The sequence below is a fragment of the Mustela putorius genome, unplaced genomic scaffold, assembly GCF_011764305.1.
Source record: "Mustela putorius furo isolate JIRA1106 unplaced genomic scaffold, ASM1176430v1.1 tig00000145_pilon_pilon_pilon, whole genome shotgun sequence".
NCBI classification, from domain to species: domain Eukaryota; kingdom Metazoa; phylum Chordata; class Mammalia; order Carnivora; family Mustelidae; genus Mustela; species Mustela putorius.
The window spans coordinates 19,884,312-19,940,576 of NW_025421294.1; the positions used below are offsets into that span (position 1 = coordinate 19,884,312).

Below are 56,265 nucleotides of genomic sequence, written 5' to 3' on the forward strand. Positions count from 1 at the left end.
TAACTTACGATTTTTGTTCTGAAAACCAGCCAATCAGCGATAATCTAACCCCGGTAACCAAGCTTTGGGAAATCAGCAATGAAGGACACCCCCCAGCCTCTGAAAGCCAGCCAATCAGCGACAGACCCTGCACGCCCAATCAGCAAGTTCTTCACTCCAGAGCCCAAGCTTGAGTCAAAGGCCTCCCAGCTGCAGTGGTACATAGCTGAGAGTCCTTAACATCCCTGCCTACTTCTCTTCTGGAAATCCACCAGCCCCTTGTGCCAGGCTTCCCCAAGCCTTACCTAAAACCATCTCTAGCTGATTAAGTCTTAAAAACACCCTTCTCACTTTCCCGCGAACATGAAGTTCATCTTTCTTGCATCAGACGTCAAGTTCAATTTAATGTTAGTTTGCAAATGTACAGCCCATTGAACATTTGGACCCCTGTTGATGGTTAGCTGTGAGGTCAGACTTGTGAGTGCAGGCGCACTGTTGAAGCTGTGAGATCTTCAAATTCAAGCTCTTTGACTCTTGAAGCAGTTTCTTTTTTTTTTTTTTTTTTAAGATTTTATTTATTTACCAGAGGGTGGGGGAGAGCGAGCACAGGCAGACAGAATGTCAGGCAGAGGCAGAGGGAGAAGCAGGCTCCCCGCTGAGCAAGGAGCCCGATGTGGGACTCGATTCCAGGATGCTGGGATCATGACCTGAGCCGAAGGCAGCTGCTTAACCAACTGAGCCACCCAGGCGTCCCTTGAAGCAGTTTCTATTATCTATTTTTTTATTTCTGCATATTTGAATCCACCCCCCCAAAACCAAAAGCAAGGATATATTTTGTGCTGAACTTTCTGAGCAATAGTCATTTATTAAACGAGGAAAAATTCTTTGTAAAGACTTCTGCAGTAGGCAATTGTTCATTTAGTATTTTTAAAAAGGTGGTAAGCCAGATATAAACCAGCATTTGTTAACAGCTATGCACAAGAGATGTATAATTTCCTTAACTCGTGTTAAGGAAATTGGTAAACAGATTGTTTTTTAATTAAGAAGAATTCAGGTTAAAATGATAAAATAATTGCAGCAGAAATGTAATGACCTTCCACACTGTATATCCTGATCACTCTTGCAGCTCAAATAACCACCTGAAGGTACTACTCCTGAAAGTGTTTTCTGGTTCCAAAATTGTAAGCAAAAACAAAAAAATACAACATAACAAAACAAAAACAAAATTGCGAGCAAATTTCAAATGGTAGGATGAACTCCATTGCTATAATAAAAGTATAGAAGCTCCATTTGGCATTACAGAGATGATCAAAGATCTAAATTTCTCGCCTTATGCCATAGCCACAGTGCAAGTAATCTCAGTGCAGAAACATCTTTTCCTTTGTGCAGTATTTTTCTTGTTAAAAAAGTGTGCTAATAAGGCCATTGTGAATAGAATCTTTTCCAAACAAGACCTCAGAAACAGCAGCAAATTTATGCAGACTCTCTTAGTGAGTTCACAGTTAATCTCTCTCTCTCTCTCTCTCTCTCTCACACACACACACACACACACACCAAAGGGGCACAGGAAACTTCTGGAGGTGATGGGTATGTGTGTATTACCTTGCCTGGGGTGATGGTTCACAGGTAAACGCATATATCCAAACTCATCAAATTACATACATTAAATATATGCAGTTTTATTGTGTATATAAAAGAGTCATTAAAAATGTCTGCACTACTTTTGTTGGAGACAATACAATCACAACTTTTTTTTTTTTTTTAAGATTTTATTTATTTATCAGAGAGGGGGGGGGAGAGAGCAAGCACAGGCAGACAGAATGGCAGGCAGAGGCAGAGGGAGAAGCAGGCTCCCCGCCGAGCAAGGAGCCCGACATGGGACTCGATCCCAGGATGCTGGGATCATGACCTGAGCTGAAGGCAGCCGCTCAACCAACTGAGCCACCCAGGCGTCCCACAATCACAACTTTTGGTGGATGTCTGAATGAGGGTATAAACAATGCTATTCAAGATGAAGCACAGCATAAGTAATTCCATGGTTGGTTATCCTGCTCATGTTCTATATAATGCTACTCAGCAGGACCTGATGCCTTTTTACTGAGATCGAAGCAACTGTCATGAAATTACTCTCCTACTTCAGCACTGATACTGTTCTAAGTGAGCAATTTGGGATTTTTGTGATTTTATTGGCACTCAACATTCTTCATTCCTCTCACATTCAGAAACTGCTGGTTTGCTTTAGTAAACACAGTGGAGAAAATTCTCCATTCCCGTGAAGCCATGACAGGATTCTTGGATTCCAAAGGAAAGGGTTTTCTAGGGGCACCTGGGTGGCTCAGCGGGTTAGGCCTCTGCCTTCAGCTCAGGTCATGATCCCAGGGTCCTGGGTTGGAGCTCCACAGCTTCCCCTCTCTCTGCCTGCTTGTGATCTCTCTCTGTCAAATAAATAAATAAAATCTTTTAAAAAAGGGGGGGGGAGGTGGGTTTCTTCCCTAAGAAATACTCTCTAAGAAGTCAGTTGTTGAGCCAAAATTCCCGTTAGCTTTTTAAATGTTGAACCAAATGAAGTTTACTTATTTCTTGTTCATAATTTCCATTATCAATTTTGCAGTGGGATCCTGCAAATTCAAAGAACAGTTGTTATGGAAGTGCTCCGTTGCTAAGGAACTTGTTGGATGTGGTGAAGAACTGATGAAAAGTTTATCCCTTTGACTATCAGAGCTATTCTTAAAAAAAAAACAAAAACTTATTTATTCATTTATTTTAAAGAGAGCTGGGGGAGGAGCAGAGGGCGAGGGACTAGCAGACTCCACACTGAGCGCAGAGCCCAATGTGGGGCTCAATTCCACGACCCCAAGATCATAACCCCAGCTGAAATCAAGACTAAGAGGCTCAACCGACTGAGCCACCCAGGATCCCCTCAAAGTTATTCTTCAAAGGGATATTATATATGAGCTGGGAAATAAATTTCAGCCCAAAGTGGATAATTATTTCAGCATTTGCTATGACTACCTTTTGAAATGGATTTCACCATTGAAAAATTCAATTATTTTACATAGATGTTACTAAACGCTCTTTCAGCACGGGAACAAGTAGAATCAACATGTGCAGTACTGAAGAAAAAAGGAATAGAAATTGATGGCAATGCTCCTTTTTGTTAGTGGACACTTCACAGAGTTATTGATCAAGAGATGCAATGTAATCCGAAAGAGTGGAAAAGCAGGTTATGCTATGAAAGATGATATTATGTCCTTCAACCAATCTCATTTGAAGAACAATTCTTAGTGATGTGAACTCTTCATAAGTATGCCTTCCGTATCCTGGCTCGTAATGCCAACGCTGAGCATGATTTCTCACTGGCCAAGAACAGAATAAGTTGAATATGACCACCACAGAAATCATGTTAAAATGTAAATGGAACATAGACAGTAACTTCAGGGAACTGTATAAGCAAATTCTTCAAAACAAGGAACCATTAAGGAGAGCCAAATCACCAGGGAAATATAATGAAATAAATAGGTACATAATTCAGATACTTCTAATTTATTTCAGATAAATAACAAATCTGTTTTTAGAATAACTATGTCTTGGGGCACCCGGGTGGCTCTGTGGGTTAAGGATCTAATGCTTTTTTTTTTTAATATTTTATTTATTTATTTGGCAGTGAGAGATCACAAGTAGGCAGAGAGGCAGGCAGAGAGAGAGGAAGGGAAGCAGGCTCCCTGCTGAGCAGAAAGCCCGATGTGGGGCTTGATCCCAGGACCCTGAGATCATGACCTGAACCGAAGGCAGCGGCTTAACCCACTGAGCCACCCAGGCGCCCCAGTATCTAACTCTTGATTTTGGTCTTGGTCATGATCTCAGGGGTTGTGGAATCCAGCCCCGAGTCAGGCTCCACACTTAGCAGGGAGTCTGTTTAAGATTTTCTCTCTCCCTCTACTCCTCTCCCCACCCTGCATTCTTTCTCTCAAATAAATAAGTATATCCTAAAAAAAAAAAAAAAAAAAGAAAAGAAAGAAAGAAAGAAAGAAAAACAAGTGTGTTTTTTATAATTTTTAAAATCTCAAAGTATATACTTGTAGGCAATTAGGAATAATTCAAATTTAACTGGGTGTTCCGTGTTTTTATTTTTTACATTGGTGAACACCTCGGCTGCGGCCTCTGTGCCTCCATGCTTTTGCTCCCCTGATGCCTGCAGTGACATCCTCCTCTTCTTCACTGACCAAATCCTAATTCTGTTTCAAGACCCATCTCAAAATGATCCCTTTAGCGAGGGCTAACTCTATGCCAGGCATTATTCTAAGCACCTTACATCTATTAAATCATGTATTCCTCCCTGAGGTAATCATTCTTCATTATAATAGTAAATACTATAAGGAAGATATTTTTCCCTTTTTATGGATGAAGCAATAAGGGCATGGAGGAATTAAGTGACTTAGCAGAAACTACCCAATCAGCAAGCAGTAGAGCTGGGATTCAAATCCAGACAGTATGGGTCTGGAGTCCATTCCACACTATGGTACCCAGGTCTGTCCCATATGCTTGCCCTCGGAACCCAGCTGCCATGTTGTGAGGAAGCCCAGGCCACAAGGAGAGGCCCTTAGGCGAGTGTTTCCGCCAACAGCCAGCATCAACCACCAGACATGGGTAAACGAGCCTCAGGATTCCAGCTTCAGGCTTCGAGTCTTATATTCAAGGCTCTATTCACCATCTCTACTGTACCCTGTTGAATATCTAGCATACAGAAACCAGGAGAGATCATAAAAAATAAATGGTTTTCAAAGGATTTTTTATTTTTTTAAGATTTTATTTATTTGAGACAGTGAGAGAGAGATTGAGAGAATGAATGGGAGGAGGGGCAAAGAGAGAAGCAGGCTCCCCACTGAGCAAGAAGCCCCATGCAGGATCCTGAGATCCCAGGACCCTGAGATCAGGACCCGAGCTGAAGGCAGATGCTTAACTGACCGAGCCACCCAGGCACCCTAAAGGAATTTTTTAGAGCAGTTTTAGGTTCACAGCAAAATTGAGAGGAAGGTTCAGAGAATGCCTCAATGCCTCCTGTCCCCACAGACGCACAGCCTCCCGCATTGTTACCATCTCCTACCAGAGGGGGGCATGTGTGTTATTATAAATATAATAAACACTTGTTATTTGTATGATGAACCCATACTGACATGTTGTAATCAGCCAAAGCCCACTATTTTCATCAGGATTCATTCTCGTACATTCCCTGGGTTTGTACAGGTAGAGAGACACGTATTCATCCTGACAGCATCATACAGAACAGTTTCACTGCCCTAAAATTTCTCTGGACTCCATTTATTCATGCCTTCCTCCTCCCTAACAGCTTCCTCCCCAATTACTGATCTTTCTACTCTCTAGTTTTGCCTTTTCCAGAATATTATATCGTTGGAATATTATAGCAGACATAGCCTATTCAGATCAATTTCTCTCTGTGACACATCTTTGAGTTTCCTTCCTAGTCTTTTCATGGCTTCATAGTACATTTCTCTTTGGCTCTTATTGGACTTACTGTTTTCAGCCACTGAGTTTTGGGATCATCTATTATGCAGCAATATAGGTAACCAAGTATCCTTCCAGAATTTCCTCTAACTAGCCTCAGGGTAAAAAAAAAAAATTATTTATGTTTTCACTAATTCATTCATCCAGTCATTAAACTTAATGGGATATATTTGGCTTCAGACATGGCTAGATCTAAGTGGTTCAAGTGATGTCATCAGGGTTCTGTGTCTCTTCTCTTGGTTCTACTTTTCTCACTGGTAGCTCTAAGCTTTCCTGGATTTTACAGCTCCCCACAATGTATCTTCCCAAAATACCATCACAAACCCTGAGGAAGACCTGAGTCATCCACTGTAATGATGAGTCATGTTTTCAACTTCAGTTACAGAAAACTCAGTACTAACAGTGGCTTAACATTTAAACCATAGGATATTTATGACTTATTTAGAAGAAGTCCAGAAGCAGGAGTCCCAGCACTGGTCAAATATCAAGGACTTATGTTCTTTCTATTCTCCACTCTATTCTTAGTCTAGTTACCTCATGGTCATAAAATGGCTTTTCCAGCTCCAGGTATCACATCTGCCTTCGAGGCAGGAAGAAAAGGGAAGGAACACAGATAGTTTGTTTTGCAAGCATGTCATTTTTTCTCAGAAAGTAGAGTATCTTCCCAGAGCCGTCTTTTGACTTCGTTGGCCAGAACTAGGTTACCTGGCCACTTCCTGGCTGAGAAGCTGGGAGAGTAGCTAACGTTCCAGAGGCTACAGTGGGAAGCAGCAAAGGAGAAGGGAGGCTGTGAGTGGCTGTTGGGTTCGTATCTTCCGCGTCTGCCTAGCCCTGAATCAATCACGGCCAGGGCCATGGAGCTCTCTAATTGATTTGGCCAGAGGCTAGGACCAGCCTCACAAAACCCACGTGAACCCCAGGGCCCAAGCAGGATTTTCTGGGGCAATGTGTTTACTCACAGCAAGGATAACGAAAGAGTACGAAAACATCCATCCACAAAAACTGCAGAGTGTTCCACTGTAACGATGAATCCACAATTCTTTGAATAAGTCCATTTCAGTTCTAAAATAAGAGGATGGAAGAATGGGCATAGGTAAGTTCAAACCCAGGCATGCAGTGGGAGGACCACGACGAGGCAGGAGGTTAGGGCAGAGAGTAGGTTGTAAGGAGGCCACAAGGACATACGGGGTAACCACGGCTGGCCTTGAATGCCAAGCTATGCTACTGTTCCATCCAGTACTCACAACAGATACCTGAGGTCAGGATTACTTATTCCCATTTAGTTCCTGCGTTCTAGAGGAGAAAATAGGGAGCTGGAGAAGTTGAGTCATTTGCTTGAGTCACTCACTCAAGAACCAGGGCTTGACTAGACCAGATCTTCCTGATTTGTCCCCTAGCTGACTCCGGACCTGCCAGGGTTGAGAGAGACCTGGAACTGGTTCCCTCCAGGAAGGGCAAGTGAGGGCCCCAGGCCCAATTAAAGTCACATGAAGTCACTCTTTCTGGAACGATCTGAATGCAGTGGCTGCACACCAGGCCCCCTTATCTGCTGCGTTTGGAGATTGGGGTTGTGAAACATCTAAAGTGCCCAAGCTGGGATGAGGTTTCTGGCTGCATTTTTTTTTTTTTTTTTTTTTTTTTTTTTTTTTTTTTTGATGACTAAACCAACCCTGAAGCCAAAGAATAAGTCTTAGAACTGTGGAGGGATTAGCTCCATCCCCTCATCTCATCAGGGCCTCACCAGAGTAACACCCCCTCTATCAAGCTGGGCTGGAGCTGCACCCCCACACACAGGGAGGTCCGGGGGGGGGGGAGGGGTGAGACCAACATCAGGACCTGTGGAATAAGGCCACCTAGCTCCCTGGGGACGTTATGTGTGGTGTGTTCCCAGTTCTGTAAAATGTTAGGTATCTTCAGGGAAAAACAATGTGGAAATGTGGCCTAAACTCTTAGCAATGTTATCTTGGGTGGGGGGCTGGGGAGACCAGGGACCTCCCTCTTTCTCTAATATAGGCTGCTGTGAAGATTAAGATTAATGGAAGAAAAATCCAATTATTTTTAAAGCAAAAAAGTTGTAATATTTAGGTTAAAAAAATGACATCTAAAAAAAGTTAAACTGAAGGCAGAGCCTGGCCCGACCCTGGAGACTCTAAGTAAGCGATTTTGCTTCTCCTTCCCCCTCCCTCCGCCCAGCACTAAGGACCAGGCTCCAGCTCCCAGGCCGGGGCACTTCATTCCTTGGGGCCACCTGGGGTCCCCAAGTCTCCAGGCTGCACAAAACCGGTCTCCAAGCCTCGCCTCCTACAGCTGCTCCCAGGCCTGCGCGCTCCTGGAGTGGAGAGGAGACGATGGCTAACCCCACGCAGGGTAGAGTCCGCCCGCGGCCAGGGCCGCAGTCAGCCGCTCCGCTGGAGAGCGGTTCCGCGTGACCCGGGGCCACGTGACCCGCGCGGGGCGGGGCCGCCGGTACAGTTGCTGCAGCAGCGGCGGGAGGTGTCGGAGTAAGTGGGGAGCAGGGCTGGCGGGGACCCTCCTAGCGGGTGGGCGCGGGCGGGGGTCGAGGCCCTGCCCCAGATTCCGGTCCCCAGGAGCCGGGAGCCCAGCGAGCTGCCAGGACCCCCTTTCCCGGTACAGCGCCGGAGGGGCGATGGGATCGCCATCGTTGTCGGGAAAATACTCCTGTATCCTTCGGGGGACCCAGACGGCCACCTCCGCCTCCCACTCTGACTGATGGCAGTGAGGGGCGATTACATTGGCCCCGTGTGCACTGGGGGAAACAGAGGGTCCACAGAGCAAGGCCGGCCGGCGGGAGCACCCCTCTCCAGGGCTGCAGGAGAATACACCTCTCCAGGCAGACCCCATAGGTCTCACCTGCTAGAATGGCCCCGTATGATCCCATGACCCCTCTACTGAGGAAGAGGCCGTGGGTACAGAATATCCAGCGTGTAGTGCTGGAGAAGTGGGGAAAGAGGGCTGGGTCGAACTACTGTAGCCAACATATTGAATATTGTGTGGTTTACATGCATCCTTACTTAATATTCACCATCGTGAAATTTGTCGGCTAGGTCCTCTTGTTCCTATTTTCACGTACGAAGAAACAGGCTAGGAGAACTTGAGTCCTTTGACCAAGGTCCTGTGGTTGGTAAATGGAGGAACTGAGATTAGAACCCCGGTCTGTCTCACAGCAGCGCCTCCTGGTGGGTGTTGGAGGCACTTGGCCCAGTTAATTAACTCCTCTGTTAAAGGAAAGTTGGGTTCTTCCTCTTCCTTGCTCAGACACCCAGGGGAGAGGTTGTTGCTGGGTGAGAAGGGCTTCTCCCCTCTCCCCAGCCACCTGCATCGCTATCTCCCTCTCCCTTACCACTGATTCCTGTTGTCACCTGCCCCCTACAGGACAAGATGAAGCTCATCATCCTGGACCATTATTCTCAGGCCAGCGAGTGGGCAGCCAAATACATAAGGAATCGCATCATCCAGTTTAACCCAGGGCCAGACAAGTATTTCACCCTGGGACTTCCCACTGGTGCGTTGGGGGATGGAGAGGGTGCTGTGGATTGTCGGGGAGTGAGTGGGCATTAGGGCTTTTAGGGGTCTGGGTACGTCGGCTCACAGAACCAAAGGACTTACAGGGAGGGCTCTTAGGTGCTGGTGCAATGAGTGAACAGCCCTGCTTCCTGAAAATGCAAAAAAGAGGACACGGCTTCCTTTATAGTTTGGTTTAGATGCTGCCTGCTCCTGAAGAGTTCTGGAGTAGAAGGGATCTTGGTTAGGCAACAAGATTTTTAGGCTCCATTCTAAGTCAGCCCTGTCCTCAACAGGCTGTCTTGGGAGTCTAGGAGTTCTTAGCAGAATTAAATCCTAATGCCTTCAGGCATACATTTTATGTAATGAATGAACTTCTGTGCGTTTTGAGTGCTGTGCGCTGAGCACCATCCTTGGGAGAATTGAGAAGATCATCCACTCAAAGCATTTTCTGTAAGGTTTAACTAGATATAGGACCTATGTGAAAAGGTTTTTTTTTTTCCCTAAAGTTTTAATTTATTTGACACAGAGAGAGATAGCGAGAGAGGGAACCTAAGCAGGGGGAGTGGGAGAGGGAGAAGCAGGTTTTGCCCCGGCAGGGAGCCTGATGTGGGGCTGATCCTGGGATCATGACCTGAGCTGAAGGCAGATACTCAACACCCCAGTCTCAGTCTCTTATGAAAAAATCAGCTTGTTGCCTTCATGGGAGGATATTTCTTTTACCCCAGCTCCTCAAGGCATATGTCCTGATTCTTTCTCTCCAAGTTTGGGGGGATTTGCCCCAGTGTCCCATTCACTAGAGCAGGGGCCTTCCAAGTTTTTCTTGAACTTTTCCAAGTTTTTCTGTGAATGGTCACATCGTTAATATTTGATTCTTCTGTGGCCATACAGCCTCTGTCACAACTACGTAACTGTCCTTGTGGCTCAGAAGCAGCCGCAGACAACACATAAACCAATGTGCCTGGCCGTCTACCCATGAAACCTGATGGGCACTGAAGTCTGAGTTCATATAATTCTCGCATGTCACAAAGTCACACTCTTTATAAACTTAAGAAATGTAAAAACCATTCTTACCTGATGGGCTGTATAAAAACAGGCAGGCTGTCCAATGTGGCTTGCGGGATGAAGTTTGCGGGCCTCTGCACTAGAGGTTTGTGGGAGCAGTATCTGCACGTATTTGCAAAACCACTAACATCTCAGGCCCAGGAAGGGCTGCACTAACATCCTGTTTTCTAACTGTGGAGCTTCTCTGGGTCAGAGTCTCTGCTTCTGCTGAGATCCCTCCCAAATCCCCAATTCCCCGTCACCTGCACAGTCAGATCCCTGCTCCTCAGTGTGGCCTTCGGGGCCCTCTGAGACCTGGCCCCTTCCTGACTGTCGTCCTCGAACCAGCACAGCATTTCCATCTGGGTTCCCTGGAACATGGCTTCCGTTAGGGGAAACACCAGTCGGGGGCTCCGGGTGGAGAGCAAAGAAGCAGCTCTGGCTGACATAAGCAGGAGAGGAATTTATTGGCTAGATAATGGGGAGCTCACAGAATGGAGGGGAAAGCTGGAAGTTTGGAAGGTGGATATGACGAAGCTCAGGGGAAGTCCAGGGAGGCTGTGTGGCTCAGGCGTGGCTGAGGCCCTGGCACAGGGGCAGACTGGTGATGGGGGCAGGGAGGGAACTTTGACCCACGGATGAATGCCCACCGTATGCCAAGGTGGGCTAGGTGCTAGGGATACGACAAACAAAAAAGACAAACTCCCGCCTTCCTGAAGCTTAAATGATAGTAGGAGGGAGAGTTAATAAGCAAGTTACTTGACAAAATACAGAGTATATTAGATGGCGATGAGTAAAGGAAGAAAATGAAGCAGGGAGCATGGTGGGCCGGGGGCGGGGGTGGGGGTGGGGAGAACAGGGAGTGTTGAGGCAGGGGTGGGGCTCGGCAGTGTTACATAGGGTGGCAGGGAAGGCCCCCTGAGAAGGCGACATCTGAGTAAAAGCCAGAAGAGGTGAGAGTCATGCAGGGACCTGAAGGAACAGCTGTGAGGGCTGAGGTGGAATTGCCTGGAGCAGGATGAGGACGGGTGAGGGTGGTGACCCAGGGCCACCTTACAGAGACTTTGTTAGGACCAGTTATTACCCAGTGAAATGAGAAGTCATTAGTAGGCTTTGAGAAGAGAGATCTGATTTGGGTGCGGCTTTTTTCTCTCCATCTTCTTTAAAAAATTTTAAATATTCACAAAAGCTAAAAGAATAGCACAGTGCCATTTTCCTGGGCTTGCCCATTGCTAATATTTGTCACATTTACATACACACACACACATTTTTTTTATGAGCCAGTTGAAAATAAGTCCTAAACCTGACACTTGATCTCTAAATCTTTTGGCATCTGTCTCTTCAGAACATGGACATTCTCTTACCTAACTACAATAGTTAGCACCTATTAAAAAAGTCATTCTGTAATATCATCTGATACACAGAGATGCTAGTAACTTTTTTTCCTCATTGTCCATATTTATCTTTTAATAGTCCCCCCCCCCCCAATAATCCAGTGTCCGGACTTCATGCATATTTAGTTCTTCATTCTACAGAGGTCCTCCTGCTTTTTTCGTGTACTTTATGACCTTGACTTTTTTGAGACTCAACTCACCGGAGTATGCTGCTCCTCAGGGAAGTCTTCCCTGAACCCACAGACTTAACCTGGTCACAGCTGACATACTGCTTCATGTCCCAGTCCTAGCCAGTGAGCTTGTTCCAAATGGCTGCTGTGTCTCTCTGCCCTCTGTGTTCCTGTCATGTGACCCACTGTCTCCCATACGAGGTGCTCATGGAATAGGTCAGTGTGACGTTTACTCAGGTTACTAATTCCAGTCATTCCAGTCAGCAGTGTGCTGAGTGTTGGGATTCAGCAGCAGACAAGACAGACATAGCCCTGGCCTCCTGGAGCTTCCAGTCTAGTGGGGAGCTGGCCTTCAGAAGCACTGATGGGATGGCCGTTAGGATTGGGGCACCGGGAGAGGACTTGAGATCTGCCAGGTTCTCCCTGTTGAGTAGCCCTCTTTCCTGGGAGTCATCGGGAGCTGGGAGCCGAAGGGTGTTCATGGCTGTGGCCTCTCTCACAGGGAGTACCCCTATTGGCTGCTACAAGAAGCTCATTGAGTACTATAAGAATGGAGACCTGTCCTTCAGATATGTGAAGACCTTCAACATGGACGAGTATGTGGGTGAGTCTGTCTCTTTCCAGGTCTTCCCTGATTCCAGGAGAGGAATAGGGAGGTCTCCGGGAACCAGTGATGTTTGGTGCTAAGTTCAGTTAGCGAAAGCTGTCTCTTCCAGGCCTTGGTGTACTCAGCTATACAATGCTCTGAAGGCTGACCTTAGGTCATAAGCATTATGTGATCTAACAGATACGGAAGCCTCTTGTACAGAGCAAGCGTTGTGAATGTTAGACCTCCTCCCCGACTCCGTGCCATTTCTTTCTGTAACCAGTGATTACAGGTGGGATCGTCCCTCAGTGTCTGTCTGGTTGCTGTCTCCAGTGTTCATCCTCCTGCTCCCCTTTATGCCAGGCACTGGGAGAGGAGCAGAGACTAGTGTCCCTTCCAGTGCTGAAAGCTATACCTTGGTCTTCTGTCACTTCCACCTACCCGCTCCTCCCACCTGCCATCATTTTGTAAGGCTTCACTCGGAATATTTTTGTTTTCAATTGTGGTAAATTTACCATCCAGCCGGTTTCATATGTAGAGTTCAGCAGTGTTAAGTATATTCACAGTGTTGTGTAACCAATCTCCAGAACTTTTTCTTTCAAAACTATAATTTTTTTTTAATAATGTCCAGAAGTCTTCATCTTACAAAACTGAAACTTTATATCGATTTGACACCAACTGCCCATGGCCCATGCTCCCAGCCCCTAGAAACCACCATTTCAGTGCTTCTGTGAATTTCACTGCTCCAGATACTTCATTTAAGTGGAATCACAGAGTATTTGTCTTTTTGTGACTGTCTCATTTCACTCAACGAAATGTCCTCAAGGTTTGTCCTTGTAGAGTGTCAGAATTTCCTTTTTACAGCTGACATTAAACATTCATGTTTAATGAAACACTCACTCACTTGAAACTTTCTCTTCTTGGCTAAAAAAGAAAAATGGGGAAGCCCTGAGATAATTGTCTCCAACCAGCTGGTATTCAAGTTGGGGTTCAGGCTAAGGGGTGTATCTGGGGATGAATGGTGGGATGGGAGGCACAGGGGTATACTAAGGGGTATACTTACTTGCTTTCCCAGATGGGCCAAGCTCTAACCCCAGGTTGTAGGCCTCCTCCAGAAACCCAGAGTGGCCCTGGCCTCCTGTCTACAGTTACTCCCTTGTGAAAAGGAGATGAAAATGAGGGGATTTCTTAGGCTCCCGGTGTATAGTCAGTGTGGTCCAGTCCTGCCGTCACAGGTGGTGGTGGTGGGTGGACACAGGGATCTCAGCCAGTCATGGCTGATTGCAGACTGATGCCCCAGGGCCCCTGATGGGCATTCCTCTTAAAGTGTCTGGGGAGGTCTGAGGGCATCCTGGTATCCGCCTTGGGAGGGTGGCTCTGGCTTAGCTGGGGCATGACTAAATGTTGCCATGGTCCCATAGGCCTTCCTCGAGACCACCCGGAGAGTTACCACTCCTTCATGTGGAACAACTTCTTCAAGCACATTGACATCCTCCCAGAAAACACCCACATTCTGGATGGGAATGCACCTGATCTGCAAGCTGAGTGTGACACCTTTGAAGAGAAGATCAGAGCTGCAGGGGGGATTGAGCTGTTCGTTGGAGGTGAGATTGACACTTGGCGGCACGTGTCCAGGGCAGGTGCAGGGTGCTGAGAACACATGGAAGGACAGGACAGGACCCAGGCTTGTCTCCCACCAGCTTTCTCACTGCCCTAGTAAGAGTGGAAATCATTTATTCCCCTGAGGAGGCAGGGAAGACATAGATAGGTGCCCTCTCTCCCTGCCTTGGCTGTGCTTTAGTGGCCATGTGATCTTGGACATCTCTTTCTGCACTTCCGTGCCTTGGTGGTAAAGTGAGATGCTTGGATTGGGACTCTCAAGAGTCTATTCCCTAGTCGTAAGGTTTTCTATGGATCAGTCCATGGGACTCACCTGAACAGTTAAAGTCAGACTCCTATAGTTGGAGAAGATTCCTCATTCAGACCCCTCACACTATAGATAGCCATTGAACCCCAGAGAAATTTTGTGACTTGCCCCAGGTCAGCTGGAGCAGTGGCAAGAAAGCAGGACACCCAAGGTGTCCCCTTGTCAGTTTGTGCTTTGTTTCTTCCCTGGGTGCTCCCTTATGTTTCCATCTTTTGCCACCTCTGGAGCCGCCCACAGGAGTATGGCTGCCTTTTACTGCTCTAGACTTAATTCTTTTTTTTTTTTTTTAAAGATTTTATTTATTTATTTGACAGACCGAGATCGGTCACAAGTAGGCAGAGAGGCAGGCAGAGAGAGGGGGAAGCAGGCTCCCTGCCAAGCAGAGAGCCCGATGTGGGACTCGATCCCAGGACCCTGGGATCATGACCTGAGCCGAAGGCAGAGGCTTTAACCCACTGAGCCACCCAGGTGCCCCTAGACTTAATTCTCTAATTCAAAGTAAGAGGAAGAGGCTAAGAGCACTCGTGTTCTAAGCTTTTATAAACTTTGCTACTCCTTGTCGAGTCAGTTTGGTTACTTGCTCTATCCCAGCAGCAGGCCCCCTGACTACTGGCAGGAGAGAGAAGTTACCCTTCAGTGACCTAGGGAAGCGGAAGCTATTTGGGGTACCTTTTAGTTTTCTGAGGGGTATCACAGGGTGACCAGGACGTGTATGTACCTCAAACAGAAACGGGCAGGAGGTAGAGAAAGGAGAGGACCTTATGCTTAAAATGTACCTGCCCAGGGTGAGTGAGAAAAGAGCTAGGATTTCAAGGGTATTATATACCCAAGGTGGGGCAGGGTAAATTGTCTGTTCTTGAACTCTTGGCTCCCTGGGACTGACAGGGCTGCCCTGGCCTTTTTTTCCCGGCAGGCATTGGCCCTGATGGACACATTGCCTTCAATGAACCGGGCTCCAGTCTGGTGTCCAGAACCCGTGTGAAGACTCTAGCCATGGACACCATCCTGGCCAATGCTAGGTTCTTTGATGGTGATCTCACCAAGGTGCCCACCATGGCCCTGACAGTGGGTGTGGGCACTCTCATGGATGCTAGAGAGGTAAGCGCATCTGGAAGCCCAGGCCTTCCTTGGGGGGTCGGACTTGACTTTTTGTTGCAAACTATACAGGTACCACCTGACTACACTGTTACTAAAAATATGGCTAAAATCCCAGCTGATCCTCACTGGTCCTCCCTCCTCTTTGGAGGCAACTGTTAGTCTATTCTCAGCAGAACCCTTTCCACACTGGCTGCATGGGAGGCTGCGGGCTCCCTGGCCTCTGCTTATGCGCCCTTGTGGAGCTTCTCAAGGCAAAGAGGAGCCCAGCACTACTCAACGTCTGAATAGGAATTTGCCTTTGCCCAGGTACGAGAGGGACTGCTGGTTCTCTGCAGGTGGTGGAGGTCACTGTTTGAAGGGGGTTCCCTCTGCTACCCCAGGATATTTTTGGCCATGGCCTTGTGCTCGAGGAGTCATAAATACAGAGAACTGTGATTTAAACCTAAGTGTCTAAATGCACTTTAGTGTGTTATTCCCTAGAAAGTTGGGTATCAATTTTCTGTGGTTCCAGTTTCTTTATTGTCTTTGACTAGAATTTTAAAACTATTTGTTCTTCCTTTCAGGGGTATATTCAGTGGGAAGCAGCTATTAACATTGTAGCTTGTTTCTTTGCCAGATCTGTAAACAAGCATCTCCATATATGAAAAAAAAGCTCCCTATTTCAAGAGAACTTTTGTGAGACGAATGACATTACCAGCTTTCTCTTGGGTGACCTTGACCCAGTATCTCTGACGGTCACTCTGCTGTGTTTGGCCTTACAGCTTAGATACACTAGGGTGTGAGGGCTCTCCCTGTCATGGGAGGATATTGGGATCTGGGGAAAGGACCTGGGTCTGGAAATCAGGACTTCTGGGATCCAGAACTAAAAGAGTGGCATTCTCTCTATGCCTCTGGTGTCTCATCTTTTAGGAGAGAAACAGTAAATCCCATTCACAACTCCATGGTATAATCGAATTACAGTGAGAGGAGACTAAGAGAGCAGAGTTCCTTTATAATCACTTTCCAGCGCTTATGTTCCTGATATTTTAACTGTTGAGGGAGTCTCAATTTATTTGAACATAAAACATCACCTCAACTCCTATCAGTCAAATACTTGACATTGAAAGTGACCAGATTAAGGGGCAGCCTTTGTGGGATCAAATGTCAGGGGCTACACATATAACCATTACTGTCACTTCTGTAGCCCCCAGCAGATGGTGCAGGTTGGAACCCCTATTGTTCAGACTGTACTTGGGAAAACTCACCCAGGCTAAGACCCCTTGGGACTCAGTGTCCCAACTGCTGGGATAAGTGGCGTGGGCCTTTCTCTGGCATACACGTTCGTAGCCGTCATCAAAGGTACCAGGAGACACCACCACAGGGTGGCCTAGAGCGCTGACTCCAGATCAGAACTGACTTAAGCCCCTGGAGTGCATCTCCTCATCTTAGAACATGGGGATTGTGATGCTCCCAGCCTCCGGGGATCCACGGGAAGGCGGACAGCAGTGAGCACTGTGTGCTGCAGGCTAACATAAAACGGTCTGTTAAAAACAACAGTGCTTACAGCCAGTTGTGGTGACGGGACCAAAACTCAGGTTTCTGGACTCTGGGTCCCAGTGCTCATTCTCTTCTGTCACAGGCTTGTTTTCTGACCCCCCAGGTGATGATCCTCATCACAGGTGCTCACAAGGCCTTTGCCCTATACAAGGCCATCGAGGAGGGAGTGAGCCACATGTGGACCGTATCCGCCTTCCAGCAGCATCCCCGCACGGTGTTTGTGTGTGACGAGGACGCCACCCTGGAGCTGAAAGTGAAAACGGTCAAGTATTTCAAAGGTGAGGGGAGGCAAAAGGTAGGTATGGCAGTGGGCGGCCAAATTTGGGGTATGCCGGGCGTGAGAAGTGGACCTCATTTTCTTGCTCTGTCCATTTTCAGAGACAATTCTGATTTTAATAAAAACCGAACCTTAACGGTCCCAGAATACAGAGTCATTGCTCTTCCATCCATGACTGCAAAGGTCTATTTCTGGAGGCCTATTCATTCTAAGGAGGCAAAAAGACAATGAAATGAAAAGTAGTCCATGGGCTATGTGGTAATCTCTTGGCAGGGTTATTGAAGCTCTGGGTTTTTTTTTTTTTTTTTTTTTTTAATCTTTCAAGGTCTCATACAGGCCTTTTCCCTCTAGGTAGGGCACTGAACTCTCATGAGGATCTCTTTCTCTTCTATTTTAAAAAAGGACACACTGCGGGGCACCTGGGTGGCTCAGTCAGTTAAGTGTCTGCCTTTGGCTCAGGCCATGATCCTAGGGTGCTGGGCTCGAGCCCTAAGTCAGGCTCCCTGCTTGGTGGGGAGCCTGCTTCTCCCTTTCCCTCTGCTACTCCCCCTGCTTGTGCTCTCACTGCTAAATAAATAAAATCTTAAAATCTTAAAAATAAAATACTTAAAAGTAGATAAACAAAAGAAAAAGGACACACTGCTTTAAGCCAACTTAGGGGAAAACCATCATTAACGAAGCAGGCAAATTAGGAATTTATGCTTTGGTGAAAAAATTAACCTTTCAGTAGCCAGCACCTCTAAAGAATGAATTTACAGAAGGCTGTGGATTCTAGCATTCATTGGGAATAATAAATTCTTTTCCTACTCTTAGTAGCTTTATCATTTAGAGCCATAGAGAAAAGATGATTTTTAGTACTAGGACAAAATTTGAGAGCTCTGAGATTACTGTTCATAATCATGGAACTCTGCCACTACCTGCATTTACTACTTTTGTTTTTAATTTTTCACAGGTTTAATGCTTGTTCATAACAAGTTGGTGGATCCCTTGTACAGTATCAAAGAGAAAGAAACAGAGAAAAACCAGTCTTCCGAGAAACCATATGGTGATTAGCCTGTGTTCATCCTAGCATTGAGTATCTCTTTAGGACAGAGCAATTCTGGAAATGGCCTTTAGGAGGACAGAATTGTATTTCTTTAATCCAGTATGGTTACTCCAGATCAATGGGTACACTTACTGTTCTTGGCTATGTAGCACAGAGCCCAGTCATGAGTGTAGTTACAGGGAGAAGGACTTGTTAACTTACTTTAATTAGAAAAAAAGTCTTAGAAAAATGTACTCCATAATTTTGATGTCTGCCCTACAGAGATTACGGTTTTTTAGCTTTTGTTCTGCCTTTGGCACTGTTGTCCTGTACAACCACACTCCCGTCAGGAATTTCTACCATTACGTACACTGATTCTCAACTAGGGGTAGTAGAGCCTTTGAAAGCCCTTTGGGTAGTAGGCCAGCCTCTCATTTGAGAATCACTGTTCCAGATAAGGAACAAACTCTCAACCTTCTGTTCAGTTATAAGTGCCATGAAAAGAAAATGATTCCTTACTTTCTTTCCATAGTTGTTTTTTTTTCCTGCTCTCACAGTTGGCCTTTCCATGAACTTGGAGGACTCCTTGGGGGAGGAGGACCTGGGTGGCTAGGGCCAAAAAGAAGGCTTTTGCTGATAAACTCAGAGCCTCAAGGGGCCTAACCACGTCAAACTCCCCTCCCTCCGGGACCCTCTGGCACCTGGAGGAAGGTGGAAATCCTCTTCCCCCAGAGCCCCATGTTTTTGTTCCAAGGTCTCACTGGGGCGACAGATCCTGCCACAGGGTCAGTGTGTTCAGCTAAGGAGATAGGGGCCAGGGCAATAGCTCAGTTAGGCCAAAGTTTAGTCACAACACGAGTGACATGTTCTCCTGCTGCCCTGAGTGGTGAGTGCCAAGACAGCATACCAAATGCTTCTAAAGTTGCCTAATAGCCTTTCCCCACTTAAAATACCCTGCCCTTCCAACCTGCTCAGGTTCCTAAGGCATGCTCTGTTGTTCCCAGAACATCGGGAAATACAGCCCTTTTGCCCCTTTATCCTTCACCCCTTGTTCACAACATGAGTTTACTGCTCTGCCTTTTGACTCTCAAGCCTTCGTGGAGTGGATGCTGCCTTCCCCTCCCTGTTTCTGTGCCTGTTTGAAGCTGCTGCTTCCTCTGGAAAGATCTTTCAGAGACCAGCTCAGGTCTCTCTTCAAGTGCTGTGTTTGGTACCAGTGTTTGGTCTTGAGCTTTTATATAATTGTGCTGTCATTCTGTCTTAGGCTAATGGATCAATGGACTTGTTTACAATGTGATGTTTTCTATTAAATCCAGTATTTTCAAATAAAATGTGTCTTTGTGGAGTTGCACCGCTGGAGGTCAGAGGGTGGTTTGGGTTGATATTTACATATTTTGGGAACAGCTGGTGAGCAAAGCTTCACATTGACTCCTCACAGCAGCTCTAAAGGAAGGCACAATCACTGGCAACTGCTGACCTCTTCAGTCATCAGTGGGGAAATAAAATAGTTCATAAAAATGAGGCACCCATGTAAAATGGAGAGCATGAACAGATGAGCAATGAATTGTGATGTTCTGGCTGTACCTGGGATCCAAACAAGGACATGGCTTCTAAAAAGAATAAGGAGACTTGTGATCAGGAGGGTTATAAAAACCACAGGGTGTGGAAAATAGGTTTAGGTGGGATTTTTTGGTTAGAAAAGAAAATACAATGGAACATCTTAGGTTAGTATAACCAACTGAGGTACAGGTAGAAATTGGCAGAAGGGTTCAATTTTTTAATAGTTGTATTAAGAAATAATTTACATGCCCATAAAAGTCACCTATTTTGAATATAAACTCAATGATATTTAGTCAGTCTATGGAGCTGTGCGATTTCCTACCACGTCCTTTTCCATCCTCCCAAGAGCTTCCTATTCCTACCCCAGCCTTAAGTGACCACAGATCTGCTTTGTCTCTACAATTTACCTTTTCTGGATATTTCGTATCGGTGGAATTCTACCGCATGGCATCTTGTGGGTCTGGCTTCTGTCACTAAGCATAATGTTTTTGATGCATAATGCAAATCTACTTAACATGTATGAGTATTCCCTTTTTATTGCTAAACAGTACTCTGTGGTACAGAAATACCGTATTTTGTTAATCTGGTAAAGAAGGGATTACATTTTAAGTAGGTACGTTCGAGAAAAAAATATTAGAATGAAATGAAAAAAATTCAGTCAGGACGGCTACATTGGAGATGCCTGTGTGAACTCGAGACTTTAAGAAAGATCTATTTCCCAGGCCTGTGTTTCCCTGGTGGCCCAACAGCAGTGTAATCGGGCTACAACCAGTTCTTAGGCCAGTCAAGTGGAAGGTACACTCCCCAGCTGGACCAGGCCTCTGGTACTACTCAGGGCTCTGTGGAAAACAGCTAATTGTATTTTGGTGGGTGGGAGGGATTACAGCAGGCCTAGAATACCTTGTTGCCAAAAAATAAGGGTGCTTTTAAAAAGGCTTGAGGCAGTATTGAAAGGACAAAGCAGCCAGTTTAAGGGGGCTCCCCCTGGCCAGGTTGTGACAATGTAGTCGGTAAGGAAATATTAAATACAGCTAAGTGGAACAAGTTGAATCTATAAAACCCCAAATCTGATACCCAAAGAGGAAAAAGGTACCATGGAGTATAAATGGTATTATATTTCAGGAAGATAGGAGTGAATGTGTTTAACGTTTTCTTGCAGTTCGGAAAAGCCAGCAGTATGTTGACATAAATGGGTGTCATCTCTTTTATTTAATCTGCTTAGAAAGCAGACATAGATGCAAGGGCCTGGCCCACAGTTTCCCCCCAGATATGTATCAAAGGCTTACTCCCCTCCTTCCTTCAGGTCTCTGCTTCAATATAATTTATCAGAGATCTTCCCTGACTCTTTAATATCAAGCAGCAATCCAGAATCCCTACCCCTCATCCTGCTCTCTTACTACCTGATGTGAGTTTTGTTCCCCACAAAATGAAAGGGTCATGAGAGCGGACCTTAAATACTGCTCTATCCCATCCCTCTCAGTACCTTGATGTCCAGAAGGCACCTGTTCAATTTATTCAACTATATGCCAAGAGAAATGACCATACACAATAACCAGCGGAAATAACAGCATATCGTATGATAACAGATTAGTCAGCTGGCCTACTAAGGAGATCTAACTGTGCAATTTGATGCCTAACTCCTGGGAACCCCAGTCCTTACTGTGAGGAGATGCTAGTGAAGCAGGGATACATTCCCAACAAATTTTACTGTGACAGAACACTGAGTTATGTAATAATAATAAACAGAACATAATCATTTGGGCTTTATAGGAGGCCTCAACCCCAGCTGGCAACCACATTATATTCCCCCTGTCCCGTTTGTTCAGTCTCTTCTAAGACTAATTCATAAGGCCTCAAACCTCCACCTGCTCTTCTCCCAGCTTTTCTCTCAGCTATGACCTTGAAAATGGAAGCAATCAGGCATAAAACTTCCAGAAGCTTCACCATCACACACCATCACACACACCCACCTGCCAGCCCTGCGTTCAGGCTTTGCCTTCTTCCTATGATTTGTTCTTTGTCTAGTCCCTCCACTTGTGCACTAGACCCCACCTTCTCTTGCCTCCTTGAGGGCATTGTTCCAGCAAGACGCTCGCCAACCTGCAGCAACCAAAGCCAGCCTTAAAAACAACTTTTTTTTTTTTTTTTTGAGAAATCGAGCATGCACAAGACTGGGGGTTGGGGATGGAGGGGGAGAGAATCTTAAGGCAGCTCCATGCCCGGCACAGAGCCCAACACGGCTCAATCTCATGACCCTGAGATCATGACCTGAGCCTAAATCAAGTTGGGTGCTTAACAGATGGAGCCACCCAGGAGCCCCTAAAAATACAACTCTTCACCCCTTTTGCCCCCTCCTATCATAGCCTTATTCTCTGATCCCATTTATTGCAAAGCTTCTGGAGTTACCTCTACTGGGGCTCTCTTCTCTCTCCCCCACTCTCTTCTGGTATTCCCATTATGCATATGTCATACCTCTGTAATGGTCTCACAGTTCTTGGATATTCCATATGTTTTTAAAAACTATTTTTTTTCTCTTCAGATTTCAGTTTGCAACATTTTTCTTGACATATTTTCAAGTTCACTGGGTCTTTCCTTAGGTGTTTTGAGACGACAGATGAGCCCCTTAAAGGCATTTGTTTCTCTTGTTTTTGTTTTTAGCATTTTTTTGATTGTTAGAGTTTTTCTCTTTTGTGTACAGTACAGTTCCTATACATTGTCCGCTTTTTCCATCAAGAGACCTCAGCATGTTGATCATGGTTACTTTCAATTCCCAGCCTGGTAACTAAAACCTCTGCCATATCGGAGTCTGGTTCTGATGCCTGCTTTGTTTCAGCAGCCTTTTTTCCCCTGTGTCTTAGCATTCTTGTATACCTTCTATTGGTGGCTGGACATGATATATCTTGGGTAACAGGAACTGAGGTCAATGGGCCTTGAGAGTGAGGTTTTATGTTTACACAACTAGCAGCTAGGCTGTGTTCAATGTCTCCTATGTCAGAGGTTTCAATTTCCTTTGGTGTCCTTGTTTTTGTCTTCCCTTTCTGTGTTTGGGTTTCCCCAGAAACTCCTTGAAATAGAGTCTGTGTCTTGCAGCGTTCTCAAAAGCTGTAATCATTGTTATAATACCGGAGCCCTACTGATGGTGTGGTATTAAGGAGAATTATTCTCTATCTTATGATTAAATCTGTTTTCTCTTTTTTTAATGAGCTGGAGTCCCTCGGCCAAGACCTTCAGAACTGTCTTAGCCTTTTTTTTTTTTTTTTTTTTTTAATGTGAGACACAAAGGCTAGAGGGGGCTTAAGACATCCAACTGCCTTTCTCCAAGGTCAGAGAAGACTCTGGCAAAGCAGTTTTCCTTGAATGCGGCCTTCTACCATGGAAACAAAGCCATGGGTTTATTTTGAAATGGCTCCTCTCCCCCTCCACTTTGCAGGAGGGGATTTTTCTGCTATCTTTACATTGAGAGCCTGGGGAAACTTCTAGAGGTAAAACCTACCAAAGTGGACTGCTTAGCCTAACTCCCAGGAGTTTTAAACTCTCAAGTGAGTCCACATTCAGCCCCCAGTAATTCCTTCAATCCTAATTGGCTCCAGCAGCTTCTCCTTTAGGTGAACTGATCTGTATTTTCTGCATTTTCTTTCTTCTTTAGTTTTTGTGGTGGTTTTCCCTGCGATCTCCATTCTTTGATGGATCAAAGAAAAGTTGATTTTCAGTTTGGTTAGCATTTTATCTTATTGTGATACCTCATTCTTTCCCAAACATACTCCAGGTTTTCACCTCGTCACTTTGACACTTGTCAAAGTTACCAATGATCACACGCATCACTAAGTCAACACTTAGAGCTCCTATTACTTGACCTGACAGTTGACCACTCCTTCCTTCCCACTTGACCTGGCTTCCAGGACATCACACTCCGATTTTCTTACCTTACTGGCCAGTCGCTCTCTTCTCTGTTGGGCCCTTTACATCACCCTGAACTCGTGGCATTTGAGAAAGGGGCTCTAAGACTCAGGCTTTGGACCTCTTCCTCCCATGCCACTCACTCTCTTGGTAATTTCATCCAGTCTCATCACTTCACATACCATCTATACACTGACTCCCGCATTTCCATCTTCAGGCTGAGACTCTCTCCATTTCGGACTATAATACCCAACTGCCTACACAACATCTCCACTGAGATCCTTACCAGGCATCTCAAACTCATCTATCCACAAATAAATTCCTGATCTTTACCAGCAAATCTCTGCTACCTATAGCTTTTCCTGTCTCAACTACTGAGACAAAAGGAGTTAGAAATCAACTCTGATGCCTACTTTCTCCTTGCTACACGCAATCTTTTAGTGAATCCTTGAAGTTTCATCTTCAAGGTAAGTACAGAATCTGACTACTTATCAGGATTCCAAGTGCTGGCACAGTGCTCCAAGCCACGTGTACTTGTCACCTGAGTTAATGCAGAAGTCTCTTAACTGATTGTTTCTACCCTTGCTCACACACTCTCCTAAAACCTAAGACCCTATCACACCTCTGGCTCAAAGCCCTCGAAAAGCTCCCATCTCAGGGTAGAAGCTCAAGTCAAGCAGTCGGCCTCCACCATCTCCCTTCTCGCTATTCTCTCCTACCCCACCTCTTACTACTCTCTCTTCCTCAGTCCACTTCAGATCTTACTGGCTCCCATGCTGTGCCCAGAGCCCTCCAACATGCTCTCACTCCAAGGGCCCCTGCCATACTCTCTATCTAGACTCTCTTCTCCAGGTGCCCGCATGGTACTGCCAAGCCTTTGTCCAAGTGCTATCTTGAGGAAGTCTTCTACCTTCTTGAAAATTCCAACAACACTTTGTCTTGCCTAACTCCGTATGGCCTCTCCCAACTTCTCTCCCTAGCACTTCACTGGTGATAATCCTTGTCATCTCCTTAGTGTCTGTCTCCTTCCACCAGAATTTAAGATGTATAAGGGGAGAGATTTATGTTTATGTTATTCACTGCTACATTCTCAGCACCCAGAAAGACAGTAAGGCCCGTCATGAGGTGTGCAATTAATATTTGTTAAGTAAATGAATACTTGGAAACACTAAAGGCTGCAAGAAATGGAACGGGAATGAGAGTATGACACACCATCATCTTTCAAATTCCTATGCACTGACATTGCATTAATACTAGTTTAATTTAGTTTAGTTTGTTGATTCAATGAAGAAGGGGGAAAAATAGCTGAGCAAATAAAAGAAGTAACTGTGCTGACTTTGTATTTACAACTTTGGCATCAGAATTTCACTATGTTCTCAACATGCACTATCCTCTCCAAAGTGCCCTCTGGCTCAGAAAAATTATGCGAATTCTTGGGAGTGGTAAACCTTTAGCTGACCTGGGTAATTACCCATGAATGCTGCAAGTTGATAATTATCACTAACATTGGTGAGAACATCTCGAAGCCAGCTCTCCGACCACAAAGCCTCAGCCTGGTTTGCTGGCCAATTTTTTTTATTGAGCCCAAGTTCAGGGAGCAGACCATCTGGCTATTTTTACCAGTATCAGCGGGTACCACATCCGTCATAATTAGGGGCGTCAGAGAGAACTTAATTTGCTTCCTTCAGTGGATGGAAGGAAGACAAGTGTTATTATCAGGACTGACACTTTCTATGTAACAACACAATGCCAACTATATGGTTCAAGTGTAGTTTTAATTGGCCTTATATTTTTTTGTTAATACTGCTATTTCTGCCTCGATGGTCTCACTACATGCCATTCTAGCTACCAGTATGTATAGCGGACTATAATGGGACTCAAGGAGGAAAACTAAAATCCCCAAAAGAAACCTGTTTCTTTAATCAAATAAAGTACTACGGTCTTCGTTACTGCGTTTTTATAACATGGGAACTGCTGCCACCTGCAGGTCATGCTTATGACAAAGCTAATACTCCCTGGGATCTCCAAAAATTCCTTCCAAATTGTTGGTGAATGAATGTGTAATGATTATCCCAACTAATTAACTCTATTTTTTTCTTCATCTAAACAAATAAGTAAATAAATTAAAAATTAAGTATATTAAGGGATTTCTAATGTAAACTAGAACCTCTACTACCAAAAAATGACCTTGCTGTGGTGCCTTGTTGGCTCAGTTGGAAGAGCGGATGGTTCTTGGTCTTAGGGGTCATGAGTCTGAGCCCCACACCGGGTGCAGAGATTACTGAAATAAATAAACTAAACAAACAAACAAACAAACAAACAAAAAACACCTCACTGAGATTGCTATCAGTCTAGCCAAGGGCTGCCAAGTGTTTACTCCATTACCCATCTTCTTTAGCAAGAGATGTCCTCTCAATGCTCACTCACTGGATTCAGTACTTAGCTGAGATTGCAAGCTTATCCTCTCACGCCAGGGCAGAGACCTGTGGGTCCAGATGACCCGCAAGTCTAATCAACTTATCCAGGTGAGGGGCGCCTGGCTGGCTCAGTCAGTGGAACATGCAACTCCTGATCTCAGGGTTGTGAGTTTGAACTCCATGCTGGGTGCAGAGATTACTTAAAAATACAATCTTTTAAAAAACAACAACAAAAAACCTGGAATCCAGTTTGATGATTTCCTCGTGAAGCTGAGTAGGAAAATGACCATAACAGGTACATGCAATAAACTCCATAAAAAAACTTAAGTGAAGTGTCTGCAAAAATAACTGATTTAAAGCCACCAAAAGACATAAAGAAAAAAAATTCAGTGATTTGCTGACCCTGCTAGGATTAAGTCATTAGTTTCCAAGAAAAGGTTTTCAGGGTCTGACCAATCTAGGTACATCAAGATCTAAGGGGTATTTAAGTTTTACTAATAATAAAAATAGGTGGTATAATGTGCTAGCTAAGAAGAGTCTAAGAAGACACCATGACAAAACCTAATATGCAGCATTCTGGATGGAACCTGGAACAGCTCAAGGTCAACAGGAAAAAGCTAGGCAAATCTGAATCAAGTATGGACTTTTGTTACGAACAATGTACCAATATTTGTTCATTACTGTGACAAATGTACTATAACAACAGAAGATGCCAGTAATAGGAACATGGAATATATGGGAACAATGTACTTACTACCTCTGCAATTTTTCTGTCAATCCGAAACTTCTAAAAATGTTAACTTAAAAAAATGAACGGGACAAGATGCAATTCAACTGACAAAAGCGGGCCCTTAAGTCAGTTCAATCACAAGCATAAAAACTCATAAAACTTCTTTTTTGGCTTTAAAAGTTATTTAGTAGCTTATTTTCATCTATCTGTTCTAGACTCAAAACTTTTATTTAAATCAAGAGACGGGACCTCTTCAAACTGCCTTGAGCATGATGAAATTGCAGTCTGGACAGGGATCCTTGGCTCTCTCTCTCACCAAAAGCACACATGAAGGTTTGTTGTCAATGTAGGACAAATCTTGGCCCACTTGTTTTTTTAAAAAAAAACCCACAAAACACAACACAACAGGCCTTCATGAAATTAAATGGTGTAATTTGTTTTGTTCTATCATATAGTTTCTTTATCTGCCAACCTTCCAGCTATTTCTTAGGGCATTCAGGGGGTTATCTCAATTTTTCATTTTACTCAAAGACAAAAATATTCTACCCCAAACTACACCACCTTAAAACTACCCCATAACTCATATCTCAAAATTAAGACCTTACAAGCCCTACTCCTTGTTAAAATTGATGGCTTTGTATCTAAGGAAAAAAGGATGAAACATTCAGATGAACAAACAAGTCTGAGACTGACCACTTGCTATGTTTTTTAAAATCATGAAGAAAGAGGAACCTCCCATTTCTTTCTCAAAACTTCATGGTGAAGCTTTCTGTCCTACTTCCACTATATCATCAACACAATGTGCAAAAGCCTAAAATAAAATAACCTCTAGTAAATAACAACCAGTCTGTGAACCGAGGAGCTTCTGAGTGGCTCCTACTAAAAAAACCTCCCCTCAATTCCTATTCAATCATGAAGCCACTCTTCTTAGGTGTATACTGTATAACTATTTTAATTTCCATTTCTATTCTTTAACTTTAGTTCTTATATAAAATGTGCAAAATGAAAGCTCATGAACCATATGGTTCAAACAAAATATGGGCACTAAAACCTAAGTTCAGTCACGAGTCTGGTTAAGAGAGGAGGTGCTATTCCATGACTTTTTTCTGCTCACTTTAAGAACATGTGTTACATGCCATACAGTTTTTTTTTTAATGTGATCAGTTGCCTTGGAGACAGAATAGCAGGAACTCTGCTCTAATTATAAGACAATTTTTAAATTACTTTTATTTTAAGATTAAGCAGCCTCATTGACAATCCAGAAACAGTCCTTGCTGACTCTGGATATACACACACACAAATCGTTGAAAGTGACTCCCCAGTTTTCAATGACAATTTGGGGAAAAAGAACATGTTCACAGCTGCAGCTGGATCCTTCTGTCCTCTTTTTCAAAAAAATCTTATTTTCCCACCACGCCATTCACCAATGGAAAGACATTTTTTCAAAATAAGGAAAGAATTTTTCAAAAGCCATCAGAACCCAGAAACAGGGATCTAGGAATTAAAATTATCGCCCCAAACATTGTTGTTACAAAAAAGGATAGGAAGCCAAATTTCCGTAGCTCATTAGAGAAGGCCTTTAAAAAGAATCCAGAAAATGAGGACTGGAACTACAATAGTATGGAGTTCAAAATGGAGGTAATTAAGGAAAGTACAGCTTGTTCAGCTTGGGAATATATTAGGTTTTCTCTTACACCAGCAGAAATAAAAATATGAGACGCTGGAGTTAATATTAAAATCGTCCTTACTGATGGAAGGTAGGGTCAGAGTGAAGGAAGAGAAGGATAAACAAAAGGTAGCAAAGACAAGTCATTTTGAATCTGGGCTCTATGGTCCAGAAGAGTTGAATGGGACTGACATTCTTCTGGGCCAGGATCATTAAATTCTAGACTTGGCTCAAAACCAGTAGACTGCACACCACTAATAAATACCAGGCAACCCACAGTGTTTGTGGCATAAAAAATATTTTTAAAATTATCTATAAATTTCTATTCTGAGAAGCAGTAGATCAAAATGATGCTGAGCCAGCCAATCAGCTACAGAGTAAAGGGCTTCCTCTGAAGAAAACTAACTTGGCAGAAACGTAGGTTTAAAGGAATGTAACACGGAGTTAATGAGATCAGGCTCTCAGTACAATTTTAATAAGGCTTCTTTCTACCCACCCCAGTTCTAAGGCGTAGTACTGAGGGGACTCCCACATAATGCCTCAGATGGATGCTTTCAGATAAAAAGGTCTATAAGTTTAACCCTTTACTCTTCTCCTCACCTAAAGCTTGGGGATGAAAATAAATATTTACTTTTTAACTATTCAGAGCTTCGGGCACACTGTAGTATTTAATATTCTCTAGTTTTCATTTTCTGAACCTTTGGCTTATAATTTATGTTACATTGAAAAACATAAGAATGTGCCTTAGTCAGTAGTACCACACGAAAATAGAAACCTTGTTCTTCCACATCTTCTATAAAGGAAGAGTGAATTAATGGTACCCTAAATATCCTGCAAAGTTATTTTGTGTACTCAACAAAAGATTAGGGCAAACCATTCCACTTCCTTATCTTGAGCAGGAGTTAACTAGTCTTCAATCTCATCTTCCCAAATATCTCCATTAACATCCACAGCATGGAACAACCTGGAACCATAAAATAAGGCATATTTGTAGGTACATGGGAAAAATTCATTATCATCTCTTTCCTTCTCTCAAAATTACTTTCTGTACTCTTCTGAAAACATTTTTGTGTATCTTTTCCTTCCTTTAATTACTACACCAGGGAAGGCTGAAATACGGCTCCCTCTGAACAAGCTGTCTTGAAGCTTACAGGAATAGCCCTTTTCAGATCCAGACCAACTCTCTAGGGCCAAGGATTAACAATAATTGGAAATGGGAATCAAAAAACTGATACTCAATGTACACAGTAAATGGAATTAAGCCAGGATTGGGGAAGTCAGGCAATCTAGAAGGGGAACTCTTCCAAATCACCATAATTCTATTACATGTGAATCACTCTACTCTCTGCTTCATTGCCCTTGAACGCTCCACTGGTATAATGTTTTAAAGCTGCCAACTTGTTTTCCTTCCCTATGTTACCTAAAATGTATGCAGTTTTCAACACTAGATTTACAATGGTTCATGGACAGAGCTTGTTTCTTCAACTTCTCTTATAATTTAGTAACACCAATGACTATAGATACTAGAGAGATGCCTCTTCACAAAGGTCATCAACGGATGCTGAAATCAGAGCCTCTGAAAAACAGGATATTCACACTGTGCCAAGAAATCACCCCAGAGATTACTTATTGACAACAGAAAAGAAAACTTATACTTACAATGGAGCCAACAACAGAACTGAGCAACATACTAATGCAGGACAGCCTGACATTATGGACCTAATGTGATTTGATATGAAGTACACATCATCCCTCAGGAAGTAGTCTTACCAAAAATGTTACTCGAAATCTATTCAAACTCAGTGCAGATCTGACTTGCAATTTATAGGAAATAGGACAAAGAAACTAAAAAAGACAACAGCAACAGACAAAACTCTAGAAAGTAAGATGTTCTCCACAGGACAAGTGGTCTGGACTCTCTCAAATGTCAACATGCCCCTCAACACATACAAAAAAAAAAGGCAGGCAAAACTCTTCTATATTAAGAGACTGAAGAGACAGAACCAAGTAAAATGTTTTGAACTTGATTATATCCTGGTTCCGTAAAACAGCTTCAAAAGATTTTTTTAGGGATAACTATGAAGTTTTAAAACACGTTTATTAAATGATAATATGCCATCGTTGTTAAATGTAAGTATTATTGTATAGAAGAATTATTCTTATCTTAGGAGACAATGATGAAGTATTTAGAGAGAAAGCACCCTATCTCCAACTTAGGATCATGTATTAGAAAAGAAATATGGCAAAATATTATCACTTGTTCATTTTGCTAGACCGTATCCTAATAATCATACTCTTTCAACTTTCACCTCTTCTGTGTGTTTGAAAATTTTCACTATAAAAACTTGAGGAGGATAAAAAAGAAAATTTCCGGACAGCATATTTTTGGTCATAAATTCACTTTCAAGAAAATGTAAGATGATATATGTGACAAAATATGTAGGAGAACTCTTTAAGCAAAGTGGCCTACAAATGAAGTACCAAAAACTGCTGCTGAGAGCAGGGGATGGTGTATACATACCGGTTAAAACACGGGGAAGCAGGATCGGTGAAATGTTTATAAGGGTTTGCTCTAGAGAGAGAACCCATGCAAATCCAGCAGAAATACTGCATACAGCCAGTACATGTCATCTTGTTACATCCATCTAGTTTCTGGTGGAAAAGACAGAAAGAGAATAGTATCAAGGCTATAAAAGCAAAAGAGAAAAGCACATGCCAACAAGACTGAGTACATACTTTCTCTAAGTCATCTCCTTTATCCCCATGCAGGGTTGAGCTATACAGGAACACACTGTAACTATTAAATGCCTTTCTCTGTTGCTTTACAAGTAAAATACAGAAAATATTTAGCATATTTAGCTATTACATACTTATAAATATTTAGCAAGTCACAACTAGATATTTCCCCCAAATCTTTTCCGATAAACAGTAGACACAAACCAAACATAGATATTATAAGCTGAACGTGTAAACTACTATTAAAATATTTGGATTTAGTATGTGTGACTTTAAACTTTTTACACAAATCTAGGTAAATACTTAGTATCAAGTACTCCACTGTAACACGGGGTTGAGGGGCACCTGGGTGGCTCAGTGGGTTAAAGCCTCTGCCTTTGGCTCGGGTCATGATCCCAGGGTCCTGGGATCAAGCCCTGCATCGGGCTCTCTGCTCAGCGGGGAGCCTGCTTCCCCCCTCCTCTCTCTCTACTTCTGATCTCTGCCTGTCAAATAAATAAATAAAATCTTTAAAAAAAAAAAAATTAAAAAAAATAACATGGGGTTGAAACACGTCTGATGTAGTTAAACAGAATGCCAGTTTCCTTAATATAGTAACTGGGGAACCACTACCAGGTCCAGTTCAGATACAATAGACTGGAATAGGAAAATCAAAACCATAGGTAAATTCCAATTTTCAAACATATTGTGATTTTGTCAAGAATCAATAGATTTAAAATGTCTATTTTGGCTTAGATTAATAGGAAAATGTCTGCATTTCCCAAGTTTATACTTCTTTTTTTTTTTTAAGATTTTTATTTATTTGTTAGAGAGAGAGAGAGATACAGAGCGCAAGCACAGGCAGACAGAGTGGCAGGCTAGAGGCAGAGGGAGAAGCAGGCTCCCTGCCGAGCAAGGAGCCCGATGGGGGACTCGATCCCAGGATGCTGGGATCATGACCCGAGCTGAAGGCAGCTGCTTAACCAACTGAGCCACCCAGGCGTCCCAATATACTTCTTAAGCAGGTGTGTTAAATTCCAGGATGAACAGTTCTAAGAAGTCAGGCTTGATTTTTTTTTTTTTTAATCATGTAAGTGAACTAAAAGTTAATTGTAGCTCTACTAGGCCTTCCTCATAACCCACCCAATTTTGTTATGGATACAATGTGAGAACAATTTTCACTCTATGAAAGCATTTTAAAAAGGTAAGTCTACCTGCATTTAAGATCAATAACAATATTTGGTAGTGAATTTGCACTGTACAAATAAGTAGGTTTAATAAATGGATTTTCTTAGTCATAAAATTAATAGGCTTCTTAAGGCAATTGTAACAAGCTCATTAAGTGTGTCTGCCAAGTCGGGCCCAAAGCTTTACCTCTATGGGAGTCCCACAGCATGGGCAGCTCTTCGAGTTCTTTTCTAGCCATTCCTTACTTTCCATCTCTTCCAGTGCCTTCTGAATCACCCTCTTACCATACCTCTGTTCCAAAAATCTTTTATTGGCCTCATCTGCTTGCAGGTACTCATTTCTCAAGTCCATTAATTTCTCTGGAAAGTGAAATGGAAAATTAACTTTTATACAACTAAGCAAAGCTGACTAAAAACCATTAAAAAATGGTCATAACCCTTGATTATTCAGTAATGCTATTACTGGAACTTTAATCAAGAGGAAATAATCCAAAGTACAGTTATATGCATGGAGATGCATATAACAAAGGCAAACAAATTAAATGTCCAAAGGAATAACCACATGGGAAAGAGCCACTTAATGGCATAATATTTAGTTATTAAAAACTTATGAGATGGCTACAACTCAATTAAAACACTCATTACAGAATCCAGAAGGAATATTTAGGTTGTAAGTAGGTAAAAATGACACAAGTACAAATGACAAAGAACATAAAAGAAAGCTCCAGCTAGAGAAGTTGGACTTGGACAAGGTATCAGAATAAGAGGTCATCTTTTTTGTTGGTTCTGACTTATTAATATTGGCACGTTTGTGCAACTAGTAGCACAGTTTAAAAATGACATAGCTAAAAGACACAAAGGTGGAAAGAGACACTGATTTTCCACAAAGTCAGCATCATTCATCATATGACAATAACAAGCCCTACCAAATAAACAAAAGCATCTTTGGCTCAAGAGCAAAGACTGTTCAGTTCTGTAAATTAAAAAAAAAAAGTCAGTGACTAAAATTTGCCACCCACAGGTACTGCCAAGTTCCTCCTGTCAACCCTTCCCCTGATATTCTTCAATCTCATGGTACTGTTCCACCGCTTAGCTCGGATGGAACGGGCAGCCATTCTCAAGGGCTTTACTTGGGGACAGAGGCTTTTGTTCACATTCTGTTAACTTAATTTTTCAACACCATTAATTGAAGACCTCTCTCAACACTGTCCTAGTTATTTTATTAGTTTACTCTCCTTGTATGAATTAGATGTCTGACTCCCTTTTTACGCTGTGGATCTTCTGTGGAAGATATCTTTGCATGGTGCACTTCCATGTTCCATCACCTCTACTTAGATGGAGCGGACATGTACCTTTTTATCCTGTCATTTTTATCGCTCTAAAAATTCAAAGCATGTTTGTGTCTCCAGATTTCTTAAGAACAAAGATTACTGCTCCAGCGTTCTCAAAATAATTGTTAGTATTTCATATACTTTATATAGTATCTAATATGTACATATATATATATATATACAGATATAGATATAGAAAGCAAGTTTTAATCTTGCTGAAGCCCCTAAGCTTCTTTGATTTCTTCCATAAATGCTATGAAACACGTGAGACGTACTTCAGCTTCTCAAGGGTAAGGTTATAGAAGTCTAAAGCAAAGACTTCTATTTTACCCTGGTGAATTCTCCACCCCATCTGACCATACCCACTACAAGACTCTGCTCTAGGCAACTGGAAGAATCTAGTTGTTCTCCTCTTAGGGTCACTTTGTTGGAGGTAATAACACTCTGCTAATGGGAACAATTAGCAACCATCCTAATAATGGCATTAATGGTTACCATTTTGCATTTTCCATAGATAAGCCCTTTGTTCTCAAACTATCCATGGTAAAGGACCAGTTTTTTCCCCCACCACTCTGTCAAAAACCAAAACTTCTGCAAAATACAATCAAATGAATTATTAGAAAAATTATAAAAAGACAAGAAACATAAGCTTTAATTTTTATTAGTTCACACATAAAATTACTGTGAAATCGCTGCAACTTTCTAGCCCTGTCTCTCCATTTCTTTATTTCTCTTGTCACAAATCAGTGTAACAAGGATATGAGCTCTGAGTAAGCACCAGATAGTTTACCTGAACCTTAAAACAACCCTATGAAATAGCTATTATCATTACCCCCTTAGTGTAAGAAGACTAAGCTATCAAAGTCCAGTAAAACTGAGGTCAGAGGCCTGATTTCTCAATCCTTATTTAGATCAGAGTTACGAACAGATTTCACCTCCTGTGCCTGCCTCAATAAATGGTGGCTTTCTGAAGCCCTGAGGGTGAAGGAAGATTCTGAGGCTTTCCTTGACCCAATGATAAAGAACTTGATGACTAATCAGACATACGTGCCATGAAAACAAGAGTGACAGCTAAGATGGTCTGCACTGGCCAAGTAGGAGCAGCATTATCCTAGGTTCCTAGACAGAAATTACCTTGCCATTCCTTCTTTGTCATGTCCCCCCTCCCCCAAGCTATCTCCATGGCTTGTTTCCTTAGTTCTTCCACGTCTTTATTGAAACCACTTTACCACTGAGGTCTTCCCCCTTTACTTCCCTAAGTAAAATCCTAAGCCACTTCCCCAACACAACATTTCATATCCTGTCCCCATTTTTTTTTTCCTCCATAGCTCTTATGACCATCTAATCTTGTTATGTTGTTTGCCTGTCTCTGCCATTAAAATTTAAGTTCCATGGGGGTATTTGGTCACTCCCGTATCTCCAGAGCCTAGCTAGGATAGTAACTGAAACAAAAAAGTATCTGTTAGACGAACACTTCCAAATAGCACGATTCAAGTGTTTAAGCTTTTTCTTGGGGCAGTGTGTGTGTGTGTGTGTGTGTGTGTGTATAAGTGTTTAAGCTTTTTCTTGGGGTGGGGTATGTGTGTGTGCGTGCAAAGGTACATGTGTGCAGAGGACAGGAGTATTGCGTTCACACAGTTACAACTCACCTGCAGTCACCTTACATGGAGAGACCCCGTGGTAAGTCAATCTGCACAAGGTACAAAAGGCAAAATTGCAACTGGAGCAGATGCCCATGGTGCAGCCAGGCTCCTGCATCACAGGCAGCTGGCAGCACGGGCGGGGGCAGTACACCACATCCGCCATCAGGTCCAAGGTGGACTGGAGGAGAAGACGGTCGTAACGGGCAAATAACTCTGTTTCCACTAGCTCTTTGACCTGAAGGGAAATAGAAAATACATAAATGTGAGGATTTCCCAACCAGTTCTGATTCTGAGGCGATCCTTAAAATGCCGGTGCTAACTAGACGCACACAAACTCAAACTCTTTTACTTCAAAACCAAACCGAATGTGGCCAAGTCTATACCCTGACTGAGATGTGGGCTACATGGGTTTACACATGTGTCAAAGCTAAATAAACTGTACACTTTAAATGGGTACATTTATGGGTTAATAAAGTTGATTTTAAAAAAAAAGGTCAAAGCGAGGATATTGTCCCTGCTTCAGTTAACCATGCCAAGGAATGTGCCCTTCAGATCTCAACCTCACACAGAGGGAGGCTAGTGATTATGCAAGGTTGATGGGATCCCAGCAGATAAAGTAAATCACCAAAATGCTTTATAATTACTTTTCTGACACTCATCCCTGCCAAGAATTGCCAAGAACTAGCCCAGGCCAGCAGAGGAAGCATTTACATTCACTTCAACAGCTGAGTAAGTTGAGGAAGATCAAGGCATTCCTGACAGATACATTGAAAGAACTTGAACCTGGCACCAAGGCCTCAGCCTGCCCAGAGGAGCCCCATCAAGGAAGTTCCTGAGAAGATGTCCCCCCTTGGTGAAAGAGAATCAGGAGGCAGCTCTCAGCAGAGTAGAGGATTACCTGACCAGGAGTGGCCACGGAAGGGCACTTGGGTTCTGGGCAGTTGAGGCACTGAACTTGGCCATCTCTGATCTGGATTTCAAAGTAGTCCTTTAGACAGGCTTTGCAGTACACATGCCTACATTCCAAGAAGTACATGCATTCACTCCCCAGCTTCTCACAGAAACAGATATTGCACAGGAACAATTTACTGTTAAAGCATTTTATCTGCTGAGCTTGATCAAAGTCCAAGATTTCCTGGATGAGACTCGACAAGGATTCCACATCCTGCACAGCTCTCTCATCCACAGCCTCCTCTTGCTCTGCATCTGATCCAGCAGCTCCTCCAAACTCTAGCTCCATGCTGGGAGAGGCCTGAGCCGTCCTTCTCTGCACCTTTTTCTGAGAACCCATCTTGAGCTCAAAAGGAGAGACAATATTCAGGTATGCTAGCGTTTCTTCCTTAAGAAACTGCATCCAAGCGAACAGGACCACGTTGCCACGGTGTTCTTCCCACAGGTTGTCTAAGTGCTTGCAGAGAGCAGAGAGCTAGGAGAGAGCACAGGAGGGTGCTGGTGAGTGTGGGAAGATGAGGATACTGTCAACTCCTCATTTCCCTTGAAATCTTTTTAACTTCTGAGTTAAGCCCTTACAATTCCTAACACGATCTTAGTGGAGCACTTCTTACACTATTCAACAATGTGAGTCACAGCAGAACACACAGTCAGAAGCTAAAAGAAGCTGAAAACGAGAGAAATGGCAAGACTACAGGTTTACGTATGAGCCACTGAAATGGAGGATCTTGTCTGTATTTGTTTTTTTTAGTATTGCTACATATCTCATGTAGGAGAATGAAATGGAACTCTAAAATGCACTACTTCTATTCTTCTGGGGTCCTTGTCCTATAGGTACCCTGCATAATGGTAAGAAGGAGAGCAGTTTAAAAATATCATCCAAGTTATTAATTCTAACTTTTTCAGTCCCATCAAAAAGTCAACTCATGGGAAAGAATCACTAACAGAATCCAACCTCAGAAGCCTCCTTAGTCAGGTTTATAAGCCGGTTTTAACTAAGCGATCTGGGCTTACACGAGATCCTGATTAACGGAGGGAGACAGACTGATATGGAACCTGGACATGATTATAAGCCCTCAACATGGTTTCACACTTCCTAAGCTAAGCAACCAAAGTTTAAACTACTTTGACTTTTCCTCTTTAAAGGTGGTTTGTTCAATTTGAAAGGGAAATATAAGAGGATTTTCCATTAGAAATGTAGAATATTAGTAAGTAGAGCTCAGAATTATAAGCAGCTTTTCTTTTTAGCCAAACACAAAAAATAAGCCTTCCAGATGCAGACAAATTGTGTAAATTTAAATAACAAATGAAAAAAGGCCACATTTTCTATTCCTTGTTCTACATGATGCCATTCACTAAACCCTCCATAGGCACAAACATAAACACTTCCTGAACTTGAAAACTTATTATGTTAAATACCATGCAAAATGTTTTTTCACATTTACATGAATATGCTTCTAAGATAAATCATACTTCTGAGAAACCTGCTGAAATGTGTAAAATGTTATTAAATACTAAAAGGGGAGCTCTGAGTGCTATTTGAGCCACCAAGTCCAATGAAGAAGACATTCTCCTTCATCTTCTTTTCTTTTCCAGCCCCTTCTCAAAAGAGGCAGCTGGAATGCACATAAATGTGAGGTGGGGGGAACTGAGAGAGGAAAAGAGTAAGAGAGACTGTGTTTTTGTACATCTAGTGGGAGAAGCATAATGGAAAATACCATGAGGCTAAATTCATTTCCCTTCTCTGTACCAACGAATCCAGGGAAAGCCAGGACCATGTGTCAACTTCTCTATCAACAGGTGAGATTCACAATCACAAGAAATCAGGGCCCAGCAGGGGCGCCTGGGTGGCTCAGTGGGATAGGCCTCTGCCTTCAACTCGGGTCGTGATTCCAGGGTCCCAGGATCGAGCCCCACATCAGGCTTTCTGCTCAGAGGGAGCCTGCTTCCCCCCTCTCCCTGCCTGCCTCTCTGCCTACTTGTGATCTCACTCTCTGTCAAATAAATAAATCTTTAAAAAAAAATCAATTAAAAAAAAGAAATCAGGGCCCAGCAAACAAGAATTGAACCAAGAAGGGATATGAGGCCAATTAAAACATCAATCATATGCACAAGAATTTATCTGATAGAGAATCCTGATGTAATTTCAGCTGTAACACATTAAATAATGAACAACTCTCCTCTCCCCACACTCCCAAAAGCCAGAAGAAAAAGTAGATGCTAGTTGGATGGAATCTGAAACTGCAACCACACACTCACTGAATCCGTCCTTGTTTCCTACCTGTGTGTACGCATGTGCACACATGCATGGATATGAAGTATCATGAGCTCTCTGGAGGAATGAGATTATCGGTATCTAAAGAATTCAGTCAACTCTCTGTGATCTAAATGTCAAACAGCCTTGATATTCTTGGGCAAATTATCCACTGTCTTGCATATATTGCCTCTGCCACAGATATCAGGATGTTAGGTAATATCCTTTTTTTATTCGACATGTATTACCCTTTTTTAAAACAGTTTTAAAATCATAAGCTCAATTTTACAAAAGCATTCTCATCTGAAAGATTAGACTAGTCCGTGGGGTGGAATGAAAACTCCATGGATCAAAAGAGAGAAACTGACAAGCTGTTCCTTGAGGTCAAGTAATTCTGACAGCTTTTGTCTCAATATACATCAGCCTATCAATCTTCATCACGAGTTCTAGAAAAGTAGCTGCTATTGATCCATTATCTATCCAGAGTACTTTATATTAGCTTCCAGTCCTATTTACATCTCAATCAAGAGCCAAGGTTGTTACTAGGAAAGGATATGTAAGCCTGAGGAAATGAAGATTTCACAATACGAGGTTCATGAGAAAGGAGATGTAGGAATCATACACATTTCTACTTGCGTGCATTTATATCCATGGCAGACCAGTCAACAAATATCTGTTATTAATACACAGATCTCTAAAAATAAAAGCACTTACTATGTTTACTTAGGAAATGTGTTTATTCTAAGTACATCAGCTCAATTTTAGTCCTCCTAATTACAGTTAAATCTTTTATTTAAGGACTGGATAAAAGTAAAGTAATACCAACATCTAAGGAAAAGGAGGAGGACCCTATTGTCTCTATTACAATGCAGATTAAATGCGTAAATAGCAAGATACAGAAAAATATATATGTACTTGATTAAAAATTATTCTTACTGCAATTCAAAATGATTAGTCATCCTAATCATTGCCATTCCTTTCTAATACCCAACATTTTCAATTCATTAACATTAGGATTCATGAAGTCAAGGGGAAAAAATTACAAAATCAAAGCCATTTGTTCTTCATGCACTGAATCAAGATCATCAAGGTAGTCTTCAATTAAAGATGTTTTTTTAAGTTTCTAAAAATGGATAGGAGAAATTAAGTTTCGGGTCTAACCTGAGTTGGTGACAGCCATTTGCCACTAAGTGTGAATGAAGGTGGGGAGGAGGATGGATAATCTGGTGGCAGTTCAAAGTTCAGCACAAGTGGAGGCAGAAAGCAAATGGTGTATTCAAAGCCACCATTCTGGAGACACTCATTTGAATTGCCTGAACCAAAAACAAAGATTAGAAAGAATCAGTTGGTCAACACTTGAGTGTCCATCACTGTTGAGCGGTGCTCAAGAAAGACTAATGCTTTAGCTGAGGGGATAAAGACCCTCCCCCAAAGCATTTTCTATCGTAGCCACCACCTTAAAAAAAAAAATCTTGTAAGCCCTTGAGAAATCTACTAAGCACCATGAAATTTCTAATGAAGGCACATAACTTATTATCGCATATACTTTTGAGTACAAATTCCTAACACTAACTGAAAGCAAGTAATATACAATGTTTTCTTTTGTTGTTGTTTTACAGTAGATGATTACAGACACCATCTAGAGAAAAGGATGTTTATTTCTATTAAGAGCCATGACCTACTTAGAGCAGCACGTGCCAACTATCCATGAATCATAGCTAGGAGAATTTATGCCAATACAATGATCTCAGGCTCGAGGGCAAGATACAGCACACAACACTCTCACAATCAAAGTTTCATTTTAAATTATCACACTTACTTTCTTTACTCAATGCCTTTATAGTAGAAACTTTTTGAGAAAGTGTGCACCAAAGTCTTCTGTGAACGTTTCTATCAAAAGCAGCAGTTTTTTGTTTTTTTCTGAAGCAAAAGGTCACAGAGTAACAGCATATATCACAGGTTTATGGTAGTTGAAATGATTCTGGAAACCAAATAATATTAACAACCACCACGGTATTTTAAAGCTTTCCACGCATTTTCACATACATTATGTCTTTTTCTCTTTTATTATCCCTATTTAACAGCCAATGACTCATAGCTGATAAACTGCTAGCTAGACGATTAGAACACACGAAATATGTAGGATAATATCCCAATTCAGTGGTCAAAAGGCGAATCAAATTGAGAACTATTTACCCTCTGTCCAATTTTCAATTAAAAGAGAAACATGCGTTCAATCTGTAATACTATCATTTACTACTAATGCCTGTGAACACAAGATGTCAAATAATTTAGGGTACACTAAGAAACTGAGAATAACCTTTATTTAGAAAAATCTGTTTAAGAGAATATTATTAACTAACCGCTCACAAATATCTTGAAATTTTGTGGCAAGTCCAAATAGATCCTGGTTTCTCCACCTTGGACAGACTCTGCTTTTCTAAATTCATCTCCATCATAAATACTCGCCAGGGCCAGCAATTCATCCTCCTGAGCTTCTCGATCTTCTGACGACATTTAATTTTCTGAGAAGCTGAAGACAATTATTCCAATTAGTTAAGAATAGAAAAGGCACAGAGTTTGGCACCAAAGAAAAAAAAAGTAAAGTTCCTCACAAACAACTGCAAAGAATCAATATTCTCACTTTTCTGCTCAACTAGAAATGATAAGAGATATCTAATACCCTAGTAACTTTGCAATAATAACAGCTTTTCTTTTTTAAACAGTGTATTTTTTTCTGAGATTTTATTTATTTATTTGACAGAGAGAGACACAGCAAGAGAGGGAACACAAGCAGGGGGAATGGGAGAGGGAGAAGCAGGATCCCTGCTGAGCAGGTAACCCGATTCGGGGCTCGATCCCAGGACCCTGGGATCATGACGAGAGCTGAGGGCAGCCCCTTAATGACTGAGCCACCCAGATGCCTCAATAATAACAGCTTTTTCAAAAATGATGGTTGTGGTGCTTCTTTTTTTTTTTAAGATTTATTTATTTATTTATTTATTTGACAGAGAGGGAAATCACAAGTAGGTAGAGAGGCAGGCAGATAGAGAGGGAGAAGCAGGCTCCCTACTGAGCAGAAAGCCTGATGTGGGGCTCAATCCCAGGACCCTGGGATCATGACCTGAGACGAAGGCAGAGGCTTAACCCACTGAAGCTTCCAGGAGCCCCAGCTGTGGTGCTTCTAATTGCCGACTTCATCAGCTATAGGTATCACTGATTTAGGGGGGAAAAAGCATGAATTAAAAAAAAAATTTTTAAAAAGGACAAATCATTAGGGCACCTGGGTGGCACAGTTGGTTAAGCTTCTGATTCTTTGTTTTGGGTCAGGTAGTGATCCCAGGATTGTGGGACTGAGCCCCGCATCAGGTCCAACGTCAGGGTGGAGTCAGCTTGAGTTTCTCCCTCCCTCACCCTCTGCCCCTCCTGCTCAAGCTCTCTCTCTAAAATAAATCTTAAAAAAAAAAAAGAACAAATCACAAATTATTTTGACTTGCCACCCAAAACAAGCAAAGTGCCTTGCTCACAGAAAGATTAAAGTATATGTGATACACTTCCTAAAAATCAATAAATTTTTTTTTTTTTAATGCATAGAAATCTCTAGGGCAGGTTTTCTCAACCTCAGTACTACTGACACTTTGGAACAAGTAATTCTTTGTGGTGGGAGGCTGTCCTGTGCCCTACAGGATGTACCAACATCCCTGGCTTCAACCTACTAGATGCCAACAGCATACCTCCCCCTCAACATAGCCAAATGTGCCCCCCCACAGGGGTGCAGCAGAGGGACTGCTCCCAGTTGAGAACACTCTGTTCTCAAGAATGTTACAGAGACAGATACTATAGGAGAGGTTAGATAACTTAGAGGCCAGCAAAGGAACACTAAATTTTTCAAGTACAACACTCTGTCACAACAATTATAAAATTCACCATTATTTTAGGCAAAACTAAGAATGAAAATACACTACAATTACAATGTAAAATCAAGGCTTTTCAAGTGCATCAGCTGAAAGATGCACAGTTTCAGGTAATGTATATGTGGAAAAATGTGTAATGAGAATCTAAGGAAATTACTTTATTAAGGCAACAATAAAAAATTACCATTCCATCAATTAAAATGTTGGACTATAACTGGATTTGCAAATATGCACCCTCTCAACTAAAAACAAAATTTTAATTGAAATGTACACAACCAAAAAATTAGGACATTATAAAAAGTAACACTACAAAACCTGAACAAGTTCATTTAAAATGACTCTGTTTTCAAAAAATATTTTTTTGCCAGATGATGATCTCGGTTCTGCTTAAGCAGCATCCCTACCCCAAACAGAATAACAGTGACATGTTCCAGTTGAGGTGAGTTGGTACCTGTTGATAACAACCAGAAGAAAAGGATATTAGCAATGCAGCCTGTTTTCAGTTCAGAATTTGGAATTTATGCAAATCCCATTTATCCTCCAGAAGGTGGAGATGTGACTGTTGAAGTTGGATAAAAGGCCAAGATCTGGAACTCATACTAGATATACCATAGAAATCCTGCCATCTGCAGAAAAAAAAAAATACAAAAGATGGTGTTAAGACACTCTCCAAATTTAAATTCTGAATTTCTGTTATTACCATTTAAGTCAAACACATCCTAACATAGTTGATGCCAATCTACAGCTGCATATTACTTTCCCTAGGAGAGCCTAACTGAGCCAAGTGGTTAAAGGGGTATTTGCATGTCCCCAGGGAGGAGACAAGCCTTATCTGACTGCCTTCAGCCCTGGGAGGAGCCAAGGTGGACTACCAAGGTCACACGTGACAGGAGCGCACTAAGTCCCATAACAAGCATCTAAACATCCTCTTGGGTTTTTGTTTTTGTTTCTTCTTTCCTCTTCAGCTTCTCCTCTTCTTCATTTCCTATCCCCCTCCAGTTTTTCCTCTCACCTACTAATGAATTACTCCTGCTAGGGACATTCAACATTAGGTCAATTTAACCATGACAGCAAGATATTTAAAACAAAACAACAAAAGCGTGCACATGCATGCACACATACACACTTTTAAGTTCAATTCTGGAAATTTGAGAGCCAGACTTCTTAACTACGAGTAAGGGGGAAGGAGAGGGTCGTTACAGAGAAACCTAAGAACACCATGAAGTTATGTGCAAAAATATTATATGAAGCAGAATTTTTAAACCAGATTCTCAGATGTGACTCCCAAATAAGAATGAAATTCAGAAATCAATTTGCATTTATTGAGCACCTTCTTTATGTTGTATTACATCCTTTCTCACTATCTTATTTAATCTTAAACAATTTTACCAGACATAGTGCGTGGGGATAACATAATTACGTTTCTGTTTGAACATTTATAAATAAGGTGAAAGATGAATTTATAATGATTCTGGTTTTAGGTTAGTGTTCTCCAGCTTGTCTGCACATTAGAATCACCTGGAGAACTGTGTTCTCTCAATAACCAGGCCATATTCTACAGCAATTAAATCAGCATTAGTAGTTATCCAACCTCTCCAGGTGATGAAGTGCAGCTAGGACTGAGAAGCTCTACTCCAAACACTGGCTCCCATAAACAGCTCCCAATAACCTATCCCACCTGACCCCACCATCTAAAGCTGCCACCTGGTCCCAGTCCCTTAACTCACAAGGCAGACCCACAGTTTCATTTTATCCACTCAGCTCTCAAGAGCCACGTCCAAAGTCCCTATTCTATGTAAAAATGTTCCAATTACATGTTAAGTCTTTAAAGATCCAGACAACATTTTTTTACTCTAACTTTCCCACATTACCACATCAACCCTTGGCACTATCGTAGTTTCTGAACTTGTATCATCAGACTGCATTAGCTCCTTAAGGGCAAATATCAGATCTTTTCCATCTGTGTGTTGTCCTCGCCATCTAGTAGTGCCCTGTGTCTGGCACTGGGGGAAAAAGTGTAACTGAACGGGTGTGAGATGCAGTGTGGTGAAACTGGGGACCAGAACCTTAAGGTTGAATGACCGCTCTGTCACATCCCACTCGTAGCAGGATTCACAATAACACCAAGAAAGTAACACTGGGCTCTTAAGCGTGTATCAGGCGTTGTGCTAAGCCCTTTAAATGCATTACCTCCTGTTAGATTCCCACAACTCCATGAAACAAGTCCTCTTACGGCTTCCATTACACAAATGAGAAAAATGACCGTTTAAGTCCCTTTAGGGCCCAAGGTCACACCGCTAGTAGATAACTAAATCTGGGTTCAGACCACTCTGTTTCTTCATCTGGAACCCAGCAACTAGAATAAACCCCTGCGCCATCCGATGAGAGATGAACAGCAAGTTTAATATTAGCCTTGGCAACTACACCATGGAGGGAAGCCCTCCTCCGCCGGGTTTCCCTTCGGCCTGGGAAAATCCTACTCATTCTCCCAGGCCACACGGTGCAAACTGCAAAGCTGGGGTCAGCCCTGGCTCCGGAATCAGCACGCCGCCAAGGCACCACCAGGCGTGCTGAGTCGTTGTCTGTGCGACTCACCTACAACCAGGGAGCAAGCCCCAGCCTCGCCGCCGGCCCTAGCCCTTGGACACGGAGGGCGCTGTACGAACGTGGGAGGTGGGAGCCGGTCCCAGGCGTCCCCAACCAGCAGGGCCTGGACCTTCCCCTACCTCTTCGGAGCGCCCGGGGGTGGGTGGGATGTCAGCCGGCCCCGGCTGGGGACGCCCCGTCCGGGATTTCGGGGGCTCGGGCCCACTGTGCAGTCCCGGCCCGGCCGCTCTTCTCGGCCTCACGCGCCCGGAGCGCGGTCCACACCGTACGTTCCGGCCACCCCGCCGTTCCGGGCCCGAAAGTTCCGCCCTCCGCCCTAGCCCTGGTCTCCTCACCACCACCGCCGCGCCGGCCTACAGACGCCCGGCTCAACCAGCGCTCGGCACCGCCTCTTCCGTGTTTGGAGCTGTCAGCTGAGCCCGGCGGATCCGGCTGGGGCGGCCCGGCGAGGGGAGGGCTTTGCGCAGCCGCCATGACCGCCCCGGGCCCTCGGCCGCCCCCTGAAGGCTAACGGCGGCGCTGCCGGCGCGATCTGCGTCACCACCTCCGCATCCCCGCCTGGAAATTAAGTGTGCTTCTGGACGAGTTGACATATATACAGATTTTGTGCCCCGGGGGCTTCTTGCCGTAGTTCTGGGATGGGCCCGGGAATTAAAATTTTTGCCAGTCCCAAGAGGTGAACGAAAGGCAGTGGTCTATCCAAAACAGACACTCCAGTAACAATCCCACACCTGCTCCTTCAGGTAGACTAAGCAAGTCTCCCGCATCCCAATTTCTTTCTCAGAGATGCTGCCCATCTTTATGGTACCTCCTCCATGAAAGCATTTACTCATTGTTCATATTATAACAGTAATAACTACCACGTTTATGGAACGGTTAGGATGCTTCAAGGACTTTGCTAAGGGCTTTATGTACATTTTCTCTTTATCTTCACCGTAACCTCGAGATTTTAGGTACTATTTGTTATTTCCACTTTATTAATGAGGAAATTGAAACCTAGGGATGTTCAGGAACTTACCAAAGGGTACATGATTATTGAGAGGCAGAGCGGGAATTAAAATTGCATGCCCTCTACCCTACATCGTATGTATAAATTAACTCAAAATGGATCAAAGACCTAAATGTAAGAGCTAAAACTGTTAAACTCTTAGAAGAAAATGTGGGAGTAAATCTTCATGAATCTGGATTAGGCAACAGTTTCTTAGATAAGAAACCAAAAGCACAAGCAAAATAAAAAGAAATAGATAAATTGAACTCAACACAATTCAAAACGTTTTGTGCTTCAAATGCACTATCAAGAAAGTGAAAAGACAACCTACGGAATAGGAATATTTGCAAATCATTTATCTAATATTCAGGATATATAAAGAACTCCTGTAACTCAACAATAAAAAAAAAGATTTAAAAATCCCAACTTTAAATGTTTTTAAGTTTTAGACTTGTTGTAGCATGGGCAAAGGCTCTGAATAAACATTTCTCCAAAGAAGATATACAAATGGTCCAGAAGCACATGAAAAGACACTCAACATCATTAGCCATCAGGGAAAAGCACATCAAAACCACAAGGAGAAACCACCCTCACTAGGATGGCTATAATAAAAAGACAGATAATAACAAGTATTGATGAGACTGGGAGAAATTGGAACACTCATACATTTCTGGGAACATAAAATGGTGTAGCTGCTCTAGAACACAGTTTGACAGTTCCTCAAAAGGTTAAACATAGAGTTGCAGTAAGACACAGCAATTCTACTCCTAGGTGTATACCCAAGAGAGCTGAAAACTGCTCTTGGTCTAATGCTCTCCTATAGCCATCTTGAAATTCTTAATTTTCCAACAGGAAGCTCTCCATTTTCATTTTGCACTGGGTTCCACAAATTATATAGCTCATCCTGCACCCAGGAGAGAAGAAAACCAAGTGGGTGAATCAGGGCATTGAAGGTGCTTACATGACTTCCACAGAGGAAAAACTTTTGAGATTTAAATAATCACTCCTAATTTTCTGTACTGTCATAGATCATACCCAAACCAGAAACATATTCCTTAAAGACACAAAGATGGAGGAAGAATCTCTGAAGCCATTCACTAATATCATTATTCATGTTAGGCCAAGGAAGTAAAACCAAAAGCAAAATGTATGGCAAACTTACCTCTGAGAGTTCACAGATGAGACCATGAATCCTGCCAGCAACCTCCCAGATGCAAGAAGTGAGGGAGCCTAAGAACCAGCTCGGGAAATTCTCACAAATTGGAGCAGGAGGTGAATTATGACATCACATCATGACATCATGCCAGAGGTCACAGGACGGAGGGACTAGAAAAGAGAATGTCAAAGCAGTGTTAATAATGTGGACTAAATATTTAGAGTCCAGTGTTGAGGTGAGGAATGGATAAAGAGCGTTTTCCAATCAATTTTGGTTTTAGACTCCATAAAAATAAGAGACTTTTGTGTCTTTTGTTTTATGTGCCTGTAGAGTTTTTTAAATTGAGCTTTCCCCGTGTGCCTAGCCTTCCACTGTGCTAAGCATTATCATGCATTATTTCATTTATTTACTTCCTTTAGGGTTTTTTTTTTTTTTAAGATTTATTTCTTTCTTTGAGAGAGAGAGAGCACAGAAGCGCACGCGTGAGTGGGGGGAGGTGCAGATGGAGAGAATCTTCAAGCAGACTCCCCACTGAGAGCAGAGCCCAAGATGGGGCTCAAACTCACAACCTTGAGATCATGACCTAAGCTGAAACCAAGAGTCAGATGCTCAACTGACTGAGCCACCCAGGCACTCCATGCATTATTGCATTTAAATACCCAGGATCTCAGAACGGAGGCAATTTTGTTTCCCCATTTTATAGTTAAGGAAATTGGGGCACTAATGGGTGAAGTTATCTGACCGATGTCTGTCATACGGTGGGGAAATACAGGATTAGGACCAGCTCCTCCAAGGTTCGACACTCTCCTGTAGACTCTAAAAGAATTGCGTTTGTTGTAGCAGAAATACAGAGAGAACAAAATCGTTCTTCCCTTAAGAATTAAAGGGGAGGGGCGCCTGGGTGGTTCAGTGTGTTAAGCATCTGCCTGGCTGCCTTCGGCCCAGGTCATGATCCTGGAGTCCTGGAATTGAGCCCCATGTTGGGCTCCATGCGGCAGGGAGTCTGCTTCCCCCCCTCTCCTTTTTTTTTTTTTTTTTTAAGATTTTATTTATTCATTTGACAGCAATCACAAGTAGGCAGAGAGAGAGGAGGAAACAGGCTCCCCTCTGAGCAGAAAGCCAAATGCGGGGCTCCATCCCAGGACTCTGAGATCATGACCTGAGCCTAAGGCAGAGGCTTAACCCGCTGAGCCACCCAGGCACCCCTCCCCTTCTTCTTCTGATCCTCCCCCCAATCATGCTCTCTCTCTTAAATTAAAAAAAAAAAAAAAAAGAATTAAGGGGGAAAACCCTAAGGAAGTCAGCAATAGATTTTATGACTTTAGATTAGGTAAGAATGAGAATAGAGAGAAAAAGAAAGAGACTTACCTCCATCGCCTGTCCCCAAGCACAGAAGATGATGGAGCTGCAGGCTAGAAGAGGATGGGATGTGTGACCTAGAACAGAGGTCAGCACTCTGTCCTGCATGGCTGGACCATCGAGTAGAGAAGCAGGAGTGAGTCCGAATATGCTGGTGACTGGAAGGACGAGAAGGCTTCCATCAGTGCCTGTACCTCTCCCCATCCATCACTGGGGCATCCAGTGGTTGCTCCAGAGACTTTGCTGAGCTCTTCCCACCTGCCTGGTGTTAACAGTCACCTCTTCAATGGCTACCATTCCTGAGCAGCCCTGAAACAAGCCTTAACAACAGATGGGTAGCAGTGTAGAAGGAAAGACCCTGCCCCAACTCTGGGATAGGTCTGGATGGTGGTGAGCTCCACTGTAAGACAGGGGTATCACTGGATTCCTACTAGCATCTTGTCATTGTGTGTTCCCTCACCATGTAGATCTTAAATGGTTTCTTTCTTTTTTTTTTTTTTTAAGATTTATTTATTTGACAGAGAGAGAGAGAGATCGCAAGTAGACAGAGAGGCAGGCAGAGAGAGAGGGGGAAGCAGGCTCCCTGCTGAGCAGAGAGCCCAATGTGGGGCTTGATCTCGGGACCCTGAGACCATGACCTGAGCCGAAAGCAGAGGCTTAGCCCACTGAGCCACCCAGATGCCCCTCCTAAAAGGTTTCCAGTCATCACATGGGAATCTGAAACATTGGTTTTTCTTTCAAATAGGGGATTCAGGGTAAAAAACAAATGAGGAACCACTACCTTAAAAGCACAATTATAAATAACTAAACTTTAAAGGGCTACCCACATACCAGGCCTTGCTCTAAATGCTGTGTACTGACTACGCCAAACTTTACAGAACTTGAAAACATAATTACCAGCATCATTATCATTCCTGTTTTAAAACTAAGGAAACTAGGGAGCCTGGGTGGCTGCCTTTAGCTCAGATCGTGATCCCAGGGTGCTGGGATTGAGCCCTGCATCAGTCTCCCTGCTTGGCAGGAAGCCTGCTTCCCCTTCTCCCCTTCCCTCTGCTTGTGTTCCTGCCCTTGCTGTGTCTCTCTCTGGCAAATAAAAATAATCTCTTCAAAAAAAATTAAAAAATAAAACTAAGGAAACTGATGACAGAGAAGTGAAGTGACTTTTCACTGTCACACAAATGCTTTGGATCCAAGCAACTGCAGACTTGAGCCCACATCCTTAACCCCATTGCTATGCTCAGATCAAGTTAACGCTTTGCTTAAGGAAAATGATTAATTGGGTGTGTAAGGAGAAACGGATCACCTGTGTGACCAGCTTCCCTGGTCAAGGCAGCTCCAACAATACCTCAGGTCATCCCAGGGTTATATAAAAACAGATTCTTAAAGAGACTTGAGGTGGCTGACAGCATAAAATGTTTTCTGTGCTTCTGATGCAAGGTAAAATGTGATTTACAATAATAGGCACAGAATGATCATGTTTATACTTGCAACCTGGCATTTTATTATTATTCCCCTGAATAACAGGGAAAAGAGTTTTGTAACCCCAAGGTAACACGGCTCTGTAAGAAGGAAAAGGGGTAAGATTTAGCAGCAGCTGCCATCATAAATCAGTGTGTGGTTGTTTCTCTCAGAGCTCCAGGCTCAACTCCTGGCTGTCATAAACTTATAAAGGGAAGCCCCATGAGAATTTATGTAATGACGGGAAGACTCATTTTCCTTCCTGCAAGAACCTTTCTGAAGCAACGCAAGAATTAGGTTGATTAGATTCTATGTGAAGAAAGAGAACCAAACCAGTGGTTGAGAGGAAAGAAAAATGTGGGTCAACTTCAGCTACTTCCCTTGCAAAAAAACAAAAAAACAAACAAAAAAACAAACAAAAAAAACAAAAACAACTTGTAAATAAAGAAGAACATGCTAAATTCCACCAGATAAATGATTGGATGACCAAATAAGTTAATGAATGAGTGTGAGCCAGGTTTCCCCAAGGGTGGTTCTGTCAGTGTGAGAACAGTTCGATCCTGGAGTCACCCAGAAATGCTGAATACATAACAAGGCCAATCAACACAGTCAGCTTCTGAATATTCATGTACAGATGATGCTTCCAGTCAATGTGTTTGATTTTTGTGTTCGCTGATAGATTTTCAAATTCACAGTGTAAATCAAAATTCTAAAGAAGAAGGAAAAGGAGGAGGAGGAAGAGAAGGAGAAGGAGAGGAAGGAGGAAGAGGAGGAAAGAAAACAGAAAAACAGAAGAGAAACTCGTGTTGAGAGTATATACTACTTCTGAGTAGGATGGCCTGGTGAAAATATACTAAAAAAATTGTCATTGTTTACCTGAAATTAAAACTTAACTGGCACTTGTATTTTTATTTGCTAAATCTGACAATTTCTGGGCTAATAACCCTATGGAGAAGAGAAGATTGAGGACAGTGTCTGGGGGCATGCCCATCCCTGGGAGTCAGAAGGAAGGAAAACCAAGGAAGAGTCTGTAGAAACATGGGGGGAGAACCGGCTATGGACAGACCTTAGCTGAACAGTGACACAGGCATGAGGGAGAAGGGGCGACCAGAAGGGTGCTCAGTAAGAAATCCTGATGGCTGTAGAGTTTTGGCCCTTACAAAGTTGCTAGTAGTTCTAAGAAGTTCTAAATCAGTGGTCCTCAATGACATTGAGGTGGAGATGGGGCATGTGTCAGACTGCATACAGAATTAAAATCTACATGCTAGAAGTGGCTCACTTTCCCTCCGAGGTTGGAGAGAAAGACAAAACATATGGGTAACCTTTATTAACTCAGAATTTATGGGGCCCGGTTATGGTTACTAAAGCACAAAATAAATTCTGAGTCTCCTCTTGCATTTTTCTTGAAAATCATGAAGGAGATCCATAGTCCACAATGATTCATTGGCAAGTCCTCATGTTCACACTACTTCCTCTCACAGCCCCCCACCCTGTTCTCTCATGAACCCCCTCCATGGTCCCCTCAGCCTTCATCAATCCCCCTCTCCTATTTTCCTTTTATTTATTTATTTTTTTTTCAAACGGGAATATTTTTTCTTTTTATTTACTTTTTTTTTTTTAATTTTTTATTTTTTATAAACATATATTTTTATCCCCTGGGGTACAGGTCTGTGAATCACCAGGCTTACACACTTCACAGCACTCACCAAATCACATACCCTCCCCAATGTCCATAATCCCACCCCCTTCTCCCAAACCCCCTCCCCCCGGCAACCTCAGTTTGTTTTGTGAGATCAAGAGTCACTTATGGTTTGTCTCCCTCCCAATCCCATCTTGTTTCATTTATTCTTCTTCTACCCACTTAAGCCCCCATGTTGCATCACCACTTCCTCATATCAGGGAGATCATATGATAGTTGTCTTTCTCTGCTTGACTTATTTCGCTAAGCATGATACGCTCTAGTTCCATCCATGTTGTTGCAAATGGCAAGATTTCATTTCTTTTGATGGCTGCATAGTATTCCATTGTGTATATATACCACATCTTCTTGATCCATTCATCTGTTGATGGACATCTAGGTTCTTTCCATAGTTTGGCTATTGTGGACATTGCTGCTATAAACATTCGGGTGCATGTGTCCCTTTGGACTACTACATTTGTATCTTTAGGGTAAATACCCAATAGTGCAATTGCTGGGTCATAGGGCAGTTCTATTTTCAACATTTTGAGGAACCTCCATGCTGTTTTCCAGAGTGGCTGCACCAGCTTGCATTCCCACCAACAGTGTAGGAGGGTTCCCCTTTCTCCGCATCCTCGCCAGCATCTGTCATTTCCTGACTTGTTGATTTTAGCCAATCTGACTGGTGATATTTTCCTTTTATTATGTAGATCAATTAAGCCTCTCTTTCCAGAAAAAAACTTCAAACCAACTTCCCCAACTCTGTCCCAAATGAAAAGGGAAGCCTTTTCGAAGGGAGCTGGCAGTTATGAAATTCTCTTTAGCAGGGTGGAAAGGGGAAGAGTATTAATTTTCTCCCCCTTTCCTTGGTATTCAGATAAGTGATTCTGATATTTGTCCCCTTTTGAGAGCTACCACTCTAATGCAAGACAATCAAAACACAACGCCTTTTCATTTCTTGAAAGATTCTATTATTTGGCAGATATCTACCTACAAAGTACATTTTTTTTTTCCTACTCTGGGCCCAGAAAGAGGTGTTATTGTGTGGGAGTAGACAACTGTCATCTGTCCCAACAAAGAGCACAAAGTGTCACATCAAGAGCAGGTGACCCATCTACCTGAGTCTCCCAATCAAGATTCCTGTCCACACTGGCTCCAATTTCAACAAGGTCTCGCTCAAAGAAAGAGGCTGACCTTGGGTGTTTCTGTCACCCTCCCAATGGGAACGATCCTAAGGAAGAGGAAGCGTCTGAGCCTCACCAAGCGGCCTTGGTGACAGTGACTGTGACAGCTGCTCGGCATATTCACAAGGAGCCCCAAGGGTGGGCCACCAGCCATTCAACATGTTCATAGGGTGAGGCACGATCCTAGCCTTCACCCAGTGGACCTGGGAGTCCCCCAAGGGTCAGAGTCCCACCTTGCTGGTCTGACCCCCCAAGGATCCTCAGGACATCAGGCATTTTTTTTTTAATTTTTATTTATTTATTTGACAGACAGAGGTCACAAGTAGGCAGAGAGGCAGGCAGAGAGAGAGGAAGGGAAGCAAACTCCCCGCTGAGCAGAGAGCCTGATGCAGGGCTCGATCCCAGGACCCTGAGATCATAACCTGAGCCGAAGGCAGAGGCTTTAACCCACTGAGCCACCCAGGTGCCCCGACATCAGGCATTTTGAAAAAAAATCCTGACCCACCCCCACACCTCCCACTTCATCCCCCAACACTGCCCCATAGCCAAGGGCCCAAGTGTGAATGACCTCAAGGTTGGTGGCAAGCCAGACTTCCAAACACCAGCCCTGATTCTTGCCCTCTTTAAAAAAATATTTCAGGCTTGAGGGAGGCATCCTTAGCGTTTCCAAACCAATTTCAGGGGACCTGTGCAACTTCACATCTATTTTCAAAACTCAGAGGGATAAAGGCTCTCCAGGCAAACTCCAGTGACATCTCCATTTGCCCCTTGACATGTGGCTGATCCCTGAAGCCAGAAAGGAGGAGAGAAAATTACTAAGCAGGACCTCATTCCCAGAGATTATCACCTTAAAAAAGTCTTATTTGCTGGCTTGGGATTCTGCCCCCAATATGAATAAAACAAACAAACCATAGCCATAAAAACTGTCTGCGGAATCAAACTTTGTTGCGGGGTGCCTGGGTGGCTCAGTGGGTTAAGCATCTGCCTTTGGCTCAGGTCATGATCCCAAGGTCCTAGGATTGAGCCCCGTGTCAGGCTCCCTGCTAGGTGGGAAGTAGGCTTCACTCTCTCCCTCTGCCCTTCCCCATCACTCCTGTGTGCTTTCTTTCTCTTAAAGAAGTAAATAAAATCTTAAAAACAAAACAAAAACTTTCTTATTTTGTGACCTGGGAGTCCATTTTTTGCAACCAGGGTACAGTGAAGGCAACACATACACACAGAGCATGAACAGGACAATGTCCTTTCGAGAATATAAATGTTAACACTGGTAAAATCGTGAGTTCCATAAATCCTTCCGTGGGCAGTGGGTCACATTAGGTTTCTCATGATAAGTGACTGTCATCGTATGTAAGCTCCTTCCAGTGTGTTCTATGCAGGACAGGTCTAGAGCTGTGCCTATGTGTGAGCTCCAGGTACCCACCTCTCTGCCTTTGGGCCTTTTTCTCTGCCTTTGGCCACCAGATGGCATTCTGGAAACATTCTCAGCACCAGAGTTTTCTGCACCAAAGCTCCCCTGCATTATTCCCAATGGCCCTCCCCACTCCCTCCTCTGTTTTCTTCCATTCCATTTTCCAGAGTGCAGCCCAAGGGGCTTTATGGAGGTCCAGTCTGCGTGATCTTGGGCAAGTTAGCTACCCCTTATCCTGATGGCCTGGCAATGAGGGAGGAGCAGGAGGGTATAGGTAAAGCACTCGAGACAAGGCCTGGCATAGAGCTATTGTCTTCATCTTCCTTCTTGGGGCCATTTAAAAGCTCCGCATGGTCGGTAACACAAGGTCCAAATCCTAAACATGGGACTCCAGGACTTCCAGGAGGGTCTGGCAGCCCATTCTGACCTCCCCTGCCTACCTTCTTCCTCCCCACTCTCCACACAGACCTCTGGAGATACTGTAAGGAGCCAGCTCACTCACCTCCAGCCTTTGTCTACTCTGCTCCCTCTGCCTGTTTTGCCTCTCCTTTGCTTACTCACCTTCCTCTGGCTAACTCCTCTCTGTCTTCAGGATTTGGCCCAATACCCTCCGTGAGGAGCCGCCCATGACCACTAAGCCCAAACACAGAGCTACTGTGCCCCCTTCCTCCTTTTCCCCACTCCCTCCTTAGACTGCAAGCCACTTGTGGGACACCTTGTCTTGCTAGGTGCACTGCACATGATAGGACAAGTGAGGGCCAGAGAGTGAGGCTGCCATGCAGGCTGTCATCCAAGGGCAGTAAGCCTAGGGCCCATCTCTGAGCAACAGGGGCCTGGGGCCTGTGCTTGCTCCCTTTGAAGCACAGACAGCACCTGGCCCCAGCCTGGGCTAAGAAAGCCCTGGAAATTGAGCTTCCTGGGCCATGCAGGCAGAGAAAACAGCGAAGGGGCAGGGGCACCTGGATGGGTCAGTCGATTAAATGTCTGCCTTTGACTAAGGTCATGATCCCAGGGTCCTGGGTTTGAGCCCCACTACTTGCTCAGCAGGGGGCTCTGTTTCTCTCTCTCCCTCTGCCTGCTGTTCCCCTTGCTTGTTCTTTCTGTAAAATAAATAAATACAATTTTAAATTAAAAAAGAAAAAACAAAAAACAGTGAAGGGACAAATGCAAGGTCATCCTCACCATTTGCATCAGACCTGGAAAATAATACAAGCTACAGAAACATGGAATGGATGCTTTCTTTGGACCAGGCCCTCTGCTAGGCCCTTCTAGGTATCATCTCACTGAATCCTTACCATAATCTCCTGAGGAGGGTGACAGCCACACTCTACAGAGAAGGAAACCGAGGCGCAGAGAAGTTAAGTGACTCGTGCAATGTCTCCAAGCTTGTGGGTGTTCTGTCTGTAGGGCCACACTATAGGAGAAGGCCCCATGGATTCAGGCCCTTGCTGTGGTTCAACAAGTGACAAGGACAGGGAACCTCAAGGAGTGGAACATGGAGTAAAGGACAGAGCGTGGGAAAGAAAACATGGGGGCAGGGATGGGCACAGATGGCTCTGAGGCTTGAGACTCCCTCAGCGGCCCCTGTCCTAATGGCCACAGGCCTACAAGCCAACAAGCCCTGATGGAGGTCCCCTGTGTCCCAATGGGCACCTCCAGCCTCAAAGACTCAGTTGCAAACAGCCACCTAAAGGAAGCAGGCCTTAAATTCCCAATACTTCTAATGTTTTACAAACCTCTAGACTCAGCCGGAGTCAGGGTAGAAGACCAGGAGGGTGCTGGGTGCAGCAAGTGAGGAGGTAAATGAGAAGCCACAAGCCACCACAAATGCCACCCAGGTGATCCTGGGCCTTACCTCTGTGAGGAGGTAAATGAGGGGAGGGCACATCTGAAAACATCCACCTCCCTAGAAGTGGTGGTGATGGGGATGGAGTACTGTTGGTGGGAATCAGTCATAAACAGCAGGGGGGAGAGAAGAATCAGGGGAAGGGAGGGATAAGGAGAGGAAGGCGTGGGAGAGGGACAAGTATAAAAACCTCCCAAGAAAGGGGAGCGGGAGGCCCGGGGATTACCCCAGATAGG

At 43.4% G+C, this 56,265-nt stretch overlaps 2 protein-coding genes and 1 long non-coding RNA gene across 12 annotated transcripts; 1 reads left to right on the top strand and 2 right to left on the bottom strand.

Annotated features, from left to right (window-relative positions):
* Positions 1 to 4,968: 4,968 nt before the first annotated feature.
* On the bottom strand, positions 4,969 to 8,902 carry LOC106005074. The gene is made up of 3 exons (XR_001178230.2): positions 8,535 to 8,902; positions 6,462 to 6,564; positions 4,969 to 6,257 (listed from the first exon to the last, which is right to left on the bottom strand). It is a non-coding gene; the product is annotated as an uncharacterized LOC106005074 (long non-coding RNA).
* On the top strand, positions 7,896 to 19,411 carry GNPDA1 (glucosamine-6-phosphate deaminase 1). Of its 2 annotated transcripts, none has more exons than XM_013052359.2 (7): positions 7,896 to 8,003; positions 8,896 to 9,025; positions 12,135 to 12,236; positions 13,640 to 13,822; positions 15,059 to 15,243; positions 16,862 to 17,057; positions 18,009 to 19,411. In XM_013052359.2, the coding sequence occupies exons 2-7, from the start codon at positions 8,902 to 8,904 to the stop codon at positions 18,107 to 18,109; spliced, it is 891 nt and encodes a 296-aa protein (XP_012907813.1). In that variant the 5' UTR covers positions 7,896 to 8,003; positions 8,896 to 8,901; the 3' UTR covers positions 18,110 to 19,411. The 2 variants fall into 2 exon arrangements, with proteins under 2 accessions (XP_012907813.1, XP_004744784.1); XM_004744727.3 differs by having other exon boundaries at positions 16,883 to 17,057.
* Positions 19,412 to 27,885: 8,474 nt separating this feature from the next.
* RNF14 (ring finger protein 14) lies at positions 27,886 to 47,185 on the bottom strand. Of its 9 annotated transcripts, none has more exons than XM_004744732.3 (9): positions 47,103 to 47,185; positions 42,797 to 42,971; positions 40,795 to 40,964; positions 39,593 to 39,744; positions 36,125 to 36,652; positions 35,233 to 35,461; positions 32,440 to 32,612; positions 30,872 to 31,002; positions 27,886 to 29,314 (listed from the first exon to the last, which is right to left on the bottom strand). In XM_004744732.3, the coding sequence occupies exons 3-9, from the start codon at positions 40,946 to 40,948 to the stop codon at positions 29,257 to 29,259; spliced, it is 1,425 nt and encodes a 474-aa protein (XP_004744789.1). In that variant the 5' UTR covers positions 40,949 to 40,964; positions 42,797 to 42,971; positions 47,103 to 47,185; the 3' UTR covers positions 27,886 to 29,256. The 9 variants fall into 9 exon arrangements, with proteins under 9 accessions (XP_004744789.1, XP_004744788.1, XP_004744787.1 ...); XM_004744731.3 differs by lacking the exon at positions 47,103 to 47,185 and adding an exon at positions 45,288 to 45,423; XM_004744730.3 differs by lacking the exon at positions 47,103 to 47,185 and adding an exon at positions 45,072 to 45,281.
* Positions 47,186 to 56,265: the final 9,080 nt, after the last annotated feature.

Bases quoted from the DNA above. Each gene is read 5' to 3' on its own strand.
- GNPDA1 (XM_013052359.2), top strand. From the start codon at position 8,902: ATGAAGCTCATCATCCTGGACCATTATTCTCAGGCCAGCGAGTGGGCA. The intron at 12,237-13,639 runs GTGAGTCTGTCT...ATGGTCCCATAG, and splicing joins CAACATGGACGAGTATGTGG to GCCTTCCTCGAGACCACCCG. The intron at 13,823-15,058 runs GTGAGATTGACA...TTTTCCCGGCAG, and splicing joins GATTGAGCTGTTCGTTGGAG to GCATTGGCCCTGATGGACAC.
- RNF14 (XM_004744732.3), bottom strand. From the start codon at position 40,948: ATGTCGTCAGAAGATCGAGAAGCTCAGGAGGATGAATTGCTGGCCCTG. The intron at 31,003-32,439 runs GTAAAGCTTTGG...CTTTTCCACCAG, and splicing joins GCTGTGGGACTCCCATAGAG to AAACTAGATGGATGTAACAA. The intron at 29,315-30,871 runs GTATGTATACAC...TTATGGTTCCAG, and splicing joins GCTTCCCCGTGTTTTAACCG to GTTGTTCCATGCTGTGGATG.